General features: G+C 37.6%; 2 pseudogenes across 2 annotated transcripts; both read left to right on the forward strand.

The window, feature by feature from the left end:
* The first annotated feature begins 20611 nt into the window (after nucleotides 1-20611).
* On the forward strand, nucleotides 20612-21723 carry LOC145140279 (peroxisomal ATPase PEX6 pseudogene; annotated as a pseudogene). Its single transcript, XR_013722127.1, has 4 exons — nucleotides 20612-20865; nucleotides 20977-21160; nucleotides 21245-21427; nucleotides 21511-21723. The product of XR_013722127.1 is annotated as a peroxisomal ATPase PEX6 pseudogene (transcript).
* Nucleotides 21724-22428: 705 nt separating this feature from the next.
* On the forward strand, nucleotides 22429-25421 carry LOC145138331 (syntaxin-61-like; annotated as a pseudogene). The gene is made up of 6 exons (XR_013721443.1): nucleotides 22429-22455; nucleotides 22539-22780; nucleotides 22863-22976; nucleotides 23056-23259; nucleotides 23558-23623; nucleotides 25221-25421. The product of XR_013721443.1 is annotated as a syntaxin-61-like (transcript).
* Nucleotides 25422-72089: the final 46668 nt, after the last annotated feature.

Here is a 72089-nt window from a genome sequence, read left to right on the forward strand (position 1 = left end):
TATCATTAAACGAAAAAAGTAGTTTATTTGTTTATTTAACTATTAATGTACACTATATTATTTTTCGTAAATATAATGTATACTTGAAAATTGATAAGTTATAAAAAAAACATATGGAAATAATTTTTTTTAATTTTAAAAAAAATCTTTTGAAAAGGTTAATGGTTAGGAAAAATTTTCTTTTGAAAAGGTTATCATAGATAAAGGCTAGCATTGGTCAGTTGATTTTGAAAAAAAAAAATCAAATAAAATACTGTGTAAATCGTAAAGTGAAAAATGAAGCCCATAAATATTTTTTTTATATAAACAAAATTAATTAATATTAAGATAAGATTCGACACCTAATTGATCGTCACCAATTAGATTAGTAATTATGACAAAAATTTGTTCATTTACAGATAATCAGCCACAGTATAACAAAACATTGAAAGGAGCCATAAATTAATGAGTAATTTGAAATTATTTAGCTAAAATAATATCAAACTCTATAGGGTATCAAGGCCATATGCGATCATACACTGTGCACCTCCTCAAAAACGTCTCTCGTAAAAGTAATATAAATTTTTGCAAAGTCGTAAAACTCAAAATATTTTATTTTTAAAAAATTAATTTATTTAATTATTTATATTTTTTTCATCACTTTCTTGAAAGGAATCATTCTTATTTTCCATGGAATAAGGACATACATCTTTTCTAGTAATTAAAAAAAACAATGTAGACGCTGAGTTGTCATTGAACCACGTGGCAAAGGATGGAGCAGATTGACGGTTGGCTTGGAGAAAAAAAAACCAATATCCGTTCACATGAAGAAAACACATGAGGGCACGTGCCGTGGAACGCGTAATCCATCATCAACATAATTAATTAACGTATTGCTGCGGCATGGCATCTACCGTCATTTGCAATACCAATTAATGAAATTGCATAAAGTATACAACTTTTCGTTCTAGAATCTCCATTCACTTGCCTTCGGCTTTTGTGGTTATCAACTAAATAATTCTTCTTTTTAAAAAGTTATCAACTATTCATTATATATATATATATATATATATATATATATATATATATATATATATATATATATATATATATATATATATATATATATATATATAGGAGGGTTCAATTGAGAAAAAAAAAGATTGAGAATTGGGGAATCATTCTCAGCCAATCATTTAATTAGCATCTTAACATAAAAACATGGTGACAAAATTGTAAATATGATATGATATCCTTCAATCATAGATACATAATTGTGGATAATTTGATAACAATTCAAATTCATTACTACTCGATCGTTCATCATCCAAATTTCTTCTCCAACCTTCAACGATCATCCAGATTTCTTCAATTAAATCCTCGATCAACATCATCCAGTGTTAATCAATCATCCATCTTCGTCAAAAACACGTTCATCAACATCATTCAACAGTAGACAAAAAAAAATCGTTTTTGGTTCTTTCAATCCAACCTTCAATTATGCTTGAATTCGAGCATATCTTCAACATCTACGATTAATTATACTCCCAGTGTCATTAGATCAACATCATCGATAATCAACAACAATTTCACTTCATATCATTCATTCAACATCGATCATCAAACAAAACTTCTAAATTAAGGTTAGACAAACGTCAAATCATTTTTTTTTGAAAAATTTCATATAATTCTCTATAAATCTACTATTTTGTAAGTTTTAAATAGTCAACGTATCATGTTTTTAGCATTTTTAAAAAAACTTACTTGTATGCACTCCAACTGTTTGATGAAATGCATAAACTAAATTACCACGTTATATTCACATATGAATATGTTTTCGCACCTTAATCAGTATATGATTATTAAAACACAAAACAAATATACAATTTTATATGTTATTCATATGTGAATAACATATCAAAATTATATATATTTGTGAATATACCTTGTAATATTCATATGTGAATAAACTGTGTAATGTTCACATATGAATATACCATCTAATATTCATAAGTGAATATATCATCTAATACTTACAAGTGAAAATACTATGTAATATTCACAAGTGAATGCATCATTTAATATTTAAATATGAATATATTGTATCATATTCACAAGTGTATATACTGTGTAATATTCATGAATAAATATACCATGCAATATTTAGATGTGACTAGAATGTGTAATATTCACAAGTAAATATACCATATACTATTCACATGTGAATCTACCATATAGTATTCATATGTGAATATACTATGTAATATTCATTTGTGAATATACCATGTAATATCACATGTAAATATACAATATAAACAACATATATCATATAATATTCACATATGATTATACATTCATGTGTGAATATACCATATGATAATTAGAATGTGATAAATCGCTATTATTATGAACTAAAAGTATATTTTTAACAATTTTTATGTGTATTCACATGTTTTTCAAGCATCGTTATAACTCAATAAAAGAATAACATTTCAATCAATGGTTGGTTCATATCCCGGTGGTTGACGATTGGTTGACGTAATTGAGAAGATATCATTGACGAAGACAATATGTTTTTATATTCACGTGTAAATGTTATACAATTTAACATATTCTTCATTTTGATCGTGTTAAATTCAAATGCAAATGATATTCATTAACCAATACAATGTTGTTTGTCTTAGTATAATGTTGATTTTACATGTAAAATAATATTGTTACAATATACAAAAAAACTATTCACAAACCAATTCTTATAGTGTATTATTTATTTTTATATATAAAGGTTGTATTCACAAAATAAATAAATCAACATGTATAGTTTATTCACATAAATAAAAATAACAGATTACAATGATGTTTTTACTAGTGTGATTGAAGTTAGTAACATCATCAGTAAATATGTCGTAATGATTTCTAAACTTTATTCATATGTGAATAAATAGCATGTCATGATGATGTCATCACTAGTAGGAATGAAAATTTAGTGACATCATCAAAACAATTTGCTGCAATGAAGTTTAGTCTCGGAATTGGACGAAATTCGCATATTTGATGTAAAATGGTGCGATTTACAAAACTCACAGCTTCGCCGTGACGTACGGTGTTTTTCGGCCATTCGGGACTGTTTAGGGCCTCAAAATGACGTTTTTCTATTTTTATAATTTTCCGAAAAAAAAGTTATCATTTATTCACAAATGAATATAACATTAATAAAAATATATATGCTTATATAATTATTTTATTAACCTAAAAAGATTAGTTGTATGTGAATAAATATATATTCTTATCAAATACTTTTTTTATCTTTAATTTTATATATTTTGTAGTCCTCGGTTTTATTGACAGTTTTATTCATTTGTGAATAATACATATATATTCACATTTGATTATTACATATATATTCATTTGTGAATATTACATATGTTCACATGCGGATATAATTCTTATATGTTATTCACATATGAATTACAAACTTGCTTAAGACCTCAAAACAATGTTTTTTTTCCGAAAAAAATACATTATCACTTATGAATAAAAAGTATGATTAATTTTTTTATAATTTAAATATCATTCATATATGAATATAGCATATAATAAACATAGTATATTCATATTTAAATATTAGACGATGCATTCAATTGTGAATACTACATAGTATATTCACTTGTGAATATTAGATGGTATATTCACTTATGAATATTATATGATATTTTCATATGTGAATATTACATAGTATTACATGGTATATCACATGTGAATTTTACATAGTATATTCACTTGTGAATATAATATGATATATTCACTTATGAATATTACACAGTATATTCACATATGAATATTACAATGTGTTTTCACAAATATATATAATTTTTATACGTTATTCACATATGAATAACATACAGACTTGCATATTTGTTTTTTTTTTAATAATCATATACTGATTCAGGTCGGAAAACATATTCATATGTGAATATAACGTGGTAATTTAGTTTATGCATTTCATCAAACAGTTGGAGTGCATACAAGTTAACTTTTTTTAAAAATGTTAAAAACATGATACTTCCAATTCAAGTTATCAATTCCAAATCATCATATACTTTCGATTTCGACTTTGAAGCGTGCAATTCCGATTTTCATTTCATTCCAAAAAAAAATCCGATTTCAATTTTGAAACCTTGAAATCCCGATTCCAGATTTCTTTGTAATACTAATAATCAAGACGCGAACTGTTCCGATTAGAATATATGTTTCAATTTCAAAAGCTTCCGACTTCAGATGCGACATCCTATGTCTGATCGATTTCACATTTTGATTTTGATTTCCGAAAATCCGATTAGGAACCTGTGAGTACCGATTCCGAGTCCTTCAATGTCGACTGTGACTGCGAGTCCAGAACTCCAATTCCAATTTCATGAACAACAAAGAAATTCCGATTCCAACTGAGTTCGTTTGCGAATCTGGGAAATTCAAATTCGGAGTATTCAACAAAGAAATCGATGTTACGTATTTGAGATTGAAGGTTATTATCATATTTACAAGTTTGCCACCGTGTCTTTTATGCTTAGATTAAATGAGTGGCTGAGAATGATTCCCTCATTCTCAATCTTTTTTATTTTCTCAATTGAACTTACCTATATATATATATATATATATATATATATATATATATATATATATATATATATATATATATATATATCAATTCACAAGAGGGTTGGTGAACAGGAAACTTTTCCACTTTAGGATTTTCCCACAATTGTTTTTGGGTTTTGGACAATTGTTATCATTATTCATTAATGAAAATTTGTGGTTCGAAATTTTGTTGTGACTGACTTTTTAAGTCTACGAAATAATACGTTTTCTTTTTATAAAATTCTTGTTCCGTTGTTCGTTAGTGTATTTTTATTGTAGCTTGTATGTATTATATTTTGTATAGTCCACAGTCTAGCAATCCGCCCAAGGCCTTTTCATTGGAGAATCAACGACAATAATTTAATATCATGGTATTAAAACCGATTGCCAAAAATCTATCCTCTACCTCCTACCAAATCGTAACCTCTTCTATCCTTTCCGAAATCAAAGGTGTTGCTCTATCTCCACAAAAACCGTTGGCGCTGCCTAATCTCCACTGTGAGAATGTCCGATAATCAACCTACACCATAACACCAAACAAAGTTTTTGGCATTACAAACATCAAATCTTGTATACATCTCCTTCTTGACCTAGACCTCGAGCGTTTATCCACTAACTGTAATGGATTCGATGTTCTTGTTGGTGATTTTATATCACTAATGTTATTTAAGTGTAATGGGGTTAATTTGTTGATCAATGTCACTTTGATAATTATTGAACAAATCGGTATGGTGCGGAATGCATATTTGTTTAATATTGTATTTGTTGAAAGTACATTGTTATTTAGGGGCGAAGCCCCTGAACCGAAGGGGGACTAGGGGCAGCGCCCCTGGGAGCGGGGTCCAAGGGGCAGAGCCGGATTAAAAACTGTCATGTGGCAGTTTTAAGACAGGACGTTTTTCTGGTTATATGATCATATTCGAAATCTGTGGTTGGTACACTTCTTCTTCATAACATCTTGAACATTCTCTCTTCTGTTTTCTCAATTTTCTGAGTATTATCCGATTAGAGATTGGGAGTACCACCCAAATACTTTAATCTGAAAGTGTTTAACACGATTCTCGGAATTTCCAAGCCTTTTTATAACCCCGAAAATCTTACAGTTCTTGACCATATTGACGACTCATATGATGATCCCAAACCGAAACCAACAGAAAACGAACTGCACAAGGTGGATTTGATAGTAAAAATGTGGATATACAATACTTTTTCTAATCTCTTCTCCAACAAGTGCTCAAGAAAGATGCTTCTGCCCGTCTAGTTTGGCTAAGTCTCTAGTCTTGCTTTCGGATCAACAAGATTTGAAGGCATTACAGGTGAACGGTAACATGGGTAACCTATATGTGTTGGTTTATTGCAGCAAGATGAAAATCTTAATGGAACTTCTTGCCAATCTTGATATGAAATCTACCATACCGGATAAACAACTTGTCATATAAACAATTATCATGCTATCTCCAAATTTTAAATCGGTTGCCAACATCATCCAGTATAGATTACCACCCCCAACATTTCTAGAAACTCGTGTCATGCTCCTCATGGAAGAACAACGCCTAACAATGATTTGCTATCACTCTCCTTTGTTTCACACAGATCACCCTTCATCTTCAACCATTTTACATGCTGGAAATAGTGGTTCTAGTCATGGTTCAGGCCGACGCAATAACCACCGGTAGCCACCAAAGCAGGGCCGTCGCAAGTAGCAAACCGGCGACATCAGTCATCGCCACGAGCTCCCGCACATTAGTCCTTCAGATGGGTATACATGCGTCATGTATAGAACATAAGCAATCAAATTCTGTTATGAGGCAACAATCCTCTTGGAAACGTCCATTTCCCAACATTCTTGGCGCATATCCACATGCAAAGTTTGCATCTGGGGTCCAACAGGGTCTGGGCAACCTTGTAGATCACACAAGACTTCTAGAACACAACCACCTTAAGCCTGGTTTGTTAGGAATCAACCTACAACTCTTCTGGAACTATTCAACACTATGTATTTAGGTGATTCTAACAGTGTCAATTTGTTCATAAACATTAGTGCTCTAGACCATATGAACTTCTCGATATCATTATTGATATTTGGCCACCAATATAGCTTCTTTAGGTCTAGATACATCTTGCTAGATCCCAAATGGACAGAATACTTCGTATTATGTGCTACATGCATGACCACGCTCCTTAAGTCACTAAATTTCGGTTTCTAAATTCGGTTCAAGAAGTATCGTGTTCCGTCGTCTTTAAGCTCAAATTGCTTATCCATACCTCGTAAGGACTCATTTACGATGTTTCCTTCCCTTAGGGCTTCGAGTTGAGCATCTAGAATTTGTGAGGCGAGATTTAAATGAATATTCATTGTTAATGCCCGTACTTGGAGGGGTTTTGCTCGTTCTTTCCTACTTAAAGCGTATGCTACAACGTTCGCCTTACCAAGATGGTAACAAATTTTGCATTTATAATCGTTCAACAATTCTATCCACCTTCGTTGTCTCATGTTGAGTTCTTTCTGATTGAAGATGTGATGAAGACTTTTGTGGTCGGTAAATGTGGTACACTTTGTACCATATAGCTAGTATCTCCAAATCTTTAAGGCAAAAACTACTGCTCTTAGTTCAAGATAATGGGTAGTCTAGTTATTCTCGTGTATCTTGAGTTGTCGGGAAGCATAAGCATTGGCCTTGTCTCTTTACATTAACACACATCCTAATCCTTGGTGTAACGCGTCGCAATATACGAAGAAGTTATATGTTTCCTCCTAGAGTGATAGAATTGGTGCACTACACAATATTTGCTTCAATTGTTGAAACGAAGATTCTTGTTTTTCTTCCCAGTCAAACTTTTTGTCTTTCTGCGTTAATGTGCTGAGGGGTTTGGCTACTTTGGAGAAGTTCTCTATGAATCTCATAGACCACAAGGCCTAAAATTTGGCCCACTTATGTCGGCATCTTTGGTTCTTACCAATTCTTAATTTCTTTTATCTTTGATGGATTGACATGAATTTCTTTGTTGCTGATCGCAAAAAAGTGTACTTCTCTAATCTATAACTCATATTTAGAGAACTTGGCAGACAACTTCTCCTTCCACAACAATTCCAAGATTAGTTGCAAGTGGTGATCATGTTGTTCCTTGGTCTGTGAGTATATTAGTATATCATAGATAAATGCTATAACAAATTTTTCCGAGTACGTTTTACATACACGGTTCATGAGATCCATAAAAACTGCTAGTGTGTTGGTTAGTCTAAAGGGTATAACTAGGAACTCATAACGACCATAACAAGTCCTAAATGCAGTTTTCGAATTACCTTCTTCTTAGACTATGAGTTGGTGGTATCATGATCTTAGATCGATCTTCGAGTAGTAGTTGGATCCTTGGAGTTGAACAAACAGCTCATCGATTCTTGAGTGTGGGCATCAGTTCTTATGTTAAGATTGTTTAATTACCAGAAATCAATGCGCATTTGGAAGGATCCATCCTTCTTCTAGACAATTAAAACTAGTGCTCCTCAAGGTGAGAAGCCCGACCTAATAAATCCTTTGTCAAGCAGTTCCTGAAGTTGGTTAGATGGTTCTTGCATTTTGGACGGTGCCAACTGATAGGGATACTTTGCTACTGGTGATGCTCATGGGATCAAGTCGATACGAAACTCGACTTTTCTAACCGAATGTGTGACAACCCGTTACTTTCCGAGTCAACAAAAGTCAATTCTGTTAAATAAAATTTCGAATTTTATTTATTCCGTTATGTCATAAGGGTTGGAAAACCATTTAAATTTTATAAATAAAATGTATATAAGTTTCGGAACCAAAAGCACTCGAAAAATCAAGTTTTTCCCTCAAAAATCAGTTGATCTCGTCCAGCACCTCGTTTTCGGCCGAAAACCCTCGAGCTGAAAACGGATCTCGTCCGAAAACCCTCCTCCGGCCGAAAACCCAACCGTTATAAAGGCTTTCATCCGAAAACTTGGTCATTTCTTCACCTTTCCACCCGAAAACTCTCCCAATTCTCTCTCAAGTATCATCCAAGAACACTCACATCTTCAAGAACAATCCTTTGAATATTCATATTTTTCACCAAGAACACCAAGAACAGCCTTCAAATCTTCAAGGGACCGAAAACAACCCAGAGCCGCGAACCGTTTTCGGTCGAAAACAGTTTTCGGACGTAAACCCCCTTGGAACTGAAAACTCATCAACACTTGATCCATTTTTGGTAAATATTCCTAACACAAAAACAAGTGTTTTCTAACACTTTAATTAATGGCTTCGCTAATATAAATACAATTATGTGTTTAATTATCATTAGGATACCGTTAATCCCGCGTACATCAACTCGAGAGTCATCTTTCCAGTCTCGCTGTCCAGCACGCACACTAAAACAACGGTGAGTTCATACCCCAATATTTTTCCAAGCTTTTTAATGTTTTAGGGGGGGGGGGGAATACAAGTAAAACACAAGTAATCTTGTGCTTAAAAAAATAATTTTTTGTATTATATTTCTTACCGTTAACATGCATTTGAACGTGAAACTTACTAAACACGACAAACTTTGTTACTACTAGACATACGAACAAATTACAAAACATGTTAAGACACATCTATTTTACAAACACAGATTTTAATAAAGAAACAAACTTATAAACTATTATAAGTATAGTTTATGGAACGGTCGAATTACTTTTACAAAGATACATGTTATTTACAGAAAAGGATTTTCATGGTATTATTCGTGAATTCGTTGAGGGATCAAATTTGTGAGACACGTCTTCGAGTACTTACCTAGGTGCCAAGGGAAGTCTAGTCTTATAAACCAGAGTCTCCTGGAGGGAGAGCGTGAGTTTGTGTATAGATCTATACGGGACTGACAATCCCGCGCCCTGACTATTAGCTACAGTCGTTCTGGGTGACAAACGTCATTAACGTTTATGTAACGCCCGTGTTTCTAGGCTAGGCATTAATATTGATGTGATAGTCTAGGTTAACCTTTATAACTCATTTTGAAGAAATGAAAAAGGAATTATGTGAATATTATGTGTTTTATGCTTAATTACTAGGATTTAATTAATTAAGAATAAAAATGAGCGTAGAAAATAAATATTAGATAAAGCCGATATCTATTAAGAAAGCTTTAGTGGTCATGACAAGGATTACAAATATATAAAGAATACCGAAATCCGAGTTATAACGAAGAAGTTATGACCTGTCGAAGTTTCGCGAAAAAACCGGCACGGTGCCGAATGACGTAAAAAGTGAGTTTTTGATAAAATACTTTTTAGCCTTAGTGATCTAAACGAAAGTCGTAGTGTTCGTTAAACCGAGAGTATGTATAAAAAGAACGCCCAAATCTGACTTCGTATGAGGAAGTTATGATTTTTCTAAGTTTCAGCTTAGCAGTAGACAGCTAAAAACTCGAATTTTAGATTGAGTGATTTTTAGCCGACACGACCTAAACGAGAATCAAAGGTCTCGTCAATAGTAGCACAACGGTAAAAAGACATACGAAAACGGACGTCGGATGAAGAAGTTATGAATTTTTAACGGATTTCCCGTCCCAGTCTGTTAAAAATAATAATATAAAAATTAAAATCAAAATTAGCCGACAAAGTCTGAACGAAAGTTGTAGAGCATAATTTTACCTACGCGTGCATATAAAGAACGTTAAAAACGGAGCTCGTATGCGAAAGTTATGGATTTTAGAAGTTTTTTGCACAAAAATCGAGAAATTTCGCATAGGTGGCTTCTGCCACGTCACCCTCGCCCAAATTGTGCCACGTGTCCAAACTGCTGAGTCATCCGAGGCCACCTGTCGACGTGTGTCACATTCTCCTCGGACCGAAGGCTCGACCAATCAGGAGCTGCCTCGTACCCTTCTGATGATGCATCCGAGCTTCGCCCATAGCGCCACGTCCGAAGCCTCGGACTAGACCTCGGTCCAATCAGGAGGCGACACCGGACCCTCGCATGTGCGAGCCACGTGAACACCCTCGGATCTGCTGCCGTGTGGCTTCCTCCTAGCCGTCCGATCAGTAGCCTCGGCCCCTATAAATAGGAGGGTGCGAGACCTCCCGGGTATATTTTGGAAAATTGTCACTTTTAGCCCCTTTCTTCATATTTCTTTCATTTTAACATCCCCTAAAGCCCCGGTATCAAGTATAACCCCCGAAATACGCCCCGAAGTGCCCGAGAAGCCCGGAAAATTTATCTTTTCAGTTTCGAAGCCCGACCTTTGCAGAGCCCGGTTTCTCAATAAAACTCCCGGTTTTATTAGAAACGATCGTTTTAGGAAATGAATTGCTGCCCGATTATCATCAAATCATGTGAGTGTATAGTCACCTTCATCTTACACCTAGATATGAAGTATTTTATATAAAATATATGCTACGTGTAATTATATTAATTGTTTAATTGAGGTGACTGTTGAATAGATGTTTTACACAAGTTTTAAACTGTATATGTATTTTTATCTACAAATATGTTGGGTAAAACATGGGTAGATAGTTGATGTGTGATGAAATAAAATGATGAGAGGCCTCGATGTGATTATGATCCAGTCATCTAGCAGAGTTTGGATGACGACCACAGACGTTTCTAGACAGTCCAGTGGAACGCTGGCAGGCCCGCAACCTGTAGGCGTTAATGAACTTGGGTGTTCATTCGCTGTACTCCATCCCCCTCATGGTTGCCTTTAGGACATGTATGGCTGAGGAAACCCCTTAGCAGTAGTGTCCATCCTGATGATATTCTTTAGGCTAGGTCCCTTGTGATAAGTGTTTAGGGATGTAAAGTGAGGATAACGGGAACGGGTAATCAGGGTTATTGTTGATTGATGAACTTAATAAGTTTATTATTATTGTGGGTTGAAAACCCTATATGCTCACCAGGCTCCCAAGTCTGGCCCACTCAGCTTTTTATGTTACATGTAGTGGACCCCGAGCATAGTTGGAGGACGACGAGAGATTTTTGGATTATAGGCCAGTAGTTGTAAATAACTGTCGAAAGGCTTATAATGTATTGTTTATGCTTTTGATCTGTATCGGAACATGATATCCCGAGGTTTTGATATGAAATGAAACTATACATTTCTTAAATAAAGGTTTTGACAAACTTTTATCATGTTTTGTTTTGGGGACCAATTCCACAACATCTTTTAAAAAGATTTCTCTGACTTTATTTTAAAAAACATAAATTAAATCGGTCTTTTCTGGCCGAGAAATTAGGGGATGTCACAGTTGGTATCAGAGCATTAGTTTAAGCGAACTAAGAAAATGTAGGATTTCTAGACTTAAACTTAGAATGCTAAGTGATGATTGTGACATGAGTGTCTACCATATTTTAGACACGAGCACTAGTTTATTTTAGGACAGATGTCTAAAATGCTTTTATGTGCTAAATGTTATATGTTTGCCATATATGGCATTATTTGTTCGGATCTATGGTCTGTTGCCGACCGGATCTGGAAACCTTATGTGTGTAGGATTCTAAGCGTACGATTACGACATTAGAACTAACATGTAAACGTTTCGGAGTGATAAGGGAATTTAAATACCCATCGAGGATAAAGACCTAAATTCACCTTATTCGGTATATAGATTGTAATGGCAAGAACTCGTAGTGGAGTTGCAAATGCAAACGGATACAGGGATCAACAACCTCAACCTCAAGTAGTTGAGCAAGTACCTGTTGTAGGAGCTGCACCTGAGCCAATGACGATGGCTGGGGTACAAGCAATGATGCAGATGATGTTAGATCGCCAAATGGAGGAGACAAGGCGATTACTACAACATAATAGGGAAGAAACTACGATGCCTGTTGAACAACCTGAATTGAATGAAGGTCAATCAGTAGGAGGGAACTACAGTGGGACTCTTGGTCAATCCAACCCACTTATAGTTAGACAAAATAACCAGGATGGAGGAGTTGATGGACGCGGATGCAAATACAAAGATTTCATGGCATCCAAACCACCGTGTCTATCTGGAAGTCCGACACCGGTGGAAGTTATGAATTGGATCTCTGAAATGGAGACGATGTTTGAAAGTTGTGAGTGCAACAACAAACAAAAGACCGCACTTGCAATTCCTCTGTTAAAATCTGGTGTATTGAGCTGGTGGAAGTTACTAGCTGACTCGATGCCCAAGGGAGAAGCTAGCAAGATGTCTTGGGAAGACTTTGTGGTACAACTGAAATTACAATATTGCTCTGAGCAGGATCTTCTGGAAATTAATAATGAGTTCCAGAATTTGAAGAAGGGAAAGATGAGCGTTACTGAATACGCTGCTAGTTTTACGGAAAAGATGAAGCTTGTTCCTCATCTAGTTCCAACTGAACTTTCCAAGGTCAACAAGTTTGCCCTCGGATTACCAGCGGACTTTGGTCCGATGGTTAAGCAAGCAACTACTTTGAAATCCGCCATCTGGGCTGCTAAGAATGTTGAGATTCAGATCAGAGAGAAGGGTCTGGAGAGGGCAGAAGTTGGCGAAAAGAGAAAGTTTGAAGGAACTTCAGGTTCCAATAAAAAGAACAAGTTCTCGAAGACTGGTTCGAGAAAATTCGGAGGAGGAGTCGAAGTGAAATGGTGTGAGAAGTGCAAGAAAAATCACTCTGGGAAATGTAGTGAGGGGGTGACTTGCTACAAATGTGGAAAGACTGGGCATTTTGCCAATGTGCGTCCGTCCAACCAGAGGATATGTTTTGGGTGCCATGAAGAAGGGCATATTTTGAGGGATTGCCCGAAGAAGAAGGATGCAGCAAAACCCAATCTTCCACCAAAGCCGAAGGCGAGAGCCTTTCAGATGACACTTGAAGCTGCAAAAGAAGAAGTCGATGTCGCTTCAGGTACCTTTCTCGTAAACGAATTGCCTGCCCAAATTTTGTTTGATTCTGGAGCCAATTACTCCTTTATTTCGCATGAATTTGGTAGAAAACTAGCTTTGCCTGTAGATAGACTAGTTAATGCTATAATAGTCGAGATTGCTAGTGGCAAGTTTGTACCTGTTAGCCATCGTATGAAAAACATCCTCATTGACTTGGATGGGATTAAGTTCCACGAGGAATTATTACCTATCGAGTTAAATGGTTTCGACATAGTTTTAGGAATGGATTGGCTTAGCGCCAATGATGTCGAAATATTGTGTAGGAAGAAGATAGTAAAAGTAAACCCGCCAGGGAGAGAGTCGTTTATGGTGTATGGAGACAAACGCAGAGTAACTTTGGAATCATTTCCATAATGAAAGCCAGAAAGTGTTTGGCCAAGGGATGCACATCATATTTAGCGTTCGTGATCGATGCTAAGAAGGAAAAGAAGGAGGTGCAGAATATTCCGGTGGTGTGTGATTATCCGGAAGTCTTTCCCGAAGTTCTTCTGGGATTGCCCCCTGATCGACAAGTAGAATTTCGTATCGACTTGTTACCAGGAACGATGCCGATAGCAAAAGCACCGTATCGATTAGCACCAACATAGATGAAAGAACTTATGACACAACTTCAGGAGTTATTGGACAAAGGTTTCATTCGACCTAGTTCATCGCCCTGGGGAGCCCCTGTGTTGTTTGTAAAGAAGAAAGACGGGAGCATGAGAATGTGCATCGATTACAAAGAGCTGAATAAAGCGACAATAAAGAACAAGTACCCGTTGCCGAGGATCGATGACCTGTTCGACCAGTTGCAAGGTTCGAGCTATTTCTCGAAGATCGATCTTAGGTCAGGATACCATCAACTAAAGGTGAGAGAGCAGGATATCGAAAAGACTGCGTTCAGAACAAGATATGGACACTATGAATTTTTGGTTATGTCGTTCGGACTAACCAATGCCCCAGCAGCTTTCATAAATTTGATGAACAGGGTTTGTAAACCATACCATGATAAATCCGTGATAGTATTCATAGACGATATCTTGATTTATTCAAAAAGCAAGCAGGAGCATGAAAAGCAACTACGTGAGGTGCTAGAAGTTCTGAAAAAGGAGAAGCTGTATGCAAAGTTCTCCAAATGTGAATTTTGGATTCAAGAAGTCCAATTTTTAGGTCATGTGGTTAACCAAGAAGGAATAATGGTTGACCCAGCAAAGATTGAAGCTATGATGAAGTGGGAACAACCAAAAAGTCCTACGGAGATTCGAAGCTTTTTAGGATTAGCCGGATATTATCACCGATTTATCCAAGGCTTTTCTTCGATTGCTACTCCATTAACAGCTTTGACCCACAAAGGAGCTACTTATGCTTGGAATGAGAAGCATAAGGAAGCCTTTCAAAAGTTAAAGAAAAGATTGTGTGAAGCACCGATTCTTTCGTTACCTGAAGGAGTTGATGACTTCGCAGTTTATAGTGATGCCTCTGGAGTTGGGTTAGGTTGTGTTCTGATCCAAAGGGATAAAGTGACCGCGTATGCATCGAGGCAATTGGAAGAGAATGAAAAGAACTACCCCACTCATGATCTGGAGTTGGCAGCAGTAAGATTCGCCTTAAAGATATGGAGGCACTATCTTTACGGTACTAAATGCAAACTTTTCACTGATCATAAGAGTCTTCAATATCTCTTTAATTAGAAGGAATTGAACATGAGGCAACGGCGCTGGCTAGAGTTACTCAAGGATTACGACTGTGAGATACTTTACCACCCTGGTAAAGCAAATGTTGTTGCTGATGCTCTCAGTCGGAAGGTGAATCTTGAAAAGAGAAGGCCAAGAGCGTTAAGAATTGAAGTTGTCTCGACAATTGTGGAAAGTATAAAGAAAGCTCAGGAGGAAGCTTTAGAGAAAAATGACCGGAAGGAGGAACGTTTGGGTAAAATGTTGGTGTTTAATATAAACGGTCAAGGGCTGAAGGTATTCAAAGATAGGATTTGGGTACCTAAGACGGGAGGAGTAAGATATCTTCTAATGGAAGATGTTCACAAAACCATGTACTCGATTCATCTCGGCAGTACGAAAATGTATAGGGATCTAAAACCCTATTACTGGTGGCCGACAATGAAACTCGATGTTGCTAAGTATGTGGCCGAGTGTCTAACTTGTGCTAGGGTTAAGGCACAACATCAGAAACCGTATGGGAGTTTAGAACCTTTACCTGTACCCATGGGTAAATGGGAAGACATCACCATGGATTTTGTGACTAAACTGCTCAGAACAAGGAACGGTCACGACATGATTTGGGTGGTCATTGATCGCTTCACTAAGAGTGCGCATTTCATAGCCGCTAACGAGAAATGGTCTATGGATAAACTTGCGAATTCTTACGTGAAGGAAATTGTGAGGCTTCACGGTGTTCCGTTAACGATTGTATCCGATCGTGACAGCCGTTTTACCTCAAGGTTTTGGAGAAGTCTACAAGAGGAATTGGGTACCAAGTTGTGTTTGAGTACAGCTTACCATCCGCAAACTGATGGTTAGAGCGAACGAACAATTCAAACATTGGAGGATATGCTGAGAGCATGTACCCTAGAATTCCAAGGTAACTGGGATGAACACTTACCTCTAGTAGAATTTTCCTATAATAATAGTTTCCACTCAAGCATCAAGATGGCACCTTATCACACTTTGTATGGGGAAAAGTATCGAACGCCGTCATGTTGGCTGGAAGCTGGGGAAAAGCAGTTTGTGGGACCTGAAATAGTCCATCAGACTGCTGAAAAGTTGAAAGTGATTAGGGAAAGGATGTTAGCAGCTCAAGATCGACAAAAGAGTTATGCTGACAAGAAAAGACAACCGATATCCTTCGAAGTTGGAGACACTACTAGAAAACAGCCCTTTAATGACGTGCAAACAATGACACGCGCTGATAGAGGACGCACATTTGTGCGTGCCCTAAAAAATAATGTCAGTTTCGCAAAATTTGAACGATAGAGGACACGCATTTGTACGTGCCCTAAATTTAGTGTCCAATAAAAAAAATTACAAACACGGAAGGCGCTTTTATTTAAAGTGTGTGTCGTCTACAGATGTCGCTTTATAATTTTTACTCAAACGCGCGTTTCTGATTACACTATTAATTTCTAGGGTTTTTTGAAGAACATCCGAACACTCACTCACACGTTACGTGCTCTCTATAATCGATTCGCCGCCGACAACCTCAAGCTCACTTCTTCTCCTTCTCCGGCGATCTTAAGTAAATAGAGAACATTTCAGAGCTTATCATCAGAATAGGAAAGTAGGGAGAAGGAGGAGAACAGAAAGTACAAAATCCACTCTCTTCTCGCCCCTCTTGTCTCTCTATTTTGTTCTCTTATATCTCCTTTCAATCCATGTCTCTGTCTCCGCGTTCCTCATCCACATCCACCGCCTCCAACCCTCACTGCCAGAGCCGACAAAGAAGATGAAGAAATGCATTTCCTAACTTCTATCCATTTGGGTGTGAGTTGAGAAAGGCATAAACTAGGGCAAATGAAACGCACTGGGTTCTAATGAGATGCAGGGATACATTGAGAAGGTAGTCACATTGGGGTATTACTACCGTGAACTAGATCGATTTGCCACAACATCCCAAAATTCTCATGTGAGAGAATCGATGAACTAGGGTTTCTCGTTCACAAAATCTCACCTCACGCTCTTATAGTTCTCTGTTTTTTGTGACTCGTTTCAAGGTGGCTCTTTTGCTAGTAATGATGACGTCTTTCAGTTGATGCGTATTAATGCTTATTTGAAGAGTAGAAGTGTACACTTCTACTCTTCAATTTCATCATCAATTACTATTCTATTTCTACACTTCTACTCTTCAATTTCATGTTTTTTTGTTAGTTGTAACTGATTCTTGCTTTAGAAATTTTGAAGTACTCTCAAGGTTTGTCTAATTTGACTTTTTTACATCTTGTATACAGAGATTTGTGAAAGTTTATCTATCCAGTAATCGGAAAGAAAAGAAATAGATGAGGTCGGAGTCAACTTCTCACCAATAGTCTCATCTTTCACTGTGTTCCTGATGTTGTACGCATAATTCTCCAAAGCATTCTTCGCCTCCAAATTCTTCCTGTGCTCCTCTTCTTCAGACTCATACTTATCAGCTTCCTGAACCATCTTCTCAATATCCTCCTTTGAAAGTATCCCCTAGCGACAATCTCTCACAAATCTTCACCTTGAAATTTTGTTTAATCAGTTTCAAAATCACATGATTTGGGTTCTAACAGGTAGGGTTATCAAACTCTAACAAATCCAATATCACGTGAGAACTTTGAAAAATATGGTCATCCTGATGGCAGACAGGTACCTTATCTTCCTTGTTTCCCGTTCTTAAAATACCAAATTACCCTTGTAATTTAAATGTTGGATTTGGATTAGGTTTCTTGGAAAATTGGTATTTATTGGTTCCTATGTTATTTAAATCCTTACTGTTTTCCTTGTTGAAGCACAAATTACTTACTTGATACTATATATTTGGAATATACTTGGTTGGTTTTTTGATGCTTTTGTGGTTTGCACTGTGACAGGTACGCATTGCTGAGTATAACAATGTTCGCAGTCAACTCAATGTAATTAATAGAAAGCAGCCTGGAAGGTAAAAATCTATTGATTACCCACCTAACTCGTTGGACTAGTGCATCTATAGGAATCAGCTAAGCTTAATGAATAGAAAAATACACAAGAAATTTAAGAAATTGTTGTTTTATTACATAAGAAATGGTACATTGATGTCACATCTATTTTGAACCAATATCAAATAAATTGACATCTTTAATTAGTTACAGACTGGTCTTTAAAAGTTATTCTATAAACCTAAACAAAATACCAACTATATATGCTTTCATATTTACATCAAATCAAGATCAGTGTGTGTGTTGTGTACACTTCTTTGCTTACACAAAAAGTTTTCTTATACCAAAAAATCAGATAACAATTGGGGTTATTCACCAAACCTAGATTGGTCTGCCATATCTGTATGCCTATGTGTTGGAGACCTGTTGACTTCTATCTCACTGAAAAAGTCAGGATTTTGACTTAAATCTTGACCCAGTTCCACTTCTTTCTCTTTATCTTCCTGCATATAGTAATAATTAAGTGCATGCACTATTTACGTACAGACGGAGTTAATTCATAAGCGGCCACCAAAACGTTGTGAAAGCATATATGCAAAGTGTTTCAGTTTGGACTCTTTTTGTATTTGTGTTTGGGGCGGATAGACTTTCCGGGTTAAAAGAGTAAATGTACAACTAACTAAGGGTAAATTAGTAATTTACTGTGAATATTGGTTAATTTACTGTGAATATTGGTTAATTTACTGTGAATATTGGTTATATAGGTGCCTAGTACTTAACCTTTCTATATATATCATTTTGCTAGTCAAAAGTCACATACATTATTGTTACTGTTTCTTTATTCTTGTGCAGAGTCTGAAACAGGGAACATTTTGTCAGAGATAATCAAGTCTAAGTTCAATCATTCTGTAACAAACGAGATTCAAGTTGATCAGAGTGACACCAATGTCGTAAATATGCTCGTTGCATTGAATGAGGCAAATAGCAATGAAGGAACCAAAACACCCCACACAGAGCCTTTATATACTCAAGAAACACCAACTACTCCTGCAGTGAATCCACCTGTAGACATAACTCAAACACATGGTAGCTAAAGTGCATTCACTTAAAAAAAATTGTAGCTAATATGTTCCTAGGAACAGTAGCGACAACATGGTAAATGTTAATCTATATAATAGAGTGTTTTATATAATAGAGTGTTTTCATCTTTTACATTAATGACTATAATAGAGTGTTTTCATCTAGAGCTATGAATGAAATGAATGGTCAATTTTGTTCAAGTCGACCTATGAGAATTGGTGTTGCAACTCCTAAGAAGGCGTCTACTTTACAACAATATGGACAACAATAACAACAATATTCATCACAAGGTGTGTTTTCTTGATTCTTGCTTGTGTTTTGTTTGATTTTCTTGATTTAGCTGTGATATTGGCTGGTGGAGGTGGATTTGGTGCCATGCCTCAAAGCTCTCAGTCTGATGAAGATTCTTCCAATACAACAGCTCATCTACATCTGATCTTCAATTGAGTCCTGCTCCTGTTCCTGCTACTCAAAAAAGCTCATCTACATCTGATCTCTTATCCTTGACTCAACTAAATAATAAACCCTCACCCTCACCTTTTAGTGCTTTCGATACTCTTGTATCACCTATACCTACACCTGGCGCCTCCCCCATGATGGATCTATTAGACGGATTCAATCCAAATCCTATTACACCACCACCTCCACCTCCACCTAGTAAGTATTATATCTTTTTTTTCTATCCACATATACATATATCTGTTAATTCATTATTCTTTATGAAGATTTGAACTTGATAGTAGATGATAATAATGGAAATCTGGAAGAATAATATGCAAGTTATACAAAAATTTCAAAAGGGTATTTTGGGTATTTGGTAGTAGATATTAATCCACAAGAAAAATCTTTACTGCATGATTGGGTGAAACTCATTGTCGTTCTTAAGTTTTTATTTTCTTTTTTCATTAACAATGAAATAAGGGCTAAATGCAAGAAAGAGCAATATATTTGTTTATTCATTACATAGGGAGGGATCTTATAACATTGTAACATAATAACATTGTAAAATGGAAACACTGCAGGAGAAATTGAAGCCGTTGGAGAGGTTTTTCCTGCACAAGTCACCAAACATAATGGGCTCAATTTTTCTCTGTCACAGTATCAAACTAGACAAGAAAAATAATTAGTTTGGTTCATATTTTTACTCGAATTCGAATGTGTCTATTTCATGTGTTTTTATTCAAAATTTGAGTTGTTGTGATTTTTGCATTTTTGTTTCAGATGTATGAATATATGATCACATCTTGAAGCAACCAACAAAATTGACGATCTCACTGTAGCTTAGGTTGAATTTGCAATAAAAATGTCTTCAGCTCAAGATCCATTTTACATTGTAAAAGACGAGATTCAAGATTCTGTAAGTTGGCTTCTCCATTGAAGTGAAGTTTTATTGTTGCTTCTCCTGGAGCTCTTAATAAATAGGCTTTGTTTTTTGGGGCCGCATAGAGAAAACATTACTGTCCTTTACATCAAGACACAGTAAAGACCCTGGCCTCTATTATCACACCAACTTTATGCCCATCAGCACTTTCATCAAAATTCAGGGTTACTGTTCTTTTGTTTGGTTTACCTGGGTGTGGGAAGAGGACTGTTGTGAAGCATGTTGCTTCTCAACTTGGGCTGCATGTGGTTGAGTATAGTTGTCATGATTTACTTGCATCTTCAGAGAGGAAGGCTTCTTCCATGTTGGCTCAAGCTTTCAGTGCAGCTCGTAGGCATTTACAACCATTATGATGTGAAATGATCTACTTTCTTGTTATGTGTTTCATAGTAATAATTAATTCCTGATAATATGTGTATGACTGTGTTTGTGTTATTGCAGATATGCACCAACTATTCTTCTGCTGCGCCATTTTGATGCTTTCAGCAATTTGAGCTCTAATGACGGTTCACAAAATGATCAAGTTGGTATGAATTCTGAAGTTGCATCTGTCATTAGGGAATTCACCGAGCCATTTAGACAAGATGATGATTATGAAGATGAAGAAGAAGAAGAAGAAGCAGAGGTTGATGTTTTGAGATGATGATTTCTGCCATAAAAATATGTCAATTATCCATTGGTTGCTCACTGTTTTACTCTCATTATGCAGCATATGAACACGATTAATACCCATCCTGTGCTGCTAGTTGCAGCTGCTGATAACTCTGAAGGGTTGCCACCTACAATTAGGCGTTGTTTCAGCCATGAAATGAAAATGGGAGGTTTGACCGAAGACCAGAGAGTGGAAATGCTATCCCAGTCACTTCACCTTATCCCTGAATTGGTTCCAGATGTAAGTAAGAATAAGAATAAGAATATTTTACTGTATACATATATTTATCTTAAAATCTAATGAATGATGTATGCTCCTTGCAGACTTGTACAGAGGATGTTGTAAAAGATATGGTTGGACAGACATCCGGTTTCATGCCAAGGGATATTAGGGCTTTAGTTGCTGATGCTAGTTCAAGTTTGATTCCTCTTAGTATTAATGGCAGTATCTTTGAGAAGTTGGGTGACAACAAAGAATTCATGGTCAAAGCTTTGGAGCGGTCAAAGAAAAGGAATGCATCGGCTTTGGGGATGTAAAATAAAAAATGGTTGGTGGCATGGCATCTATTCTACAGGGTACTAAGTTTGAGTTGTTTGTGTGTAGGTCCCTAATGTTAAGTGGGAGGATGTTGGTGGGCTAGAAGATGTGAAAAATGTTAGGAATCGGACCGGGTACACGCAGCGGAAACACACTATTACACACTCACAAACGAAACGAGAAAATAAAGCAAGAAGAACACAAGAATATTACGTGGTTCGGATTCGGTGTAAATCCTACGTCCACGGGCTGCAACTAGATTTTCTTATTAACTCAATAAGATTACAATTTATAACTCTACAAGTTATATTTGATGCACACATTCTCTGCTACACAACACACACATATATATATATATATATATATATATATATATATATATATATATATATATATATATATATATATATATATATAGGAGATGTGCCGTAAACTTTTCTTGATTCACACAAATTTGCCGTCCATATTGACAAAATTGCCGCAATTGAGAAAAAAAGGAGCCATCATTTAATAATTTAATATTTCTTGCCGTCCATTGTTTGACCATGCAAAAGATGCGTCCAAATAATAAACAATTGATTTGCCGACATGTACGTCCATTCAATATTAAACAATTGAATTGTTTAATATTTGTCAAGTTACATTTATGGCCCTTGAATTCTTAGGAACTTGTCAATTTGTTCAAGACTCCATAAATCTTAACAAAAAAATCTATTCTTGATACAGTTCAGGTACATAGGAATGGCATCTTGAATTCGAGTTGGTTGTTGTAAGCTTTGGCATAAGTTGTGACATATTGGTAATGCATTTACAGCTCCCCCTTCTGCATAAAGATTTGTTTTCATCTGGGCTACGTAAGTGCTCTGGTGTTCTTCTTTACGGTCCTCCTGGTACAGGGAAAGTATGTTAATGTTTTATCATCTTATAATCATTTATTTTGTGATTGATAGCCTCCAGGGCAGCTTTCATGAATGGGAACGCGTCCCTGTTGGCAGCGGGGAACAATCCCGGCTGACAAAGGAACTCCTTTCCAATGGCGAGAGCATTGAATGGCAGGTATGTATCTGAAATACAGACAAGTTAAGCAAAAGATCAAATTTGTTTTGAGTTCTGAAAATGAATTTTTGTGATAGGGAAGGTGGATGAGCTGGAAAAGACTATTTCTGTAGCTGCTAGAGACCCTTCTTTGTATGGTATAAACCAAGTGGAGCTTGAAAAGCGAAGGAAGTGGACCACTACTGCTCGGATTCAGGTACTTTAATTTATTACTTTGGTAAATATGGATATGAGTCTTATTTTCTATGTGTGGTATGTAACCACTAACCAATCAGGTGGGAAATATTAAGAAAGCAGTGACTGTGACCGGAAGCAGTTCAAATTAACTTTGGTGGGAGTGGGATGCGCCAAGAATTAATGCGGATGCCAAAGTCTCATCAGCAGCAGGATAAGGACAGGACCAGAACCGGATCATATGCTGCTGTAGATAATTATGATTTTATTTCTTCAGAATCAGACACACAGATGCTTCTCATCAGGTAAGCTTTTGCTTTTATAATTTCTTTAGATATATCATTTTAAAGAGTGTCTTGTCTTGTTTACTAGCCCCAAATGAATTGTTTTTTTATACTCATATTTTATTGATAGATATACCTAAAAAAACAGGTCCAATGGGTTGATCTAGCATACATTTACCTGCTGTTTATAACCTCTTAAATTGTTTTTTGAACCAAAAAAAAACGACCAAGGATGATGATGTATTTTTATTATAGATAGATAGATAGATATTTTATTTGATCACCAAAAATAAGCTTAGTTGTTTATTTCCCATTGCAGGAGAAAATTATAGAGGATTTGGGTTCAGAAATGGAAAGTACATCTAATCGTCTTGATTTTGTTCACGTTAGTCTTCTATCATTTCATGATGTGTTTGATACTACATAATAGGTGATAGATGGGACAAGACTGGACCTCACCTAATAAATAATATTTAACAGAAGATAGATTACTTGTACTACTTTGACATCCATTGAGACCAGACAAAAAAGTTTGCAATCTTTTCTTTTGTCCAACCCAAAAATTGAGCCCGTTATGTTTGGATAACCAGAATCATATATGTCTCTCCGCTCATCCATTATACTAATACCTAAGAAGCAGAACGAAACCTTTCTTTCTCAATCTCGGGTAGGTTTTTCCTATTTTTTTTAATTGCTTACTGTCATATGCTTTACTTTTTTCATTTAACATGTGCAGTGGTTAATTTGTTTGTGTTTGATATAGTTTGATTGTCATTATATATAACAAGTGAGTTGTCATGTTTGAATCTGAAGTTTATTATTGATACGAAATAGGGATTTCATCATTCATATACCGGACTCAAAATTATTAAGAAAGTGAAAACTCCAGGACTTTTTTTTCTTAGGTTCTGTCTGTAGACTCTGAAGTGTTTGATTTGTTGCATAGGTGGAGGGTCATAATCTTTTTATCAGAACACAATGTCAATTGATTGAGAGTTTTTATAACAAGATCTTATCTTTTTGTTAAGAATATATGATGTCTGTATCGTTTGTAGAGAGTTTAGGGTAAACCTTATCACATCTCAAATTTGAACACTTTTAGCATTTGACTCTTTAATTATCATCAATCATCACAATTTTATGGTTTTAGGTTAAAGGATCTGAAATATTAATTTATGGTGGATTATACTAATACCTAAGAAGCAGAACGAAACCTTTCTTTCTCAATCTCGGGTAGGTTTTTCCTATTTTTTTTTAATTGCTTACTGTCATATGCTTTACTTTTTTCATTTAACATGTGCAGTGGTTAATTTGTTTGTGTTTGATATAGTTTGATTGTCATTATATATAACAAGTGAGTTGTCATGTTTGAATCTGAAGTTTATTATTGATACGAAATAGGGATTTCATCATTCATATACCGGACTCAAAATTATTAAGAAAGTGAAAACTCCAGGACTTTTTTTTCTTAGGTTCTGTCTGTAGACTCTGAAGTGTTTGATTTGTTGTGTAGGTGGAGGGTCATAATCTTTTTATCAGAACACAATGTCAATTGATTGAGAGTTTTTATAACAAGATCTTATCTTTTTGTTAAGAATATATGATGTCTGTATCGTTTGTAGAGAGTTTAGGGTAAACCTTATCACATCTCAAATTTGAACACTTTTAGCATCTGACTCTTTAATTATCATCAATCATCACAATTTTATGGTTTTAGGTTAAAGGATCTGAAATATTAATTTATGGTGGAGGTCCTGTTGCATATACTTCACAACATATGAGTCAAGTTATTTTATTATTGGTGCCTTTTGTATGTCAATTCAGCAACTTGTCTGCAAATTCTGAAATTTGTAGTAATTTTTCTCATGTTTATGGTAACAATGGTGGACAGCACTAAACAAATTTCATCTAGGATGTTTTTCAAATCGACTACAGGTCCTTCAACTTCAAGCTTCTTATTTGTACCGATTTGCCATGTGCAGGTTCTGATAGCTCTAGCAACCTCCTTCCATGCCCTGCAGCCTCTCAAAGTTCTTACATTCAGGTTATTATCTTAGAAAGGACATTATCAAAGGAGATTGTCAAAGAAGAATTTAGTCATGGGTTTCTTTTAATGTTGTACATGTTTTGTTTTCTATAATAAATATTATGCAATATTAGCAATGTGTTACATTTACTTACTATTGGAATGATTATTTGTATTTGACATACTAGTGCAATGAATTATCTTTATTGTTTATGGTATTTTATTTTGTATTATGAGACTTTTAATGTGTTATTTAATTTGAAAATTAGTAAATCTATCAAAAATATATAATTTTAAAAACATTTAAAAATTATGACACGCAAAAATGCGTGTCGTCTTCCTTTATGACAGGGGCTTCCTTGATACGCATTGCGTGTCATAAACACGCGCGTCGTAAGGTTACGACACGCAAATGCGTGTCGTCTTCCTTTATGACAGGGCCTTCCTTGATACGCATTGCGTGTCATAACTGCGCGTCGTAAATGCGTGTCATAAATGCGCGTCGTAAATAGACGACGCGCAAAAGCGTGTGTCTCTCGTTATGACAGGGCCTTCCTTGACACGCATTCGCGCGTCGTCTGAGCGTTTTACGACATGCATTGCGCGTCGTAAAAGGGGAAAGTTGAGCGGATTACCAGCGGACTTTGGTCCGATGGTCAAGCAAGCAACCACTTTGAAAGCCGCCATCTGGACTGCTAAGAATGTTGAGACTCAGATCAGAGATAAGGGTCTGGAGAGGGCAGAAGTTGGCGAAAAGAGAAAGTTTGAAGGAACTTCAGGTTCCAACAAGAAAAGAAAATTTTCAAAGTCTAAGAAGTTTGGAGGAAGAGGAGGAGGCGAAGTGAAATGGTGTGAAAAGTGCAAGAAAAAGCACTCTGGGAAATGTAGTGAGGAGGTGACTTGCTACAAATGTGGAAAGACTGGGCATTATGCCAATGAGTGTCCGTCCAACAAGAGGGTATGCTTTGGATGTAACGAAGAAGGGCACGTTTTGAAAGACTGTCCGAAGAAGAAGGATGCAGCAAAGCCCAATCTTCCACCAAAGCCGAAGGCGAGAGCCTTTCAGATGACACTTGAAGCTGCGAAAGAAGAAGCCGATGTTGCTTCAGTTACCTTTCTCGTAAACGAATTGCCTGCCCAAAATTTGTTTGATTCTGGAGCCAATTACTCCTTTTATTTCGCATGAATTTGGTAGACAACTAGCTTTTCCTGTTGATAGACTAGTTAATGCTTTATTAGTCGAGATTGCTAGTGGCAAGTTTGTACCTGTTAGCCATCGTATGAAAAACATCTTCATTGACTTGAATGGGAATAAGTTCGACGAGGAATTATTGCCTATCGAGTTAAATGGATTCGACATAGTTTTAGGAATGGATTGGCTTAGCGCCAATGATGCCGAAATATTGTGTAGGAAGAAGATAGTAAAAGTAAACCCGCCAGGGAAAGAGTCGTTTATGGTGTATGGAGACAAACGTAGAGTAAACTCTGGAATCATTTCCCTAATGAAAGCCAGAAAGTGTTTGGCCAAGGGATGTACATTATATCTAGCGTTCGTGATCGATGCTAAGAAGGAAAAGAAGGAGGTGCAGAATATTCCGGTGGTGTGTGACTATCCGAAAGTCTTTCCCGAAGATCTTCCCGGATTGCCCCCTGACCGACAAGTAGAATTCCGTATCGACTTGTTGCCAGGAACGACGCCGATAGCAAAAACACCATATCGATTAGCCCCAACATAGATGAAAGAACTTATGACACAACTTCAGGAGTTATTGGACAAAGGTTTTATTCGACCTAGTTCATCACCCTGGGGAGCCCCGGTGTTATTTGTAAAGAAAAAGGACGGGAGCATGAGAATGTGCATCGATTACAGAGAGCTGAATAAAGCAACAATAAAGAACAAGTACCCGTTGCCGAGGATCGATGACCTGTTCGACCAGTTGCAAGGTTTGAGCTATTTCTCGAAGATCGATCTTAGGTCAGGATATCATCAACTAAAAGTAAGAGAGAAGGATATCGAAAAGACTGCGTTCAGAACAAGATATGGATTTGATGGATTTGATGGATTTGATGAACATGGTTTGTAAACCATACCTTGATAAATCCGTAATAGTGTTCATAGATGATATTTTGATTTATTCAAAAAGCAAGCAGGAGCATGATAAGCATCTGCGTGAAGTGCTAGAAGTTCTGAAAAAGGAGAAGCTATATGCAAAGTTCTCCAAATGTGAATTTTGGATTCAAGAAGTCCAATTTTTAGGTCATGTGGTTAACCAAGAAGGAATAATGGTTGACCCAGTAAAGATTGAAGCTATGATGAAGTGGGAACAACCAAAAAGTCCTACGGAGATCCGAAGCTTTTTAGGATTAGCCGGATATTATCGAAGATTTATCCAAGGCTTTTCTTCGATCGCTACTCCATTAACAGCTTTGACCCACAAAGGAGCTACTTATACTTGGAATGAGAAGCATAAGGAAGCTTTTGAGAAGTTAAAGAAGGAATTGTGTGAAGCACCGATTCTTTCATTACCTGAAGGAGTTGATGACTTCGCAGTTTATAGTGATGCCTCTGGAGTTGGGTTAGGTTGTGTTCTGACCCAAAGGGATAAAGTGATAGCGTATGCATCGAGGCAATTGAAAGAGCATGAAAAGAACTACCCCACTCATGATCTGGAGTTGGCAGCGGTAGTATTCGCCTTAAAGATATGGAAGCACTATCTTTACGGTACTAAATGCAAACTTTTCACTGATCATAAGAGTCTTCAATATCTCTTTAATCAGAAGGAATTAAACATTGAGGCAATGACGCTGGCTAGAGTTACTCAAGGACTACGACTGTGAGATACTTTACCACCCTGGTAAAGCAAATGTTGTTGCTGATGCTCTCAGTCGGAAGGTAAATCTTGAAAAGAAAAGGCCAAGAGCGTTGAGAATTGAAGTTGTCTCGACAATTATGGAAAGTATAAAGAAAGCTCAAGAGGAAGCTTTAGAGAAAAATGACCGAAAGGAAGAACGTTTGGGCAAAACGTTAGTGTTTGATACAAATGGTCAAGGACTGAAGGTATTCAAAGATAGGATTTGGGTACCTAAGACGGGAGGAGTAAGAGATCTTCTGATGGAAGAAGCTCACAAGACTATGTACTTGATTCATCCCGGCAGTACAAAAATGTATAGGGATCTAAAACCCTACTACTGGTGGCCGACAATGAAGATCGGTGTTGCTAAGTATGTGGCCGAGTGTGTAACATGTGCTAGGGTTAAGGCACAACATCAGAAACCGTATGGGAGTTTAGAACCTTTACCTGTACCCATGGGTAAATGGGAAGACATCACCATGGATTTTGTGACTAAACTGCCCAGAACAAGGAACGGTCACGACATGATTTGGGTGGTCGTTGATCGCTTCACTAAGAGTGCGCATTTCATAGCAGCCAACGAGAACTGGTCTATGGATAAACTTGCGAATTCTTACGTGAAAGAAATTATGAGGCTTCACGGTGTTCCGTTAACGATTGTATCAGATTGTGACAGCCGTTTTACCTCAAGATTTTTGAGGAGTCTACAAGAGGAATTGGGTACCAAGTTGTGTTTGAGTACAGCTTACCATCCGCAAACCGATGGTCAGAGCGAACGAACAATTCAAACGTTGGAAGATATGCTGAGAGCATGTACCCTGGAATTCCAAGGTAACTGGGATGAACACCTACCTCTAGTAGAATTTTCCTATAATAATAGTTTCCACTCGAGCATCAAGATGGCACCTTATCACGCTTTGTATGGAGAAAAGTGTCGAACGCCGTCATGTTGGCTGGAAGCTGGGGAAAAGCAGTTTATGGGACCTGAAATAGTCCATCAGACTGCTGAAAAGTTGAAAGTGATTAGGGAAAGGATGTTAGCTGCTCAAGATCGTCAAAAGAGTTATGCTGACAAGAAAAGACAACCGATGTCATTCGAAGTTGGAGATTCGGTTTTACTTAAAGTCTCGCCGTGGAAGGGACTTATAAGATTTGGTAAGATGGGAAAATTGAGTCCAAGGTTTATTGGACCGTTTAAAGTTCTTCAGAGGATCGGAAATCAAGCTTACAAGCTAGAATTACCGGAAGAACTAGAGGGTATTCATAACACCTTTCATGTGTGTTATTTGAGAAAGTTCACGGGAGATGTGCCAGACATAATTCCCATTTCTGAATTAAGGTTGGATGAAAACAAGAGGTTAATTGAAGAACCTGAGGCAATCGTTGACCGTAAGACTAAGAAGTTGCGACGCAAGATGGTCGATTTAGTGTTTGTGCGTTGGAAACATACGAATGGGCTAAATCTCACCTGGGAAACGGAGAGTGACATGATGAGTCGCTACCCGCATTTGTTTGCTGATGTGTGATTCCGGGGACGGAATCATCCTAAGGGGGAGAGAATTGTAACGCCCGTGTTTCTAGGCTAGGCATTAATATTGATGTGATAGTCTAGGTTAACCTTTGTAACTCATTTTGAAGAAATGAAAAAGGAATTATGTGAATATTATGTGAATTATGTGTTTTATGCTTAATTACTAGAATTTAATTAATTCAGAATAAAAATGAGCGTCGAAAATAAATATTAGATAAAGCCGATATCTATTAAGAAAGTTGTAGTGGTCGTGACAAGGATTACAAATATATAAAGAATACCGAAATCCGAGTTATAACGAAGAAGTTATGACCTGTCGAAGTTTTGCGACAAAACCGGCACGGTGTCGAATGACGTAAAAAGTGAGTTTTTGATAAACTACTTTTTAGCCTTAATGATCTAAACGAAAGTCGTAGTGTTCGTTAAACCGAGAGTATGTATAAAAAGAACGCCCAAATCTGACTTCGTATGAGGAAGTTATGATTTTTCTAAGTTTCAGCTTAGCAGTAGACAACTAAAAACTCGAATTTTAGATCGAATGATTTTTAGCCGACACAACCTAAACGAGAATCGAAGGTCTCGTCAATAATAATACAACAGTCAAAAGACAGACGAAAACGGACGTCGGATGAAGAAGTTATGAATTTTTAACGGATTTCCTGTCCCGACCTGTTAAAAATAATAATATTAAAATTAATATCAAAATTAGCTGACGAAGTCTAAACGAAAGTTGTAGAGCGTAATTTTACCTACGCGTGCATATAAAGAACGTCAAAAACGGAGCCCGTATGCGAAAGTTATGGATTTTAGAAGTTTTGGCACAAAAATCGAGAAAAAAAATGCTAAATCCGAGAAATTTCGCATGATGGGACTTCGGCCACGTCACCTTCGCTCCTTGCGCGCCACGTGTCCGAAAATGCTGAGTCACCGAGGCCAGCTGGCGAGGCGTGTCGCATTCCCTCGCATCCGAAGTGCTGGTCCAACCGCGGTCCGACGCGTGCCTTCTTGATGTGTCCGAGCTTCGCATGGTGCGCCACGACCCAACCCTCGGACCCTAGACCTCGGTCCAATAAGAAGCCAACAGCTGGACCCTTGCACGTGCGAGCCATCTGCCTGACCTTCGCATCTGCTGCCGCGTGGAGTCTTCTCAGCCCTCGGATTAGAAGCCTCACCCCTATAAATAGAAGGGTGCGAGACCTCCCGGGTATATTTTGGAAAAGTGTCAATTTTCACCCCTTAAACAATATTTCTTTTATTCCAACTTCCCCCAAAGCCTCGGTATTATACCAAACACCCAAAATACGCCCCGAAGTGCCCGAGAAATTTATCTTTTCGGTATTGAAGCCCAACCCTCGCAGAGCCCGGTTTCTCAATAAAACTCCCGATTTTATTAGAAACGGTCGTTTTAGGAAACGAAGTACTGCCCGATTATCATTAAATCAGGTGAGTGTGTAGTCACCTTCATCTTACACCTAGATATGAAGTATTTTCTATAAAATACGTGTTATGTGTAATTATATTAATTGTTTAATTGAGGTGACTGTTGAATAGATGTTTTATACAAGTTTTAAACTGTATATGTATTTTATCTACAAATATGTTGGGTAAAACATGGGTAGACGAAATAGCCGATGTGTGTTAAAATGATGAGAGGCCTCGATGTTATTGTGATCCAGTCATCTAGCGAAGTATGGATGACGACCACAGACTTTTCTAGACAGTCCAGTGGAATGCTGACAGGCTTGCAACATGTAGGTGTTAATGAGCTTGGGTGTTCATTTGCTGTACTCCATCCCCCACATGGTTGCCTTATTTGACATAAATTGTTGGGAAACCCCCAAAGCAGTGTTGTTGCCTCGATGAAAATCCTTAGACTAGGTCCCTTGTGATAGATGTTTTAGGGACGTAAAGTGAGGATAACGGGAATGGGTAATCGGGGTATTGTTGTTTGATGAAATTAATAAATTTATTTATTGTGGGTTGAAAACCATATATTGTCACCAGGCTCACAAGCCTGACCCACTCAGCTTTTTATTATTACAGGTAGTGGACCCCGAACATAGTCGGATGATGATGAGAGATTTTTGGATTATAGGCCAGTAGTTGTAAATAACTGTTGTAAGGCTTATAATGTCTTGTTTATGCTTTTGATCTGTATCGGAACATGACATCCCGAGGTTTTGATATAAAAGGAAAATATATACTTTCTTAAAGAAAGGTTTTGATAAACTTTTATCATGTTTTGTTTTGGGGACCAATTCCGCAACATCTTTTAAAAGGATTTATCTGATTTTATTTTAAAAGCATAAATTAAATCGGTCTTTTCTGGCGTAGAAATTAGGGGATGTCACAGTTTACGACGTCCGAAGTACGTCGTAGGGTTTAACGTCCATCAGTATGGTTATAAGAACTCACATGGAAAACAACGACTCGTTCACGTAATAATAACTTAACAAACAGTCTCCAAGGTTAATAACTATGTGATTACTTGGTATATACACACGGGTGATATGAAATTAACATCCGATATGCAGTGGGATGTGTGACTTCCACCTCATTTCCTGTTCCTTGTTTGGTTGTGGGCTTAGGGAAGAATCACTCAATCGACTGTCTGTTCGATCTAGATTTCTATAACTCGTATGTACTAAGTGATCACAGGAGGGTATTAACATCACTTCCAGTATACAGAACAACACGTTTTCGACTAGTTTTATTTGATAATAAAACTACACTTCAACAACTTACGTATGGAAAATACTTGTACTTTTTAGTTTTGGAATAGTTAAGACAACAACTCACTTTTATGGAAAATGTAGGATTTTCCAGGACAAACATCTGTATTTTACAAGCAATCGGTTTATCATTCAACTAATAAACATTCAATGTTAATTCTATAATTTCCTTAGTTTATGCATCAAGGTTATATATGAAGAATATCCGATAGACAGTTGGATGTGTGGTTTCCGCCTCATTTCCTGTTCCTTGTTTGGTTGTAGGCTTAGGGCAGATCCACACAATTAACTGTCCGTTCGATTTTGGTTTATATATAACTAGTATAAACTAAGTGGTCATAAAAGGAACTGGTATTATCAAATTTCATATTAAGAAAATATAAGATTTTCTTAAGGAACACTTTCAACATATTTCAAGGGACTAATACAGTTAACTCTGTAAGTACCTAGTGAATACATCAGAGTTATATACATGAGGATCCGACAGACAGTGGGATGTGTGGCCTCCGCCTCATTTCCTGTTCCTTGTTTGGTTGTGGGCTTGGGGCAGAACCATACAATCGATTGTTTGTTCGATCTGGATTGTATATGACCTGTATACACTAAGTACTCGTGGAAGGAAACTAGTACAAATCATCTTACTTATCATTTATTACATCAGAAAATATATGATTTTCTGGAGAAACACATCATGTTTTACAAAGAACAAAGAACCTGTTTTCTAAAACAAAACGCTTATGAACTCACCAACTTTAATGTTGACACTCTTTCAAAATCACTTGTATTCTCAGGACACTAGTAGACAGGTACACGCCAGGGTTCTTAGAAGACGGAGCATAGTAGCTTCAAGTCTTTACTTTACTATTTACTTTTGGAGTCAGTTTTATGTGATTTGAATACAATGTAACCACTATATTATTAATACAATGGTTGTTATTGCTTTGATTAATATTATTCAATTGTTATGATACTATACATAACGTCCTCCGCCCCCGAACGTTTCCGCCGTTCCGGTTTGGGGGTGTGACAGATTAGTATCAGAGCATTGTTTATAGTGAACTTAGTATATCAACCTATAAAAGATATAAAACTATAAATACAATGGGGCCGAAATGCTCTGAATAAAAGTATACTTTTGAAATATAAGTATACATACATGCATATATACATACTAAGAACAAGTATCACAAGAAGAACAAAACAAAAGTATTTAGATGTTGAACACTACAGTCAAACCTAGGCAGTTATGTAATCATATCTGGAATAACTATAACCTGATCAACTATATTTATTTGAGATACGACCAACATGTGTTTGGGAGTGATAGTGGTGTTGCAACGAGTCTAAAACTTACCAACCCTATATACAAAGGATCTCTAGAACAAAACATAAAGTTAAAATACTATAGGAGTATTTTATGGTACTATAAGATAACAACAAGTCTGAAAATTTACCAAGTCCATATGCCAAGAAACTTCAGAAACAATCATACAATTAAAATACTATAGGAGTATTTTAGGCACTATAACTAACTTATGTGAAAACTGAAAGACCCTTACTGGCAAGTCTATAACTGCGAAGTGCATGCTCCCAGAGTTATATGTAGTTGGGATCTTATAGACTTAGAATTTGTGACCTTCGCTCTACTACTTGTTCCTTGTTTGGTTGTGGTTTTAGAGTAGGATCACTTATTCAAAGGTCTATTTGATCTTGGTTATATACAACTTTCATGCATTGCATGGTTATAGGAGGACCCAGTTTGGATCACCAAAAACTTAAAAAGAAATGTTCTCCTTAATCTCATAAGCTTCTCTAGACATTCCCATTCTCACACGAACAACCTAGATAGATATAGCCACTCCACTACAACAACCAACAGAAGAGCCAAGGAGGAGCAAGAGAGAATTCATAAGGAGGATTCTGAAAGGGGATCAGGCAAGGAGTAAAGAACAAGAGAAATCACTGAGGACCTTTACCCGATCCTGAGCAGGCATGAGAGGTTCGCTCAAACGTTCAGTTTCAGACCTTCCATCATGAAGCGATGGAGATCGGTGATAGAACCCGAAGCATGAACTATTGAGAGCAAGAAAACCGTAGGAAGGTCCAAAGACAACAAATCCCTACAACTGAATCTAAGATAATCATGTCAGTCACATAGAACAGAGAGAACCACTCACTAGACATGCGAAGAGACTGAGCACTATATATGTCACACTAATAATGAATAAATTAATATAACCTAGTGAGTTAGTGATTACACTACTCACACTATGTGTTAGGCTTATCACCTTTTTCATAACAACTAGTAACAGTAAACCAGGTCACAGAACTTCACTAAGAGGGTAGTCACTATCAAAAATTCATAAGTCTATTTTGCATAGACCTCTGTTATGAATTGTATTCAGAACACTATAAAATTCAGAACATAAGTCACTCAGAACTAAGATAACTTGGATTCAAATAACACTCGACATGTAACCACCACTAAAGACTCACCCTCGTTTCATCTTTTAAACCTTATGGCAGAAAGATGCCACCGAAGAAGTCGAATAAAAATAAAAACAACGCACCACCACCACCATCTCCACAGTATGATCCGCTTGTCTTTCAGGCGACAGTAACAGCTGCAGTGACAGTTGTCATGACTCAAATCCAAGCAAGTGGTACCAGTGGATCGGGTAGTGGTACTAACAACTCTAACCACGGGGAGAGCCACAGACACACAAGAGAGTGTTCGTACAAAGACTTCATGAATTGTGGACCCAAATCCTTCGATGGAAGCGGGGGAGTCACCGCCCTAATGTGATGGTTCGAGAAAACAGAGTCGATTTTTGAGATATGCGCATGCCCAAAAGGGAGCAAAGTGAAGTTTGCTGCCTGCACCCTCTCTGACAGAGCCCTGACATGGTGGAATGGCCATGCCAAGTCACTGACCCTACCAGTGGCAAACGCGGTGGGCTGGGAAAATCTAAAAGAGATGATGTTGGAAGAGTACTGCTCGAGGGGCGAGATACAAAAGCTAGAGCAAGAGCTGTGGAACCTTTCCATGACAGGCTCGGACATAGTAGCCTACACCAATAGATTCAGCGATTTAGCTGCACTATGCCCTGGAATGGTTACCTCGGAGAGCAGGAAGGTAGAAAGATACATTTGGGGACTACCTCCACCAATCCAAGGGAACGTGATAGCTGCGAAACCCCTTACGTTCGACAACGCCAAACGTCTGCCTCGAACACTGGTGGACAATGTCCACCAAGGCATAATGACCCCCGTTCCGGAGTCATCCAAAGGGAGTGACGATAAGCAAAAATCCAGGAGCAAGAAGAAAAGACAGTCAACACAAGAACCCTCAAATGGACAACAGATGGTTGCAGTTCATGCTGCCACGACACCAACTGCTCTTGCACCCGACAGTCGATATGCTGGAACCCTCCCGAAATGTAATAAGTGCAACCTCCATCATATCGGAGTGTTCCGGAAGATGTATTGCAAGAACTGGCTCAGGAGGGGACATACTATCCGTTTCTATAGGGCACCGACATGACCAATCTCTCAGGTCCCATATGAGGGAGTACGCCAGATCTGCTACGAATATGGTGAAACGGGGCACTACAGGAGAGATTGTCCATTGACCAGAAACTCCGGCGAAGATGGAAGAGTATTGATGATTACCGCAGGAGAGACTATCCTGGAACCACCTGAGAACAGCGGTACGTTTCCCAAATCGAAACATTTCTAAAACTTACATTTTCAAGAAAACCGTTACCAACTAGATCCTAATTATAAATTACTTCCTCGTCCAAACAAAGCACATAGTCTATATAGAAACTAAATACCCTTACTGGTAGGCTATAATGGCTTGGTGTAAACATTAGGGCCATATATAATTAAGAACCTATAGACTTAGAGTGTGTGATTCCGCCTTATTTCCTGTTCCTTGTCTGGTTGTGGATTTAGGGCAGAGTCACTCAGTCTTCTGTCTTCTAGACCTTAATTATATATGACTTGTAGACAACAAGCGATTATAGATGGACCTAGTGGGGATCATAATATGAAGTATCAACACTAGCTATCGGAACAATCTTACTGCTAGTACTCGCTTACCGCGGTACGACTCGTTTGCAGCAGTAATAACAAGGATAAAACAGAAAGCACTAGAAATGTACACACAGACGCACTATCGTTCTAACAAAAACTCCTTCCAAACCAACTTAACACGTGTTCCGACGACGTCATCCGACCTAGATTGGCTTGGTCCTCACCATACTAATCACATGTGTTACCAAAGAGACCCTCCACTTTAACCGACCGCCTAACGAGACTCTCGTCACTCTTAACAACAAACCCGACACCGAACCTCAGAATCGGCTCTCACTTCAAACCTCCGAAGTACTCATGCGAGGAGTATTATATTCTTCCGTAACCTTCCCGAAGTATTCTCAACCGACCTTTCTCGAATACCTCATATGCAGCAAGTCAAGTTCAAGCACAAAGGCTAGGGATAAATACGGTTAACATATCACTGTCAAGTGTATACGCGAGGGTGGTATATAGTTAAGATTCTACGGATTTAGGAGGTGTGTTTCCGCCCTATCTCCTGTTCCTTGTCTGGTTGTGGACTTGGGGCAGAGTCACCCATCCGACCATCTTGTCAATCTTAATTATATACGACTTGTATACACGAGGCGATGATGGATGGACCAGGTATGAGTCCTACCATGAACTTCAGGACAAAAGCTGCCCAGAACTACGAGTGGACATCCTACCAGTTGGATAAACATAGTCAAGTAAGTCAAACCCGCACACTCTCCATCGATCAGAACAGCAGACCCAACAGTGCAGATCCGCTGGAATGTCAAGCGAGGATCTGGATTCACTGGAGATCGAGAGAGAGTCAGATAGAACCGAAGTACCCACCTCTTTTCCTAGTTCCTAAATAACCACTCAACATTCGAATTTCGGGACGAAATTCCCTCTAACGGGGGGATAATGTGACAACCCGTTACTTTCCGAGTCAACAAAAGTCAATTCTGTTAAATAAAATTTCGAATTTTATTTATTCCCTTAAGTCGTAAGGGTTGGAAAACCATTTAAATTTTATAAATAAAATTTATATAAGTTTCGGAACCAAAAGCACTCGAAAAATCAAGTTTTTCCCTCAAAAATCAGCTGATCTCGTCCAACACCTCGTTTTCGGCCGAAAACCCTCAGGCCGAAAACGGATCTTGGCCGAAAACCCTCCTCCGGCCGAAAACCCAACCGTTATAAAGGCTTTCATCTGAAAACTTGGTCATTTCTTCACCTTTCCACCCGAAAACTCTCCCAATTCTCTCTCAAGTATCATCCAAGAGCACTCACATCTTCAAGAACAATCATTTGAATATTCATATTTTTCACCAAGAACACCAAGAACAGTCTTCAAATCTTCAAGGGACCGAAAACAGCCCAGAGCCGCGAACCGTTTTCGGTCGAAAACAGTTTTCGGACGTAAACCCCCTTGGAACTGAAAACTCATCAACACTTGATCCATATTCGGTAAATATTCCTAACACAAAAACAAGTGTTTTCTAACACTTTAATTAATAGTTTCGCTAATATAAATACAATTATGTGTTTAATTATCATTAGGATACCGTTAAGCCCGCGTACATAAACTCGAGAGTCATCTTTCCAGTCTCGCAGTCCAGCACGCACACTAAAACAACGGTGAGTTCATACCCCCCATATTTTTCCAAGCTTTTTAATGTTTTAGGGGGGGGGGGGGGGAATACAACTAAAACACAAGTAATCTTGTGCTTAAAAATATAATTTTTTGTATTATATTTCTTACCGTTAACATGCATTTAAACGTGAAACTTACTAAACGCGACAAACTTTGTTAGTACTAGACATACGAACAAATTACAAAACATGTTAAGACACATCTATTTTACAAACATAGATTTTAATACAGAAACAAACTTATAAACTATTATAAGTATAGTTTATGGAACGGTCGAATTACTTTTACAAAGATACATGTTATTTACAGAAAAGGATTTTCATGGTATTATTCGTGAATTCGTTGAGGGATCAAATTTGTGAGACACGTCTTCGAGTACTTACCTAGGTGCCAAGGGAAGTCTAGTCTTATGAACCAGAGTCTCCTGAAGGGAGAGCGTGAGTTTGTGTATAGATCTATATGGGACTGACAATCCCGCGCCCTGACTATTAGCTACAGTCGTTCTGGGTGACAAACGTCATTAACGTTTACGACGTCCGAAGTACGTCGTAGGGTTTAACGTCCATCAGTATGGTTATAAGAACTCACATGGAAAACAACGACTCGTTCACGTAATAATAACTTAACAAAAAGTCTCCAAGGTTAAGAACTATGTGATTACTTGGTATATACACAAGGGTGATATGAAATTAACATCCGATATGCAGTGGGATGTGTGACTTCTGCCTCATTTCCTGTTCCTTGTTTGGTTGTGGGCTTAGGGCAGAATCACCCAATCGACCATCTGTTCGATCTAGATTTCTATAACTCGTATGTACTAAGTGATCACAGGAGGGTATTGACATCACTTCTAGTATACAGAACAACACGCTTTCGACTAGTTTTATTTGATAATTAAATTACACTTTAACAACTTAAGTGTGGAAAATACTTGTACTTTTCAGTTTTGGAACAGTTAAGACAACAACTCACTTTTATGGAAAATGTAGGATTTTCCAGGACAAACATCAGTATTTTACAAGCAATCAGTTTATCATTCGACTAACGAACATTCGTTGTTAATTCTATAATTTCCTTAGTTTATACATCAAGGTTATATATGAAAAATATCCGATAGACAGTTTGATGTGTGGTTTCCGCCTCATTTCCTGTTCCTTGTTTGGTTGTAGGCTTAGGGCAGATCCACACAATTAACTGTCCGTTCGATTTTGGTTTATATATAACTAGTATAAACTAAGTGGTCATAAAAGGAACTGGTATTATCAAATTTCATATTAAGAAAATATAGGATTTTCTTAAGGAACACTTTCAACATATTTCAAGGGACTAATACAGTTAACTCTGTAAGTACCTAGTGAATACATCAGAGTTATATACATGAGGATCCGACAGACAGTGGGATGTGTGGCCTCCGCCTCATTTCCTGTTCCTTGTTTGGTTGTGGGCTTGGGGCAGAACCATACAATCGATTTTTTGTTTGATCTGGATTGTATATGACCTGTATACACTAAGTACTCGTGGAAGGAAACTAGTACGAATCATCTTACTTATCATTTATTACATCAGAAAATATAGGATTTTCTGGAGAAACAAATCATGTTTTACAAAGAACAAAGAACCTGTTTTGTAAAACAAAACGCTTATGAACTCACCAAATTTAATGTTGACACTCTTTCAAAACCACTTGTATTCTCAGGACACTAGTAGACAGGTACACGCCAGGGTTCTTAGAAGACGAAGCATAGTAGCTTCAAGTCTTTACTTTACTATTTATTTTTGGAGTCATTTTTATGTGATTTGAATACAATGTAACCACTATATTATTAATACAATGGTTGTTGTTGTTTTGATTACTATTATTCAGTTGTTGTGATACTATACATGACATCCTCCGCCCCCGAACGTTTCCGCCATTCCGGTTTGGGGGTGTGACAGGATGTAACTCAGGTAGGTCTTATGGAAATACATCAGGATAGTCGTACACTTGAGGTATGTATTTGACCTATTTATCTTTGCTTCTTTTATCCACGACTTGAGCCAAGAAATCTTAGTACTTCTTGTGTAGATACTTTCGTGCCTTCATTCATGAGATGATTTGATGGTTTTTTCCTAATTTGTGTCCGAAGATGAGAAGGGTTTCTTCGTTGGGAATGGTAGTTAGACAACTTTATCGTAACACAAAATTTTGGCTCGGTGAGGCGACAACCAATCCATGTTGATTATTACGTTAAAGCATCCGATTGTCATGGGCATGGGGTTAACGTAAAAGGCGTGGTTATTTAGAGTTAGAATGCAATTTTCTAACACTTCCTAAGTACTTCCTGACTGGCTGTTAACCATTTCTACCGTATAAGCTTCATTGGATATATTGATTTATGTCTTAGCAAATGTCTAAACTTAGGGGTTATAAAAATCTTATCAGCACCCGAATCAAAAAGCACAGTTGGATATAAGTTGTTAATAAAGAATGTACCAGCCACCATTGACGGGTCCTGACGTGCATCTTGTATGCCTATCATAAATGCTCTTCCCGAGTGTTTCCCCCTTGATTTTTGAGTTTAGGGCAATCCCTTTTGAAATACCTTGATGTAAAATCTATTTCTGGTAAATGTTTCATTATGTTTTTGGAAATTAATGAGTTAAAATGTGGATTTTATGATGACTATGACGTGGTGAAGGATACACCACGACATGGCCATGGAAGAAAAATCGTGTATCATTCCATGTGAGCCACGACGCGACAAGCTTATAGTCACGATGTGGCAGCCGCCTGAGTGATTAAACCTAATTTCAGCGTTTGTGCCCCTATTTAAGGGAAATGATGGTTAGGGTATGCACACCTTTAGCCTCCATCACCTCCCTTCACCCTCAGGAAAAACCCTAGCCTCCATTATTGATTTGTGAAACTTTTGGTGGTGTTTTAGTGCTTAGAAGAAAAAGAAGGTGTATTTGGTGCTTTATCCAAGAATGCAACGCCCCCTCATAATCTTATGCTATTTCTGGACTCTTGTAAGTCCTGAAGATCTTACCTTTCTCGTTATATCATGCTAGATCTAGGTTTCTATCCACTTTTCTCCATGTTTAGGTTGAGTTGAGTGAATGGATTCCATAAAGTTAGCAACTTTATGGATTATTGAATCGTTTGGTAGACATATGTTCCAGATATGAAGTTTGTTGGTATAATGAGCTCCATGCATGAGATCTTAGTGTTATTTCTCCATTTTTGACCAAGTTTGAGTGCTAGACTTGCATCGGACATGCATGACTAAAAACATCGATTTTTATGTTGTATTAGACCATAGGAAGCTTTCTGAAAGGTTTGAATGGGCTGCTTAATGGATTGAGAGCTTAATCGATTAGGTTGTTAAAGGCCAGTTTCCAGGACATGGTAGTCTGCTCGCCACGACGTGGCGACCGGGGGTTACCCGACTGATTTGTTGAGAAGCTGCCACAACGTGGCTTATGAGCGTCCACGACATGGACACTGCTGAGGTTGGCTTTGACGATAGAATTTTTACCATAGTTGACTTTTGGTCAATTTAAGGGTTTTAGGTTTAGACTGTGAGGGTACTTCTTTATTGCTATTAGGTTTCTTGTTGTTGTTGTTGTATTAGGTGTCTAAGCCCATAACAATATTTGGTATGTACTTGATTTGATTATGAGCATGGTCCTTTTGGGTCGCCTTCACTCATGCAACTTGATAGGATGACTAATGGAGAGAGAGAGTAGGATTTATTATATGAATAATAAATTGGTACTCAGAATGATTTTATTAATATATTATAGGATTAACATATTATTTGGAAATTATATTATTAATTAGTAATTAATCAGAAATTAATCTAGTATTAATTTTGGGATTAAAGGAACTGATTAATAATGGAGGGACTGGTTTTGCAAATCATTGATAGTTGCAAAATTGGGCTGATGGACTCCTATGGGAGGACTGGACGAAATCTATAGGAGGCCCTATAGAATTCGTCCAAGGCTTCTATTGTGGAGGTCCATGGGCTGCTTAGGCCTTAAGCAGGAATTAGGGTTTCCTCCAGAAACCCTAGCAGCCCACCCAACTATATAAGGAACCCTTCTACATGAGAATTTCGGCCCTATGCTTGAGAAACCCTAATGATAGCCGATTTTCAACTCTCTCCAAGTCCTCCTTTGCATTGGGTGTTTGTGACTCCATTAGAGGTGCAACACTTGGGACACTAAACTTTCAAGAGTCAAGGTGGTTCTTGTTATTACTACATAACAAGTGAGGTAATGATCAAACCCTAATTTCATATGTGAATTTCGAATTGCATATGCTAGATCTAGGGTTATTTCTTTGGTGTTCATATTTTTATGTTCAATAGAGAAAAACTTAGATCCAAAGCAATTAGGGTTGCATGATCACATAGGAATGTTGTTATGCTCAAAACCCATCAGTGATATCAGAGACTAGGATGTTTTCTATTGAATTGTTGCAAGAGTGAACTGCCAAAAGAACAAGAAATCGAAATTTTTGTTGTCTGCCACATGAAATCGACGAGTCCATGATGAACTCGACGAGTTGGGTGAACTCGAAGAGTTCAGAGCCCAACTCGACGAGTTGACTCATCTGTTACCTAAAAATTCGATTTTTTGATCAGATTTTGATTTGGATAATTACCGTAATTTGTTTTTAATGCCTAAAATTGATTTTTCTGATTAGTATCATCATATCCTCATCAAAATTAATGGATTTGGTTAAATATGGATAATATAAGATTATTTTGATTCAAATATTTAACCTAGATTTTGAAAAAGTTTCAAATTGCACCCGTTTTGGTTTTATAGTTTAAATATGAAATTGAAGGTCTTGATTTTAGAAATTTAAATAGTTAAAACCTTGCATTTTGAATAGTTTTAAAATACACCCTCATGGTTTTATTAATAATTTAATTAAAAGATTAATTAAGAGACAATTAATAATTCCTTAACATGGTTTAAAATTAATTAAATTAAAAGCTTAATTCATTAAAAGATTAAATCACCTAGTATTTTAAAATTTTAAAATACACCCTTATACTATTATAATATTAATAGTTTAATTTATATATATGTATAAGAAAATGTCAGTCTTACCGTTAGTAGACTTCATTCACGAAGTTGGTATATAAAGGGTGTTTAAGGAAGCAGTCTGTAAAATGACCGCTATTGGGTATGCACTCTTACCCACCACACCCTTGACTAGTGGAGGGTCGTTAGCCGAACAGGTAGGATAAGACATTAAACTCTCATTAAAAGTATAATGAATTATAAAGTAACTAAACCCTTTTATAAATTCCCAAATCTTAGTTACTTTAGGAAAATGTGAATTTGATGCTATCCCATGAAATTGCACATTGCACCTTATTGGTCAGTTAGTGGAGCATGTGTGGTTAACCGGTACACTAATGTGGACTAATGAAGGATGGCGACGGGTTTCTATTAAATTATCATAGATTGATAGAGCGTGTGTGGCTAACTGGCACATTGATTAGGTGATGAATGACATCGAAAGTACCAAGCTAATTTGGATGGTTATTCACACCTTGTTTGTGATCCTCGGTATCCCAGTCACAAACTTGAAGGGCATAATCCAGATTAAACGTGCCATTGAAAAGTTCAATGAATCTCAAAAGATCTAGGAATTTCATTTAAAACCTAATTCGTTTAAAATTTCGTTTTCATGGTGGAATTGGTAAATCATCATTTACCTACCTTAAAATAATTTGCAATTGGATTACGACATCCCTCTTCCGAATTATGAATTATTGTGTTGGGTCCTAGCCTTAATATTTCATTTGGGTGTTATATTAAGGATTAAATCAACTAACTTGAATTTCTCCCTTTTTGTAGATGTCTAGTTCTGAAAACTATGGTCTTCCTTATCCTTTTGGAAAAAGCTTTCCTCTTGAAGATGATGTTCCACGTGTCGATCGAGGTGAAAGATTAATCCCTTCTTCGTGAATTGGTGGAACTGGAAATCATACTTCTCTTCCTCCACCTCCTCCAGTGATTCTCCCTGACCCACGTTTTCGTCAACTTGAAAAGTTCAAGGTTACTCAAGCCCTATTGGCATGCAAACATAAAGATGGAAACTCTGTATGTGCACATGTTCTAAACATGAAGTCGCACGTTGACAGAATGGGAATGTTGGGTGTCGTTTTTCCAAAGGAGCTGACTATTGACTTGGTTCTTCAGTCACTTCCCGATTCATATGGTCAGTTTGTTAAGGACTACTATATGACAGAGCACGACATGACCCTTATTGATCTAACAGAATTGCTTATTGTTGCTGAAGCAGAAATGCTAAAGAGCACTAGTAAAGCAAAAGAGTCTGAAGGATCAATCTCCCAAAGTTCCATGGACATTGACAGTGGCAACATTGGAAGTCCAGAAAAGTTTTCTCTTCCCAGTAGGAAAAGAAAAGCTAATTCTGAGATAGTCCCATGTACCATTCCAAAAGAGTCCACTTGTTTCTATTGCCAAGAGAAGGGGCATTGGATGCGAAGCTGCCGTATCTAGCTGAAAGATCGCAAGGATGGTAAAGTCAAATTGTATGACTCTACTTCAGGTATATCCACTATCTAACTCTATTAAGTTCCTATTTATAGATTCTTAATACATGATGTGATAAGATTGCATTTTAAGGTTTTGTAGGATCAAAGAAGAAGAAGGAAGCTTATAAGAAGAGCAAGCTGAATCTGATTGTGAAGAGATGGATTTCGATCGCATGGTTCAATGATCAGATTTTTGAGCTACTACTTAGGAGTTATGATAGATTTCTTAGGAATATCTAGAAACATAGTTTTCATTAGTATTTGCGTTGTAAGGACAAGTTTTTTCGCATTTTATTAATAAAATAAAATTTGATTTTATCTTATTTTACGTTTCCTTCCAATGACATTTATGAAAATTGGTGTTTATATTTCTATTGTTAGCAATATGGAAAATGGATTTGATTCTTGGTTATATCATTTGCGGTAGTGTCGTAATTTGCCAAGTGAGGAAGGATTCTCATCACCCAAGTTTCAATTGGACAGAAACTTGGAATCATACGATTTGAATTGTGTGATGTATGAGAATCTTGATCCTTGGGAAATTGGGACTGATTCCTTGTTCACATATGTATGTGAGTCAAGTGAAAGGCTAAAGGATCTAGTACACATTGATGTGCACTGGTCAGATCCACCACAAATGGCGATAAAGTCTATTTGTCATGATTTACTGACAGTTCAGTAAATATGGTTATGCTTACAAGATTAAGTGTGATTCTAATACCTTGAAAAGTTTCAAAGTATAGCAGAACGAATAAGAAGAATCAATTAAGCAGAAAGATAAAAGTTTCTCCAATATGAAAGGAAAGGAGAGTACTTTAATATCATGTTTTATGATCGTCTTAATGATTTAGAAACCATGTCACAATTGATCCTCGAAGGATACCTTAGTGCATTTATATGACTGAGAAGAGGAATCAGGAATTATTGAAATGGTTAAATCAAGAAGATGAGTCATAATTCGTTCCAAGATCGAGTGACATGTTCCAAGTAGGTTTATAACACCTCATGAAATGTAGAGTAAAATGTTTTCTTACTCTTGCACATTTGAAATTGGTAGTGGTGATGTTTTGGTTAAAACAAAAACTAACTGAGACCAATTAAATGAAGTGTTTTCTTGATAAGAACTCACACTAAGTCTTGAATATTTGTTTGTCAAGGAATGTTCCTTGACAGAGAATCCTATATGTCAAGAGGTCAGTGGGAGTCATGTTGATCTTGAAAAAGGTTTCAAGAAATAATCAAGAATAAACCTTTTAGTTAACACTAGCACACGACCTGAGGTTAACAACCTATCGTGTTTACATATTCTTGTTTCTGTGCCTATTCCAGTTAAGTTGACTATGCATGTGAGTCCTATGAGTTCTCATTTGATTGCATAAGGAAAGGCACCTTGATCAGTGAAAGTACATTGATCAGTGTGGGTGAGCTGCTCAATAACCTGGAAGCACTGGTAGGCCCTTGTGCTGTCGGATGGCAAGAAATTAAGAATAAGCAAGTTCAGTCCATATGAGTTTGAATTTGTCATAAACCTTGTCTTATGATAGTGGTTCGAAATGACAAGTTCACATGGATAAGAACATATACACCATAAAATATAAGTGGAAATAGGTTTCTCTCTACTTCATGACAATGATTGTGAGGAAACACTTTCACTAATAGATTTTAAAGGATTAGAGTTAGTAGTTGTGATAATTGCATTCTCAAATTTGAGTATGATTACGACATCCCTTTTCATAGTTCGAATTGTGAGAAATGGCAAATCGTTTGAACATTTGGGACTTATCGCTATAAGTTCTGAAAAGGTTTAGACACACACATAAGCTATCTATTGAAAAGTGTATGAGCTTGAGAAGTCTAGGAAAAGACTTATCAAAGCACCACGTATAAGAAGTCTGAACTTTGGTAAGAAAGTCAATAAGTATTGATTTCTAGAAGTCCAACGGATTTCTTGGTACATGTCAAAGCTAGTGGGAGCATAATTGTTATGCTGGTAAGAACATAATCATTATGCTAGTGGGAGCATGATTGTTGTGTTAAGGTGTTGCAAGTTGGCGATGCTATTTATAGGAAGCAAAGTTCTGAATTTGCAAAGTTGCAGAATTTGGAAATTGTTTCGCTATAGTAAGATTTAAGGGAGAGGATATTTATACTTCATTTCGAATCTAAAATTTTAGATTGGAATTTTAATAAAACTCAGTCATGGTCATATATGAATATCATGTTGAAGTGTTTCAACATAGGAAATTCTACATATGGGAATATTTTAGCAAGAGACTGGTTAAGTATCATGTCTTTATGTAAGACATTATGAATCGTATCCCTATTCTGATTTTTCCAAATGCCTAGAGCATTAAGAGGGAAAAAGGAATAGAACCTAATATGACTAAAGTTGTTAAACAACTGTTAAAGGACAATCTAAGGTTTACCAAAGATTAGTTGCTTGTATGCAGTTGGAAGTATAGTAATGGATGGACCATATTGATATAATTCCGAATAGATAGAATTCTATTAAGAATGGATTGTCATATGGAAATTATGGAAATGTTTCCATAATGGGAGTTGGATTTCAAGAATCTATGTGTAAGTTAGAAACTTTCATGCAAGAAGGATGTTCAAGGAATGTACCTTGAATGTGAGACTTCATCTCCATGGAATTGTTTTGTAACAAATCTCCAGTGGAATGTTTTGTAATATCATTGGCAAAGTCTCTGTGACTTTGGTTCCTTGACATTACAAAAGGAACATTTCATGTAAGTTTAGATCTAACAAGATTGTAGTAGTGGCAAAATTTTGGTATTCTTACACTTATGATAAGGATTGCGAAATTGTGAAATGAGCATCATTGGAAATGTGTTCAACTGATCTATTTCACAAAGGAAGGACCATAGATAAACATAGTGTGCATGCTTGGAGCATGGGATGACTATTGTTTTAATTCAAGTATTTAGTTTATTGTTCGAAACATTATACAGTGAGTAAGGTCTAATTAATATGGTGATTGAATAAAAGTGCTTTTATTTATATTCAAAAGTTTTGAGACCATATTGGATTAGGTTATTCTTGTGTTTCTCTTCGCATGTTTTACTTCACGGATAATAAGATTATTCAAACATCCACAGTCGTTCATACTTTGGAAGTAAGTAATGAGGTAAGACTGTCATGAATCCGACTGTGGATTGTCTAAGTGCTTAGATATAGCAAATGTTTGCTGCAGTGTTCGTGAGTACTCCTGAAATAGGATTTAAGTATTAGATTAAACCCACACTTATTTGAATCACTTCATGGATTTCATCACGAGTGATTGTGAGACGATAATATCTTATATATTCTTGAAACGGAGACATATAGTTGTTGTTTGCAAGTCGGTTGCGCATTGATAATACGTAAACGCATCAGCAACTTGATGTTATAAAACGTATTGTTGTGTGTGATTTGATGAGTAAATAGTACAAGCATATGAGTCGAATTGTATCCGTTCCTTTTACCCTAAATGGGATAAAAGCGATATATGTGGGACCCTTGATTATTTAGTGATGACACCCTAAGCGCTTGGCCAAGCGTGGACTAATTTGATTTGTTCAATTAGTCAGTCGTCATAAATCGGAAATCAGGAAACAGAAGTTGGACAGAGAGAATGATTATAATCCATGTCTCATGTCCATAGGATATCTTGTAGAATGGAGGAATATTTGATCACTTATCTAAAGGACGCGTTGCTGATAAGATCAGAGTTCAACATCGGCTTTTGAAAGCTACGATTGTTAATCAAATTCTGAAGTCATACTTGCAATAATAGTTATTAGACTTATCCAAGTGGGAGACTATTGGATTAGGTGTCTAAGCCCATAACTATATTTGGTATGTACTTTATTTGATTATGAGCATGGTCCTTTTGGGTTGCCTTCACTCATGCAACTTGATAGGATGACTAGTGGAGAGAGAGAGAGAGAGAGATTAGGATTTATTATATGAATAATAAATTGGTACTTAGAATGATTTTATTAATATATTATAAGATTAATATATTATTTGGAAATCATATCATTAATTTGTAATTAATCAGAAATTAATCTAGTATTAATTTTGGGCTTAAAGGAACTGATTAATAATGGAGGGACTGGTTTTTCAAATCATTGATAGTTGCAAAATTGGGGTGATGGACTCCTATGAGAGGACTGGATGAAATCTATTGGAGGCCATATAGAATTCGTCCAAGACTTCTATTATGGAGGTCCATGGGCTGCTTAGGCCTTAAGCAGGAATTAGGATATCCTCCAGAAACCCTAGTAGCCCACCCAACTATATAAGGAACCCTTCTACATGAGAATTTCAGCCCTATGCTTGAGAAACCCTAAGGATAGCCGATTTTCACCTCTCTCCAAGTCTTCCTTTGCATTGGGTGTTTGTGACTCCATTAGAGGTGCAACACTTGGGGCACTAAGCTTTCAATAGTTAAGGTGGTTCTTGTTATTACTACATAACAAGTTTGGTAATGATCAAACCCTAATTTCATATGTGAATTTCGAATTGTATATGCTAGATCTAGGGTTATTGGTTTGGTGTTTATATTTGTATGTTCAAAGAGAAAAACTTAGATCCAAAGCAATTAGGGTTGCATGATCACATAGGAATGTTGTTATGCTCAAAACCCATCAGTTGTACCGTTCTTCACTGTGTGAGAGCTGTTGTGTTTAGTTGCTATCTCCGATGTGATTCTTCTTACTGTATTACTTTTGCCATAGTTTGTGCATGCTGACCAACTGGGTCTTAATTGCTGATTGCTGTTATGTATTACTGAGCTGCTAATAGCTCCAAGGCATGCTGTTAGCTCACCAGGACTGCTGATAGTCCCTATGGTTACTGATAACCCATATATGTTTATTTATGCTGTGTTATATGTGATATTTTGGGGAACTCAATAAACGGCATGCTTATATTTGTGGATTTAAATGTGTTTCAGGCACTTCAGATGATCATGGAAAGGCAAAGGCTTGACAGTACACTCTCATCGACAGTTTTTATGATTCCTCATTTTTTGATACTTTAATTTTGGGATGATTGTATTTTGATACTTATAATTTTATTGACTTGGTTTTTCCTAGAAACAATGTTTTTATTTTAACTTAAAAATGAAAATTTTGGTTGTGATTTTTGGGTCGTTACAAGTTAGTTTTTCCTGGAAACAATGTTTTATTTAACTTATAGTTTTCTTGACTTGGTTTTTCTGAGATCCCCATCAGAGATATGAAGTTTCCTTGGCTTGGTCGGTTACTACATGATTTTCATTCGAGACTACTCCAAGGTTGCCCTCATAACTAGCAACTAGACAGGATGACTTTTGGAGAGAGGTTAAATTTATTATTTGAAAAATAAATTGAAATCAATGATTTATTAATGTGTTATGAAAATAATATATTAATTAGAAATCATATTATTTAATTAATAGTTAATCATAAATTAGTTGGAATTAATTGTATTAAATAAAAGTACAGGGGTTGGTTGGTGTCACACCCCAAAACCAAGAACGGCGGAAACGTTCAGGGGTGGAGGACGTCATGTAAAGTATCATAACCGTGCAAAGTAGTAAACAAGCAACAACATCATCCATTGCATTAAAAGTAAAGTTTTAATACATGAGTGTTCTTTCATAGTAATAAGACACCAAAATATGTAATCAAAATAAAAGACGAGTCTTGTTTGTGCTCCGTCTTCTCAAAACCTGGTCATCGTACCTGTCTACTGGTGACCTGAGAATACAAGTTATTTTGAAAGTGTAGATCAGCAAAAAGTTGGTGAATTCATAAGTATTATGGTGTCATTGATTTGAAAAGCTGTTATGAAAGACTTGTAAATATTTGATGAAACATTTAGTATAAGTGTGAAAACCCTAGAAAATCCCATATTTCCTACTAGTATAAAAAGTAGTCTTCTACCAAGACCCGAATGCTTCGAAGGTTTGCATTTCTGTATCAATGAATATTTTTCCCTGTACAACTATTATTATAAAAATATAGTCTACCTCATCGTTTATGTGAATGTGTCACAAAATAAAAGTAATAGGGAAAATTATATAATCATTGAAATCGTATCCTTTTGCCTTAGGATAAACACGGCGTGGAAACTCGCCGAACAGTACAACCGAGATCATCCGTCGATGAACATGTCCCGCTGTAGCTAGCAGCCAGGTGTAGGATGGTCAGTCCCGTATAGTATATATATATAGTATTTCTCTCTGTATAGATATAGTATTTCTCTCTGGATAACATGTAATAGTATCTCTTCATATAGTAGTATAGACTCATGAATGAACTGACTCTTGTGTAATTCCTTGTAATAGGAATAGTAATTTGTATCCCCTAAACTATACCTATAATAGTTTACTGGAATGTAAATTGAATGTCCAAGTAGGTTTATACACCCTTGCTACTCAAGAGTGTTGGAACTGAAGAAAGAATGAAAGCTCTCATATCAATACATATATACATGAAAGATAAGTGTATAGATATGGTTTTTAACAGTAAATTGAAAGAGGTTTTCTAAAACATTTAAGAGTTTTGAACAATAAATAATAATGACTTGATGTCAGTTTATAAAATAATTCAAAAGTAATTTGTTGATAACAAAGTAAAAATAACTGAAAGCATTGTATTTATCACATTTTGAAGTATGTGAAATCAGTTGTTTGAAAACGCAGTTATAAATCACATGTGATTGATTCTATAACTTCCTGTTTTCTACTTGTATTCCCCCCCATGAAAGCATTTAAAATCATTTAAAAGATTGATTAAGGGGGTATGAACTCACCTGTAGTGAGTGGTTTGGATGAACGGATGATGTAGGATGCTAAGTGTCAAGTGAAGACTTGAACACACACAAGGATCCTAGTTAACATATAATCACACATATATGTATCCAATTAGTCATTAAACAACTAATTAACCAAGTTAAGACATCCTAAGACATGTAAAACACTTGATTTAAGTGCTTATAAGTGCTAAGGATTGCATCTAAGGGTTGTAGGACATTGCAATTGAGTTTAGGGTTCAAGGGTAAACTCCCTTGGAGTTTATGGTTTTGTGACCATAACTCATTGAGTTTACGGTCGTAAACCCATGAGTTTACGACCGTAAACTCATGGTACTTTGACCATTTTGTGTTTTGAAGCCATAAAGATCATAAGAAGCATTCCTACTTCATGTTTAAGCCTTAGGAAGAGATTAGGGCACCATTTCACTCCTTTAGGGAGTTTACGGTCCTTGGACCACTTCTCCTTGGGTTTACGGCTGTAAACCCAAATGGTTTATGGTCTTTTGATGTTTTCAAGTACTAAGCACATCAAGGAAGGGGTCTAGGCTAGTTTCCAAGGCTTGGTAAGGGACTAGGGCCACTTTGGCCCCTTTGTTAGGGTTTACGGTCCAAGGTGTTCTTGGACCGTAAACACCTTTGATCTTGTGTTTCTTGGGTGTTTTCTTGATGATTAGAAGTGTAACAAGTCTTATAATACACTAGGGTAAGAGTACTTACTAGGTAGAAGCTTGGAAAGGTGCTAAAAGTCTAAGAACACTAGTGTGTGTTCTTGTTGTTCTTGGTGAAACTTGAAGATGTACACTTTTGGAATGATTTCACGGATGGAATCATGTAAGATCACTAGATTAAGTAAGATATCAACTTTTAAGGGATAGAAACACTTACAAAGTTGAAGATCTTGAAGAAAAGTCGGATGATACTTGAGAGAGAAATGGGTTTTGGATCTTGAAAATGTGAAAAGTGGTAAATAATGACTAAGTGTCAAATTTATACCCCCTTTTAGGGTTTACGGCCGTAAACACCTTTGTTTAGGCCGTAAACTCCAAACTCTTGGAGTTTTGGGACATTATTGTTGCACAATAAACCCTAGGGCATCCTCTCTCCTGTTTTCTCCTGAAGTACTAATCTTAAAACACTCAAACTTATTCCAAAAAGCTTGAAAGTTAGCAGAAACAGTTCTGACTTCTATTGAAGTGAATGGTTGTACAGAATAGAAATTTCGGGTTGTCACATCATCCCCCCGTTAGAAGGAATTTCGTCCCGAAATTAGAGTTTAAGCAAATAAGTAGTTACAAATAACTAAGTAAAAAGACGAGGATATTTCAGTTTCATCTGATCCTCTCGCTCCCAAGTGAATTCAGGTCCTCGCTTGGCGTTCCAGCGAACCTTCACTATCGGGATACGGCTTTGTTTCGTTTGCTTGACCTCCCGGTCCATGATCTCTACTGGTTCTTCCACGAAGTTGAGGCTCTCGTTGATCTCGATCTCGTCGAGTGGGATTACAAGAGTCTCGTCGGACAGACACTTTTTCAAGTTCGAGACGTGGAAAGTAGAATGTACGTTACTGAGTTCGCGCGGTAAGTTAAGTTTGTAAGCTACAGGGCCGATTTTGGCAAGAATCTCGAAAGGCCCTATGTACTTGGATTTAGCTTTCCACGCTTTCTGAAGCGTATCAAGCCCTTCCAGGGTGAGACATTCAGTAGAACACGGTCTCCCACCTGGAATTCCAACGGTTTCCTTCGTTTATCAGCGTAGCTTTTCTGTCGGTCTCTAGAGGCTTTCAATCGTTCACGAATCTGAACGATCTTCTCTGTCGTTTCCCGAATGATCTCCAGACCCATGAGAGTGCTTTCAGGAACTCGTCCTTTAGCTAACTGGGTATCACCCACCTCAGCCCAGCACAGAGGGGATCTGCACTTTCAGCCATAGAGGGCCTCGAATGGAGCAGCCTTTATGCTCGTGTGATAACTGTTGTTGTATGAACATTCGACAAGGGGTAAATGAGTATCCCATGCCTTCCCAAAGTCGATCACACAGGCTCGCAACATATCTTCCAAGGTTTGGATAGTTCTCTCACTTTGTCCGTCGGTCTGTGGATGGTAGGTTGTACTCATGTCCAGCCTAGTTCCTAGGGAACTTTGTAGCGACTGCCAGAACCTCGAAGTGAATCTACTATCTCTATCCGAGATAATGGATATGGGAACACCGTGCAGTCGTACAATCTCCCGAATGTAGGTTCTTGTAAGCTTCTCCATCTTGTCTGTTTCTTTGATAGGCAGGAAGTGTGCGGACTTGGTCAATCTGTCGACGATGACCCATATGGTATCAAGTCCACCCGTTGTCTTGGGCAACTTGGTTATGAAGTCCATAGTGATCCGCTCCCACTTCCATTCCGGTATCTCTGGTTGTTGTAGAAGACCGGAGGGTTTCTGGTATTCGACCTTGACCTTGGCGCAAGTAAGGCATTTAATTACGAAGGTAGCAATCTCTGCTTTCATGTTAGGCCACCAATATAGCTTTTTAAGATCCATATACATCTTATCTGAACCTGGGTGGACGGAATAACGAGTGTTGTGCGCCTCGTTCATGACCAAGTCTCTGAAACCACCGTGTTTCAGTGTCCAGATCCGATCCATGAGATATAAGGCTCCGCCACCCTTGACTTCCAAGTTCTTATCCATCCCTCTTAGGGATTCACTCGCCACATTTTCAGGTTTCAAAGCGTCGAGCTGAGCCTCCTTAATTTGCGTGGACAAGTGTGAATGGATAGTTAGAGTCAAAGATTTGACTCTACGACCAGAGTATTCTTTCTGACTTAGGGCGTCGGCTACTACGTTGGCTTTACCTGGATGATAACGAATTTCACATTCGTAATCACTGAGTAGCTCGACCCACCGTCGTTGTCTCATGTTGAGCTCCTTCTTGTCGAATATATGTTGTAGGCTTTTGTGATCTGTAAAGATAGTACTTTTAGTATCATACAGGTAGTGTCTCCAGATCTTCAGAGCAAACACAACTGCTCCTAGTTCAAGATCGTGGGTGGTGTAGTTGACCTCGTGTGTCTTCAGCTGTCTCGAGGCATAGGCGATGACCTTACCTCGTTGCATCAGAACACAGCCGAGCCCTTGATTTGAAGCATCGCAATAGACAACGAAGTCTTCTATCCCTTCGGGGAGGGATAGTATTGGTGCGGTGCACAAGGCTCGCTTGAGTGTTTGGAACTCTCTCTCTTGCTTCTCTTCCCAGTCAAAGGCCACACCCTTCTGGGTTAGTGTTGTAAGAGGTTTCGCAATGCGGGAGAAGTTCTGAATGAACCTGCGATAGTAGCCAGCGAGACCTAGAAATTGACGAATTTCTGTAGGTGTCTTCGGTGCTGACCAGTTCTCAATGGCCTTGATTTTGGAAAGGTCCACTTGAATTCCCTCTTCACTAACTACGTGGCCCAAGAATTCGACTCTTCGAATCCAAAATTCGCACTTGGAGAACTTCGCATAGAGCTTCTCCGATCGTAATGTTTCTAAGACTTGACGAAGATGTTGACTATGTTCCTCCTTACTACGAGAGTAGATGAGTATGTCATCGATGAAGACAATGAAGAACTGATCCAAGTAAGGACGACACACCCTATTCATTAAATCCATGAATACTGCGGGCGCGTTAGTTAATCTGAATGGCATCACTACGAATTCGTAGTGCCCATAACGAGTTCGGAAGGCTGCCTTGGGAACATCCTCCTCTAACACTCGTAGTTGGTGGTACCCGGATCGTAGATCTATCTTCGAGAAGTAGTTGGCTCCTTGAAGTTGATCAAATAAATCGTCAATGCGGGGTAAGGGATAACGATTTTTAATGGTAAGCTTGTTGAGTTCCCTGTAGTTGATGCACATACGAAACGATCCGTCTTTCTTCTTAACGAACAAGACCGGTGCTCCCCATGGTGAGAAGCTTGGCCTAATGAATCCCTTCTGGAGAAGTTCGTTAAGCTGACTGGAAAGTTCCTGCATCTCCGCTGGTGCCAGACGATATGGAGATTTGGCTACTGGAGTAGCCCCTGGCACTAAGTCGATTCTGAACTCGACTTGGCGTTGTGGTGGTAATCCTGGAAGTTCTTCTGGAAAGATGTCGAGAAAGTCGCGTACTTCTGGGATGTTCTGAATATCTTTCACTTCTTGACTCGTATCGACGATGTGTGCGAGGAATGCATGATATTCCTTTCGCAAGCACTTCTGAGCTTGGATACACGAAATGATGCGAAGGTTCGTATTAGGTTTGTCGCCGTAGATAACTAGAGTTTCGTTGTTAGGAAGGTTAAGACGAACTGCTTTTTCAAAGCACAAGATGTCGGCGCGATGAAGACTCAACCAATCCATGCCGATAATGACGTCGAAACTTTTAATTGGGACCCGCATGAGGTCTATCTTGAAAGTATGGCCATCTAAAGTTAGAGTACAACCTACGTATGTGCAGTTAGTACTTTCCGTTTTCCCGTTTGCCATTTCTACAGTGAATGATTTATCTAGTGCACGTGGTTTTTGTTTAAGCAGGTGTGCAAATTTTTGGTTTACGAAACTTTTCTCCGCTCCACTGTCGAAAAGTATGCAAGCATATGAGTTATCGAGGAGAAACGTACCAGTAACTATTGTAGGATCAGCTACGGCTTCCTCGTGGCCTATGGCCAAAACTCTTCCTCTTGTAGTGGCCCACTTCGCCACAACCGTAGCAAGCTTGGCCCACACCGGCGTTAGGAACTTGAGCGGTCGGCCTTGCTGGAGTCTTGCAGAAACGGGCAGTATGCCCCCTTCTGTTGCAGTTAGTGCGCTGCATTTCCCGGCAAGGTCCATTGTGATGGAAGGTGCATTTGTTGCACTTCGGAAGATTACCGGCATAAGGCTTCACTGGTAAGGGATTAGCAAGGACAACAGGAGTTACCGTGGCAACATTGATTGTAACTAGTTGTTGTCTCTTTGAGGATTCTTGTGAAGTCCCGCTTTTCCTCTTGTTCCACCCCTTTTTCTTGTTGTTGTTGTTGTTTCCCTTTTGTTGCTCGGGTGTAGAAATCGTTGGGTTCTGGTAGTTTCCGTGATCTATAAGAGATTGTACCAGCTCTTTAGCGCTGTCAAAAGTAACAGGGCTTGATGCTAACACACTTGACTGGATATGGGGCGACAGTCCCCAAATATATCTCTCTATTTTCTTGCTCTCTAGAGCAACCATATCAGGGCAAAGAATTCCAGATCACAGAATCTATTAGTATAGGTTGATATGTCAGAACCAACCATTACACGACCCCATAGTTCCTGCTCGAGTTTTTGAATTTCCCCTCGTGGGCAGTACTCTCTCATCAGCATGGCTTTCAAGTTCTCCCAGCTTATCGAATTTGCCACTATCAGAGTCAGTGACTTAACGTGGCCATTCCACCAAGTTAAAGCCCTGTCAGAAAAGGTACAAGTAGCAAACTTGACCTTATTGTTCTCTGGGCAGGCGCAGATTTCAAAGACCGCTTCTATCTTTTCGATCCACTGCCTTAAGATCATAACCCCTCCAGTTCCATTGAAATTTCTGGGTTTGGCATTTGTAAAATCCTTGTAGGTGCATTCCCGGGGGTGCCCATGACTCTCGCCATGGTTAGAAATAGGTGCACCAGTTCCTGATCCACTAGGGACAGGAGTATTGATGTGTGACATGGCAGCCGCTACGGCCGCCGTGACAGCTGCTTGGAACATAGCAGCGTCGAACAGAGGAGGTGGTGGAGGTGGTGGTATCGGTGTTTCGTTATTATTGTTATGCCTCGGATTTCTGCGAGGAGGCATCTTTTAACTATAAGTTTAGAAAGATGAAGATATTGATAAGAATTCAATAGGAAAGTTGATGAAAAATGACTCATGGACTAACTCTTCATAGTCCAACAGCACGATTGAATGTAGATCTAGAACTAACAGATGATAGCATTTGGATAATAATTTCCATGAGATCAGGTACCTGTCAATATTACTGGAATTACAGATGTAACAAGTTCGGGAAAAATGGCCTAGTAGGAGGCCTTACATCAACCATGATGGGAAAATTTTGACAGGACTACGACCTAATCAAGACCTAACAGGTCTAAGATTTACAAAGATAGGAAATTAGACCAGAGTTTTACATAACTAGGTTTTATCCAAAAGAGAAGTCGATGAGATTCTATCGGCGACGGGAACTACTAGAGTGAGTTCTTGATTCCGACAGAAGGCGTTCTATGTCCCTCACACGCCTGTCAGATCTTACTTGCTGAGCTCGAAGTTCCCTGACTTCAGCTTGGGTTCCAGCAAGTTCTCTCTGCAGAGCTGCATTGTGGACCAGAGTCCTTTCATGAGCAGACTCTAGTTGGCGAATGCGGACTGTGTTAACGCCAGAGTTGGCGTCAATCTCCATGACTCGGTCGATAGCGGCTCAACCCTGTTCGGTGTTCCGGGAAATCCTACGAACCATGATGGGTAGGACCCTGTCAGCTGAACCTCCCTCAGTGAGGTTGTAGAAGCTTCTGTCTCCATTGTAGGGGATGGGTTGACTCTGTTCCTGACTCCATCTATTCAAGTTTGTGGCCCACAGAGGTGTGGGTCCTTGAAATGCTGGACGAGGGTTTGGGTCATGAGCAGCTGGGGGTAGATTGTTGACTTCTGGTTCTAAGTCTGAACTATCAGAAAAGCCTTCAACTTCGTGATCATCCAAAGGAATTGGGTGATCATTCTCTGGCTCTTCTCTGAGCCATCCAGCATTGTCGTGGTTAGGGTAGTACGGGTCGTCGTGGGGATGGAATCCAACCATGATATCTACGCGAGAAAAGGGATATAAGAAGAAATTAATAGACGTACTAACTAAGATAATTATAAGATGATCTTTATCAGTTACTTCAATACTTGTTTAGTGCATACCAGTTATATGTACTCAGGACAGGATAGACCTTCGAATAAGTGACCCTAACTCTAAGCCCACAACCAAACAAGGAACAAGAAGTAAAGCAAAGATTCACAGATTCTAAGTCTATGACGTCCTAGGTGCATATAACCTTAGTGTATCCACTCAGCAACTATTGACCTACTGATAAAGACCTTTTAGTTCTCAAATAAGTAATTATAGTAACACCAAATACCCCTATGGTATTTCATTGTGGTAATGTTGGTAAGTTTTTAGACTTGTTGCCATATCACAACCATTCTTGGGCATATGCTAATCACTCCTCGGACCAGCATAGTTGATCAGGCTATGCCACTCCCAGGACTGACCATACATCCCCGAGCTTACCTGTGATATCTAACAATCGTAATACTTTTGTTTTTTGTCGTTGTGACACTGATTTTAGTATGAATGCAGGCATGTATACTTAATTAAATATTTTATTATTTAAAAGTGTAAACTCTTGGTCAGAGTATTTTAATCACATTGTATTTATAGTTAGTATATCTTTTATGTGTTGATATACTCAATTCACTATAAACAAAGCTCTGATACCAATCTGTCACACCCCAAAACCAAGAACGGCGGAAACGTTCAGGGGTGGAGGACGTCATGTAAAGTATCATAACAGTGCAAAGTAGTAAACAAGAAACAACATCATCCATTGCATTAAAAGTAAAGTTTTAAATCATTAGTGTTCTTTCATAGTAATAAGACACCAAAATATGTAATCAAAATAAAAGACGAGTCTTGTCTGTGCTCCGTCTTCTCAAAACCTGGTCATCGTACCTGTCTACTGGTGACCTGAGAATACAAGTTATTTTGAAAGTGTAGATCAGCATAAAGCTGGTGAATTCATAAGTATCATGGTGTCATTGATTTGAAAAGCTGTTATGAAAGACTTGTAAATATTTGATGAAACATTTAGTATAAGTGTGAAAACCCTAGAAAATCCCATATTTCCTACTAGTATAAAAAGTAGTCTTCTACCAAGACCCGAATGCTTTGAAGGTTTGCATTTCTGTATCAATGAAGAATTTTCCCTGTACAACTATTAATATAAAAATATAGTCTACCTCATCGTTTATGTGAATGTGTCACAAAATAAAAGTAATAGGGAAAATTATATAATCATTGAAATCGTATCCTTTTGCCTTAGGATAAACACGGCGTGGAAACTCGCCGAACAGTACAACCGAGATCATCCGTCGATGAACATGTCCCGCTGTAGCTAGCAGCCGGGTGTAGGATGGTCAGTCCCGTATAGTATATATATAGTATTTCTCTCTGTATAGATATAGTATTTCTCTCTGGATAACATGTAATAGTATCTCTTCATATAGTAGTATAGACTCATGAATGAACTGACTCTTGTGTAATTCCTTGTAATAGGAATAGTAATTTGTATCCCCTAAACTATACCTATAATAGTTTACTGGAATGTAAATTGAATGTCCAAGTAGGTTTATACACCCTTGCTACTCAAGAGTGTTGGAACTGAAGAAAGAATGAAAGCTCTCATATCAATACATATATACATGAAAGATAAGTGTATAGATATGGTTTTTAACAGTAAATTGAAAGAGGTTTTCTAAAACATTTAAGAGTTTTGAACAATAAATAATAATGACTTGATGTCAGTTTATAAAATAATTCAAAAGTAATTTGTTGATAACAAAGTAAAAATAACTGAAAGCATTGTATTTATCACATTTTGAAGTATGTGAAATCAGTTGTTTGAAAACGCAGTTATAAATCACATGTGATTGATTCTATAACTTCCTGTTTTCTACTTGTATTCCCCCCATGAAAGCATTTAAAATCATTTAAAAGATTGATTAAGGGGGTATGAACTCACCTGTAGTGAGTGGTTTGGATGAACGGATGATGTAGGATGCTAAGTGTCAAGTGAAGACTTGAACACACACAAGGATCCTAGTTAACATATAATCACACATATATGTATCCAATTAGTCATTAAACAACTAATTAACCAAGTTAAGACATCCTAAGACATGTAAAACACTTGATTTAAGTGCTTATAAGTGCTAAGGATTGCATCTAAGGGTTGTAGGACATTGCAATTGAGTTTAGGGTTCAAGGGTAAACTCCCTTGGAGTTTATGGTTTTGTGACCATAACTCATTGAGTTTACGGTCGTAAACCCATGAGTTTACGACCGTAAACTCATGGTACTTTGACCATTTTGTGTTTTGAAGCCATAAAGATCATAAGAAGCATTCCTACTTCATGTTTAAGCCTTAGGAAGAGATTAGGGCACCATTTCACTCCTTTAGGGAGTTTACGGTCCTTGGACCACTTCTCCTTGGGTTTACGGCTGTAAACCCAAATGGTTTATGGTCTTTTGATGTTTTCAAGTACTAAGCACATCAAGGAAGGGGTCTAGGCTAGTTTCCAAGGCTTGGTAAGGGACTAGGGCCACTTTGGCCCCTTTGTTAGGGTTTACGGTCCAAGGTGTTCTTGGACCGTAAACACCTTTGATCTTGTGTTTCTTGGGTGTTTTCTTGATGATTAGAAGTGTAACAAGTCTTATAATACACTAGGGTAAGAGTACTTACTAGGTAGAAGCTTGGAAAGGTGCTAAAAGTCCAAGAACACTAGTGTGTGTTCTTGTTGTTCTTGGTGAAACTTGAAGATGTACACTTTTGGAATGATTTCACGGATGGAATCATGTAAGATCACTAGATTAAGTAAGATATCAACTTTTAAGGGATAGAAACACTTACAAAGTTGAAGATCTTGAAGAAAAGTCGGATGATACTTGAGAGAGAAATGGGTTTTGGATCTTGAAAATGTGAAAAGTGGTAAATAATGACTAAGTGTCAAATTTATACCCCCTTTTAGGGTTTACGGCCGTAAACACCTTTGTTTAGGCCGTAAACTCCAAACTCTTGGAGTTTTGGGACATTATTGTTGCACAATAAACCCTAGGTCATCCTCTCTCCTGTTATCTCCTGAAGTACTAATCTTAAAACACTCAAACTTATTCCAAAAAGCTTGAAAGTTAGCAGAAACAGTTCTGACTTCTATTGAGGTGAATGGTTGTACAGAATAGAAATTTCGGGTTGTCACAGTTGGCAATTTATTGATAGTTGAGGAATTAGGCTCTAGAACCTCCCTAGAAGGGTTGGACGAAAACTTCTAGGAAGGCCCTAGAATTTTCGTCCAAGGCCTCTTGGATGGGATTTCTTGGGCTGCTTAGTCCTTAAGCTAAGGGAATTAAGGTTTCCTCCTAAAACCCTAGCTTTGGCTCTAAGCTACTTCACTATATAAAGGGCCTTACCCCCTCTCAGTTTCGACCACCTGAAACCCTAAGAAGAGAAGCCAAAATCTCAAGCTCCCTGCTACTCTCTCCTCTTTTATCCTCTTGCTAAGTTTTGGGTGTGATCTACTAGAGGGGTGACACTTGCTCTCAAAGTTTAAGATCTTCAAGGAATTCATTGTTATTACAATATAACAATTAAGGTATGTATTCTAACCTTAGTTTAATGAATTTCGAAAATAGCATATACCTCCTTGGGTTTTCCTTTTGATGTTCAATACTTGTATGTTCAATTAGAGAAAACATAGATCAAAGCAAATAGGGTTGCATGCATACATAGAATTGTTTGTTATGCTCAAAACCCATCCGTGGTATCAGAGCCTTGGCTTGTTTTCTATTGAACTTGATTGCAATTGTTTGAATTTGATCAATTAGGGTTTATGGCAAATAAACCCTTTGGACTTAGGATTTTCGCAATTAGGGTTTCTTAACCCTAGATTTCGATTTTTTTTGGAAAAGGGTTTTAACACTTTCCCTTGGCCTACAAGTTTCGAAAATTAGGGTTCCTTAACCCTCTTGATTTTCGAAATATGACAAGGATTGAAATCCTTGCCTTCCTCCCCAAGATTTGCCTTTTTCGAAAATTAGGGTTTCTTATTTTTGGTAATTATCTCCTCTTTTAATTAACAAGATAATTATAAAATTTGAAGAATCCCTCCCATGATTTTCGAAATTTAGGGGGAGTGGATTAGGTTAAATTATTTTGATTAATTTAATTGGCTAATCCATATTTGATTTAATAAATTAATTAAAGGTTTAATTAATAGATAATTATTAAATCAATTTCTTCTAAATTTAAATTAAATTGTTTTAATTTCGAAATTTAAGAGATTATAAACCCTAGTATTTGGAAAAGTTTAAAATACACCTTATACTATATGTAAAATTAAATGTTTAATATTTACTATATGTATAAAACAAGTCAGTCGAACCGCTAGTACGCCTCATTCACGAAGCTGATCTATAAAGGGTATAAGGAAACTGCCTATAAAATGGTAGTTGAATGAGTGTCCACTCTCACCCACCGCTTCCTTGATTGGTGGAGGTTCATTAGCCGAACGGGTTTGATAAGACAAATAATTCTCATTAATAAGTATAATGAAATTATAAAGTAACTAAATGTTTTTTATAAAATTCCCAATCTTAGTACTTTAGGAAAAATGTGAATTTGATGCTAATCCATGAAATTGCACATTGCACTTTATATAAGTCATTAGTGGACCGTGTGTGGTTAACCAGCACACTAACATGGACTAATAAAGGCTGGAAATGGGTGTCTCGTAAATTATCATCGATTAATGGAGCGCGTGTGGCTAACCGACACATTGATTAGATGATAAATGACATCGAGAATACCAAGCTAATTTACATGGTTATTCACATCTTGTTTGTGATCCTCGATATCCCAATCACAAATAGAAGAGCATAATCGAGATTAAACATGCCATGGAATAGTTCAATGAATCTCAAAAGATCTAGGAATTTCATTAAAATCCTAATTCGTTTAAATTTTGTTTTTCGTGGTGAAATTGGTAAATCATCATTTACCTACTTTTATTTATTTCACAATTAGATTACAGCATCCCTTTTCTAAGTTGTGAAATATCTAGTTGGATCCCAGCCTTAATATTTCATTTGGGTGTTATATTGAGGAATACTCTTATCTAACCTAAAACTTGTCCTTCTTCTTTTTCAGATGTCTACTCCAAACGATGCTTCTGGTTCCTGATCCAACCACCACTCCTCCAACAACAACTTCTCACTATTGAACATCTGCTCGAGGGTTACTTTTGATGGCACCAATTATAATTATTGGATGCGAAACATCAAGATGGCTCTACGTTTCGAGGAGAAGGAGTATGTGCTCGAAAAAGAACTTCTCGAGATTGATGAAACCAAAGCTACTGCTCAAGAACTAGCTGAGTATAGGAAGAACTACAACGATGCAACCAAAGTGGCATGCATCATGGTGGCTAATATGACTCCTGAGCTCCAAAGGTTCTACGAGGATTACTGGCTATACGAGATAAACAAGGCATTGGTGGAAAAGTACCACCAACGAGCTCGTCAAGAAAAGTACGAGGTAGTAAATGATGGGTTTTTTGAGCATTCTAACACTTCCTAAGTGTACATGCAACCCTAATAACCTTGAATCTATGTTTTTCTCTATATACATGCAAATTTCTTTTCAATGTTATTTCCTAACTAGCATGGCATGGGGATTACATAGAACATAAAACTAGTAGAAATACATACCTTGTTGTTGCTTGGATTCCTTCAAGACTTTGTGAGCCTAGCACCCCAAATGTTGTGCCTCAAATGCTTCACACAACACCACAAGACTTGGAATAACTTGAGAGAATACTTCTTACACTTGAAAATCGGTTATGCCCTCACTAGAAAACCTAGGTCACGATTTTGCTAGCCATAGGGTTCCTTTTATAGTGTTGTCACAATTAGGATTTACACATGAATGCCCTTAATTGTCATGACTCTTGATTTCTCATGACCCATGGGTTTGTAACTTCCATGGACTATCCATGGAGCTCCATATGGTTATAACCAAACCCATAAACCATGGATCATTAATCCACCATAAAAGAATTGATGATTGTCATAATCAACCCTATATATTTAATTAGTCTCACTTTGATCACCAAATTAATACTAGATTAATACTTGATCAATACTAATTAAATAATACTATTATTAATATATTAGAAATTATAATATATTAATAATCATAAGTGCCTTATTCTCTCATCTAGTCTATCCAAGTATTGCAATGCCATGCAACCCAAATGGACCATGCCGGGTCGGGTCAAGTACATACCAAATAAAGTTATGGACTTAGACACTATATCCAACAGTAAAGTCTCTCATCACTAGCAAGATGAAACACGGAGAGTCCGTCAGTAGCCACGTACAAAGAATGCAAAGATACATGGAGCGCTTGCTAAAGCTAAATGTGAACTTTGATGAGGAATTGGCTATTGATATAGTATTGCACTCATTTCCCAATTGTTATGATCAGTTTATCCTAACTTATCATTTGAACAACCAAGAGACCACATTGGCTCAACTTTAGAACCTCCCGCGAACTGCTTGTAGAGACGAAATATCTTGTAATATGTCGAAGTCTGTGTATTTGTCTATTTCGTATATTTTCTATGTATTTGCTAAGGCTTCTTTTTCACGAAGCGTAATGTCTAGCCTTAGTATTTTTTGTACTTTCAACCTCCTATAAATAGGAGCTGAACATAGAGTTGATAGTAGAGTTTTCCCATGTTTACTATTAGTTTTGTACTCTTGTTCTCTGAAAGTAATATGAGCTGAACCAGACCTTATTTACTTCTCGTGTTCATCTTTTACTCTGATTTGATTCTCATACTCGATTAAACGCAACTACAATTGGTATCAGAGCAGGAATCAATACTGCAAAGATCTGATTTGTTTCGACATAGAACTAAATTGAACACATCAATTAGGTTCTGACCGGGCCCGGTACATAGGTCAAAACCAAATCATCGAGGGGCCCAGATATCGCTTCTATTTCTAGAAGGAACAGATAAACTTCGACTGATATGCTTGTACTAACTACTTGTTGAATTATTCACAAAGGCACGTTTTATGACATCGAGTTACCAATGCGTTTTCGTGCAATCAATGAATAACCAACTCATAGTCAACAACTCATATCTCTAGGTTTGAAGATTTATATGATATTACCGTCTCACGATCACTCGAGATAAATTCCATGAAGTGATGCAAGTGAGCGTGGGTTGGATCCAATACTCAGCCCTTATGAGTACTCATGAATGTTGTAGCAACCATTGCATTGTCCAAAGCACTTTTAGACAAATCATACAAGCCAAATTCATGACAGTCTTAAATCAATACTTACTTCCAAAGTTTGACTGACTGTGGATGGTTTGAATAATAACATAATTATTCTGGAAGTAAACACATGCAAAATTGAAACATAGTAAACAATCAACACAAGATAGTAACACCTTACTCATAAATAAATAACAACTTTTATTTATCATCAAATGTCAATTACATTTTACAAGTTTCAGGAATCTAATTATTGAAACTAATATCATCCTTCAGCCCAATGCGCCTCGCATGCTGTAAATGCTTAACCCTGCTCAGTCCCTTCGTGAGGGGATCTGCCGGGTTCTCATCTGATGATACCCTCTTAGCCACGAGGAGTCCTTCTTCTATTCGATGTCTGATGAAATGGTATTTTCTATCAATGTGCCTAGATCTCCCGTGATCTCTCGGTTCCTTAGCCAAAGCAACCGCACTTTCGCTGTCACATAAAATTTCCATTGGCTCCTTTATAGCTGGTACAACTCCAAGGTCTCCGATGAAGTTCTTTAGCCATATCGCCTCCTTAACTGCTTCACTTGCTGCTATGTACTCTGATTCACAAGTAGAATCAGCTACTGTCTCCTGCTTGGAACTTTTCCAAGTAATTGCCCCTCCATTTAGGATAAAGACCCAGCCTGACTGAGAGCGGAAATTATCCCTATCAGTCTGGAAGCTAGCATCGCTATATCCTTCCACTCTCAAGTCATCACTGCCTCCGAGGGTAAGGACCCAATCCTTAGTCCTCCGCAGATACTTGAGAATGTTCTTTACCGCTGTCCAGTGTGCCTTGCCAGGGTTCCCTTGATATCTACTGACCATGCTCAAAGAAAAGGCCACATCAGGGCGAGTACAAGTCATATCATACATGATCGAGCCCACAGCGGAAGCATATGGTATATGACTCATCTCAGCTATCTCAGCCTCTGTACTCGAACTCTGAGTCTTACTCAGCTTGGCATTACTCTGGACGGGTAATTCCCCTTTCTTGGATTCTTACATGCTGAACCTCTTCAGCACCTTATCCAAGTAAGTACTTTGACTAAGTCCAATTAGTCTCTTACTCCTATCTCTCAATATCCTTATCCCTAGGATATAGGCAGCTTCCCCAAGGTCCTTCATAGCGAAACACTTCCCAAGCCAGGACTTAACCTCCTGCAAGGTTGGGACGTCGTTTCCTATGAGAAGTATGTCATCCACATACAACACCAAGAAGCTAACTATGCTCCCACTAGCCCTGACATACACACAAGACTCATCCTCACTCCTAGAAAAGCCAAACTCTTTGACTTTCTCATCAAAGCAAAGATTCCATCTGCGAGATGCTTGTTTCAATCCATAAATGGATTTATCAAGCTTACACACTCTATTAGGGTATCTTGTATCGACAAAACCCTCTGGTTGAGCCATGTAAACATCCTCAGCCAACTTTCCATTAAGGAAAGCGGTTTTGACATCCATTTGCCATATTTCATAATCATGAAATGCAGCTATGGCTAACAATACTCTAATAGACTTAATCTTAGCTACTGGTGAGAAGGTCTCATCATAGTCAACTCCCGGAGTTTGAGTAAAGCCCTTCGCAACCAGTCGCGCTTTGTAAGTATGTACCTTCCCATCCATGTCGGTCTTCTTCTTGAAGATCCATTTGCACCCAACTGTCTTACGACCTGGTACATTGTCAACCAAGTTCCAAACTTGATTGTCATACATGGACTGAATCTCGCTGTCCATAGCCTCCTTCCATTTAGCAGACTCAGGGCCTGCCATGGCTTCCCTGTTATTATTAGGTTCATCCAAATCTATTAGTGTACTATCACTAATAAATGTATCACCTTCAGTGGTGATGTGATAACCAAAATAAAAATCAGGTGTGTTCCTCACCCTAGTGGAACGTCTTGGAGGTACAGACTCATCTATCGGATCAACAGGAGTTTCCTCCTCAGGTTGGTCGATAGCATTTGAGGTTCCTTCACCACTTGACTCTTGAAGCTCTTCAAGGTCAATTTGCCTCCCACTGTCCCCTTGGCTTATGAATTCTCTCTCACGAAAGACTCCTCTTCTTGCTACAAAGACCACATTATCACTGGGTCTGTAGAAGAGGTAACCAAAGGATCTCTATGGGTAGCCGATGAAAATACACCTCTCACTTCGAGGTTCAAGCTTATCATGAGTCTCACGCCTCACGAAAGCTTCACAACCCCAAATCTTGATGTGGTCCAAATTGGGAACTTTCCCAGTCCACATCTCGTGAGGTGTTTTGGCAACCTTTTTAGTAGGGACTAGATTAAGGATATGGGCGGCAGTCTCTAAGGCATACCCCCAGAAAGAGATTGGTAACGAAGCTCGACTCATCATGCAACGAACCATATCCAGCAAGGTTCGATTGCGCCTCTCAGCTACACCATTCAACTGTGGTGTTCTGGGAGGTGTCAATTGTGAGACAATCCCACATTCCTTAAGATAGTCAAGGAACTCAATGCTAAGATACTCTCCTCCCCGATCGGATCGGAGCATCTTGATGTTCCTGCCCAATTGATTCTCCACTTCCTGCTTAAACTCTTTGAACTTTTCAAAGGTTTCTGACTTATGCTTGACTAAGTAAATACATCCATATCTACTGTAATCATCAGTAAAAGTCACATAATAGCGATTAGCATCCCTTGTAGCAACTCTGAAGGGCCCACACACATCCGTGTGTACAAGGTCCAACAAACCTTCACCCCTATCACAAGTACCTGTGAAGGGTGACTTTGTCATTTTTCCAAGTAAACAAGACTCGCAACTATCATCTGACTTGAGGTCAAATGATTCCAAGACTCCAGCCTTTTGGAGTTGGCCTATGCGCTTCTTGTTAACATGTCCAAGACAACAATGCCACAAGGATGCTTTATCCAAGCTATCTGAAGAATCAATATACAACACGATATTTCCTAGATTGTCTACAACATTCACGGCTTCATATACACCATCACAAGGTAATGCTTTAAAGTAAAATACATCATTGTAATAAACATTAATAGCACCATTTTTATTATCAAATGAAAATGAAAAACCTTGTTTGTACAAGCCATGAAAAGAAATAATATTTCTCGCCATTTCAGGCGAGTAACAACACTTATTCAAATCTAACATTAACCCATTATTAAGCAATAAAGAATAAACTCCTATCTTGGTAACAGGTGATGCTTTCCTGTTGCCCATGACTAAGTTTATCTTCCCGTGCTCCACTTGCTCACTTCTTCTTAGTGCCTGCAAATCAGTACAAATGTGAATACCACAACCTGTATCAAGCACCCAAGAATTAGCATTAGATGAGTTATTAGACAATATTGTGTAAATACCTGCATGGGTGGGTTTAGCCTTCCCATCCTTTACATCTTGCAGATATTTAGGGCAGCTTCGCTTGAAGTGTCCCTTATCCTGGCAATAGAAGCACTGTGCTTCCTTTGGGTTTGAAGAAGGAGTAATGGGACCTTTCTTTGTCCCACTTGAAGAGGAACCATCAAGAGTCTTACCCTTGGTACCCTTCGAAGGGCTTTTCCTCTTCTTACCCTTTCCCTGCCCAATAGCCAGAACAGGGGCTGTTGAAGGAGTAGAAGTAGCAACCGCTTTACCCTTAAGGCCATTTTCAGCTGTCCTTAAGAGTCCTTGAAGTTTGATAAGTGTGACTTCCTCCTTGTTCATATGATAAGTCATACGAAACTGATCATAACTTGGAGGTAAGGAATGGAGAATGATGTCAATCGCCATTTCCTCAGGAAAGTCAACATTTAGCTTCAGCAACCGGTCAACGAACCTTTGCATCTTCTGCAAGTGACCGGTGATGGGTTCACCATCCTTCATCCTTGCGGTTATCATGGAGGAAATGATTTCATACCTCTCCTGACGCGCGCTCTGATGGTACCTTTCCATCAGATCCAGGTGCATCTCATAGGGGTAGAAATCTTCATAGGATTTTTGAAGTTCAGGAGTCATGGTGGCCATCATGATGCATGCTACTTTAGTAACACCCTTTTCATGTGCAACAAACTCCGCAAACTCTTCAGGAGTAGCAGTGGCTTCACTCACAACCTTAAGCTCCCTATCGAGGACATATTCTTTGTCCTCATAGCGGGTAATCATTCTGATGTTTCTGATCCACTCATTGAAATTGGATCCATCAAAGATGACCTTACCACACAAGTTCATAAGGGAAAAGGAGCCTGTTGGGTTTGAGCCAGAAACATTGTTGGAAGACATCTGAAAGGAAAGAAAGACAAGTTTCATTAGATTAGGAATCCTTAATAATTCACCCAAATGAAATATTAAGGCTAGGATCCAACAAACTATTTATAGTTGGAAGAGGGATGCCGTAATCCATACTATAAAATATTTGAAGGTAGGTAAATGAAGATTTACCAATTTCCACCATAAGAACGATATATTTTATTATTAGGTTTTATTGGTTTTGAAACTCCTAGATCTTTTGAGATACATTGAACTTTTCAATGACATGTTTGAATCTCGATTGTGCCCTCTCAAGTTTGTGACTGGGATGCCGAGGATCACAAACAAGGTGTGAATAACCATACAAATTGACTTGGTACCCTCAACAATATTACCTAATCGATGTGCCGGTTAACCACACACGCTCCACCGATCTATAATAAAGTCAAGCTACCCTTTGCCACTCTTACTAGTCCATGTTAGTGTGCCGGTTAACCACACACGCTCCACTAACGACTTGGTAAGGTATAAAGTGTAATTTTATGGGCTAGCACCAATTTCACATTTTCCTAAAGTAACTAAGATTGGGAATTTATAATGTATAGTTACTTTATAATTCATTATACTTTTAACGAGTATTTAAAGTCGTATCCTACCCGTTCGGCTAACGACCCTCCACCGATCAAGGAAGCGGTGGGTGAGAGTGGACACCCATTAAGTCACCATTTTATAGGCAACAACCTTATACCCCCCTTATAGACCGGCTTCGTGAATGAGGCCTACTAACGGTAAGAATGACATATTCTTATACATATCTATATAATAAAATTATAATAATAGTATAAGTGTTGATTTTTAAACCTTTTAAAAATCTAAGGTTTAATTTGGAATTAAAGTATTAGAGTGTAAGACTTTTAAAATTCCAAAACTTGAGGGCAAGAATTGAAACTATTCCAAGTCTCTTCAATTTGTAACTTATGAGTTTTAATGGTTCATAAAATGAAGACTCTTCATTTTATGAAACCTCTTTAGTTCTTTAATCATAATTAAAAGAAGTGACTTTTGGTTATCCATAACTTGAGGACAAGTTATGGACACCATCATAGCCATTAAGATCATGAATTAAACATACATGGAGGTTACATATAATTCCTATGATCTTCTAAAAACTCATAAGAACACAAATTCATGTCAAGCAATTTCAAGAAAATCATATAACTATATACAATACTTGAAAATTGATAAAAGCCATGTAAAATGGGTTAACATAATCATTATCATTTTGAAAAACAGATTTTACAAGTCCAAAACAGATTGGGATAATGATCTTAATCCATTACCAGCAACAAAACTCGAAAAAACTGCCCAGCACGCTCCTACTCGCCGAGTGCATTATTCTACTCGTCGAGTAGGATGAATTTGTTCATGGACTCGGCGAGTCCTCCCCATGGACTCGGCGAGTCCAGTTGTCAGAGTGCAGAATTTTCGATTTTTAAGCAGTTTTGCATCAAGTATACAGAAAACAATCCTAGGCTCTGATACCACTGATGGGTTTTTGAGCATTCTAACACTTCCTAAGTGTACATGCAACCCTAATAACCTTGAATCTATGTTTTTCTCTATATACATGCAAATTTCTTTTCAAGGTTATTTCCTAACTAGCATGGCATGGGGATTACATAGAACATAAAACTAGTAGAAATACATACCTTGTTGTTGCTTGGATTCCTTCAAGACTTTGTGAGCCTAGCACCCCAAATGTTGTGCCTCAAATGCTTCACACAACACCACAAGACTTGGAATAACTTGAGAGAATACTTCTTACACTTGAAAATCGGTTATGCCCTCACTAGAAAACCTAGGTCACGATTTTGCTAGCCATAGGGTTCCTTTTATAGTGTTGTCACAATTAGGATTTACACATGAATGCCCTTAATTGTCATGACTCTTGATTTCTCATGACCCATGGGTTTGTAACTCCCATGGACTATCCATGGAGCTCCATATGGTTATAACCAAACCCATAAACCATGGATCATTAATCCACCATAAAAGAATTGATGATTGTCATAATCAACCCTATATATTTAATTAGTCTCACTTTGATCACCAAATTAATACTAGATTAATACTTGATCAATACTAATTAAATAATACTATTATTAATATATTAGAAATTATAATATATTAATAATCATAAGTGCCTTATTCTCTCATCTAGTCTATCCAAGTATTGCAATGCCATGCAACCCAAATGG

Source organism: Lactuca virosa, chromosome 9, assembly GCF_052849685.1.
Source record: "Lactuca virosa cultivar CGN04683 chromosome 9, Lactuca_virosa_CGN04683_v6, whole genome shotgun sequence".
In the NCBI taxonomy this organism is placed as follows: Eukaryota; Viridiplantae; Streptophyta; class Magnoliopsida; order Asterales; family Asteraceae; genus Lactuca; species Lactuca virosa.